The sequence below is a fragment of the Hippoglossus stenolepis genome, chromosome 7, assembly GCF_022539355.2.
Source record: "Hippoglossus stenolepis isolate QCI-W04-F060 chromosome 7, HSTE1.2, whole genome shotgun sequence".
Lineage (NCBI taxonomy): Eukaryota > Metazoa > Chordata > Actinopteri > Pleuronectiformes > Pleuronectidae > Hippoglossus > Hippoglossus stenolepis.
In genome coordinates, this window is record NC_061489.1 from 23,037,820 (window position 1) to 23,109,908 (window position 72,089).

Genomic DNA, 72,089 nt, shown 5'->3' on the forward strand with positions numbered 1-72,089 from the left:
TGTGCAAACATTAAACTCTCTGCTTCTCTCAGGTACAGTGCACTACTTTGCTTGTGGTTTCTCAGATTGGTAAAAAAAACTGTTGTGTGTGCTGCACGCTCACGTATTGGATTCATGGCAGGATGTTAAATGCATGGTGCGTTATAGAGTTTGGGTTAAATCTAAACTGCTTTCATCTCCGTGTGGTAACGTGGAGTGGTTACACGCTGGACGTAATGAGGAGACGAAGACTGAAAATGGGAGACATCTGTCAAACGATTCAACCGACAGCGTCTTTAACGCTGAGCTCTCCTCCACCGGGCCGCTTTACGCAAACGATTTCCTGACCCATGATTAATACTATACGCTGAAGTCGAGAAGCGAGCATTCCCAGCAAAGGCAGCCGCTTCCTCGAAAACCGCAACTGCAGCTCCCCTATAATTATCAAAACATAACATGCACCCGTAAATTTGGCCTTTCCGTCCATGTACGGGGAACCAATTAGGGAATGCTGGAGTTGTCATCTGGTCGGGGCTGCCATATTTTCCCCCTGTCAGTCAGCGCTCTGAGACCCATGCAGGCCGGTTATGAACGACCTCAAGTTGCAATCGATTCCCAGGCTGCACGTCGCAATTTATAGTCAGTTGTCAGTTACAGCAAATGGATGGTTGCAAATGTGGAGACGCTGCAAAGGCTGTAGTGAATCTTTCCAAATCCCCCTTTTGTAGGTATGACAATAATATGAATTGATGGAAAATAGAACAGGACTGTAACGCTTAGTTTTTAGTTTAATCGTGTTTACTTTTTTTCTTTATTCCAGCAACCACATGTAAATCTACTCAATACAGATTTTTATATCCACACAAAATTGCACATATCAGTCTCCTAAATATGCCAGATTTTTCCATCATGATTTATGAATTATTCTCAGTAAAATCTGTGGAAGGAAAGAAATAAACAGTCCGGATCCATGGGGAAATATTAGACTTTCTTTCCATGTCCAATCCTTCCATAAAGATTCGTGGAAATCTGTTCAACAGTAGTTTTTTTGCGTAATCCTGCGGACAAACAAATGAACGGGGATGAGAACATACACGTTCTTGGTGGAGGAAATTAGTTCTTGCTTTAGGTGTAAAGGAAAGAATCAAAAAGAAGAGGTTCTACTATATTCCTTTATTACCACAGGCTCAGCGAACAGTGCGCTTGCAGCAAGGTGTGACCCGTGCTTTTACTGGCGGCTTCCTTACCACAGAGAAATACATTCAACAACACAGAGATGTCACAATATCCCCAGATTGTTGGGTAAGTCTGAATCAAAAGTTTTTCTTTGAAGGAGAGTTGAAATCTTATATTTGTGAATACTGCACTTGCAACACAGCAGGGATGTGGAAATGACAAGAGGGAAGTGAAACCTTGAGACGACGGCTGTTGTAACCACTGGCTGAAGTGCAGGAGGTCGAGATTTGAGAGAGAGCCGGAGGGTTATTTAAGGTCCTGGGAGACGGAAACAAGATTCTGCAAGATAAGCAGAAATAAATCAAGGGGCCAAACCTTTATGCCATCCTACAACCTTTTGTAATTTCTCTCTCAGAAACTTAAAGGTGGACAAAGCATCTCCACAAATGGAATCAAAGTCATGATGATACGAGCCCTCAACTAATCGCTAGTCACAGCTGTCAATCATGACGTTTCAACCCACTTTTATAGCATCAAATAACAAATTAAAACTCAATTTCACTGGAAAGATTATTACTGATGTCAATATAATGAGAGAAACCATCTTTTAGGAAAACAAATATTTGACTTGTACTTTGACTTTTTAGTTTGGTCCATGTCCCATCTACTAACATGGAGTAAGTGGGTTTATTGATATTGTTGTCAGCCACCAGGGGGCAGGCAAGATGTTATGGCCTCACTTCTGTGTAGCTGTCATGTTGTTTGTCTTTACAAACAGTCTGTGGTCAGAAATCACTGAAGACTCTTCAGACAGAATAATCTGATTTAAGTCTTGCAGACGATCACTAATATTTAATGTGGGATTTAAAACAGTAAAGTCAACATTTTTGGGAAATACACGTATTTATTTTCTTGACAAGATGAATGATGAGATCAATACTACTCCCACGTGCACACACAATGAGTATATTACAGCCAGCACGTTTCAACTTGTTATTCTGGTATGAAATTACTAACTAAAACCGCGTATAAAGTCTTTGCACAACAGTTGCACAACCGTATGTTTTGTCCCAAACCATCAACTTTAAAAATAAATACAACCTCACGTTGCATCAGTCACAACAAGTCAACAAGTCCTGTTTTCGGAACAGGTTCGATTTGCTGCATTTTTAGCATCTGTCAGTCTCATTCAACAGAGTTGTTTGAGCACTAAGAGCCACTTGCAAACCTCCTCATCGAAAATAGAAAGTAAATGTAAAGTAGGATTGGATGGGACCAATATTTTCTTTTTAAAGAACTACCGGAAAAAAATGATATCTTAGAAAAAAAACGTTTTTAACGTGTACTTTGACTTTTTAGTTTGGTTCATGTCCAATCTACTAACATGGATGAGGCAGGGTTATACTGCTGCTTTTGGCTTCACTTCTGGGATCCTATCATGTCGTCCATAATTATTAATAACCTATGTTTGATTCACACGTGGTATTTTTGTTTCAGAGCTCAGTTCAATGCAACCATTTGAAAATACAACAGCAATAGTTTGATGCTGTTTGACATCATCTTCTCTTTTGTTTACTGTTCATTACACCCGATGCTGCGCCTCCTGTTAGAAATGGAAGAATTTATGATATTTTATGAAAATGACTAATGCACTACTGCACAGTTACACAGTTTGGACAAAAAAGAAAAATTCCCTTTCATGAAACAAATAAATATCGAATACAAACAAAAGCAGATTTGTATTTTGCTAAGATGGGTTGTTTTTAAAACAGTCAAAAGTCAACATTTTTGGGAAATACACATATTTATTTTCTTGACAAGATGAATGAGGAGATCAATACTACTCCCACGTGCACACACAACGAGTATATTACAGCCAGCAGCCTGTCAGCTCAGCATAAAAAATGAAGAGAGGTGGAAAGTGCTTGATTAGCTTTGTCAGAAAATAGCTAAATCTGCCAATACCATATATGCAGACGTCTATTATATGTCCACGGACAGAAAGAAGAGACGTCAGGGACAAATCTTTTCATACGTGTGATGCACTGCACTGAGTGACTCCTTCATCGTTGTGTGAAAGGAGGTGTGGGATGTTTCATCATCTTCAGCTTTTCAGAAATGCAGCGTTAAGGTCACAGCAGCATTTTATTAGAGGTTAGTCCAGTGGCTTCGTGAAAAGAGTCTTTGTGGGAGGAGATGTTGGGACTGAGAGCTCCGTGCCTGTTATGAAGATGATTCATCTGTGGAGGAGGGAGATAGAGACACTGTCACTGTGGCTCCGGCTTTGGTTCGGGGAAGTTTCAACCTCCAATGGACTCAAAAGATGTCAGCCAGTGATCACTCTCTCTCTCTCTTGTCTCCCCACTCACCTCTCTCCCCCATTTCTCTCCTCTCACCCCAACAGGTCAACTTCAGATGACCGGCCACACTGGGTCTGGTTCCTCTAGAGGACCTTTTCAACTTCTCTATCATCCAACGCTTGTTAATCGTAGGAACTGTTTGGTTTCTCTATAGTTCTCGACTCTAAATGAAGATGGACGACATGACTGCTCAACGAAAGTGAAGCCAAAGCATCTTGATTGCCTCCTGATGTCTGGCTGCATCATGGGTCATAAACTCCTCCATGTTAGCAGATGGGACATGGACCAAACAAAAAAGTTCACGTCAAAAAATGATTCTTTGAAGATTTTTCAAACACTTATTTGATATCATAAACATGGGGTGATACGTCATGATTAATAGCGGTACCTTAGTACTGGGGCTTTTTAAGGGAATGGCAGATGACACTCTGATCAGTTTATTGCACATTACTCTCAAAACACATCCAGGATTCATGAAGACACACACGTTTGAATCATTAGCCTGGTGCAGCAACTTTCTTTTCACCGTTAAACAGAATTTGCAGGATTCAAAGTAGATTTTAACACGTCCCAATGGCTTCATACATTTCAGGCCGTGCCACAGTCTGACGTATCTGCTTCTATACTGTTTATGTTTGCATGTTTAAGAGTAAGTTTGGTTTTAATTACTTATTTGATGCAACAAAAATGGAGTGAAACATTGAAACTGCGCCTCCATCCTCTGATCACTGTCGTCCATATCCGGAATATATTGACTTCTTGTCTGGATACTGGGAGGAAGTGGAAACGCGTCGTCCATCCCTAGTTTTGACCTCACAGTGTATGTACGTTGAGATTCGGTGCAATAAAATAAAATCATTCTGTGCTCTTCATTACCTTTGACGTCTGTGGTGTTAGGTAACTGTTCTACCATGTGTAATGTGCATAGTTAATATTTCCTGCCCTTTGTGGAGTTCCTGCCCTTCTCTTTGTCTGCAGCCCACAGTGGCTGTTACCACTCATGCTAATTACCCTGTTAGACTTTTATTTTTTCGTGAGTACGTCATAAGGAGCTTATTATTTTTTAAAAAGTGCTGGTTAAGAGTTTGTTTTTCTCCTCAGACAAAATGAATTAAAACTCAGTCTCAGTGGGTTTAAGTAGAGACATTTAAATTGCGCTATGATGCTGCGGTCTAACCTGACTGAGGCGGCTTTGGTTTCACGGCGACGGAGGCAACGAGCGGCCGAGGGTCATGCGGGCGAAGGGTTGAGGCGTCAAGTGCCGGATTGCAGTCGGTCACATCCTCATTGCGCACTCTTGTGTACGCGGACACGCTGAGAGGAAGGCCCCACTGCCCATGCTGCGTCACATCTTGTGCCAGTGCATTGAGGTTTCCTCTGCAAAGTTACCCCGCGCCCACTAAGGAAGGCCGTCTGTTTATTATAGAAACCACACTGGGAGCCGGTGTGTTTATACAGTAGCATCTGGCGTCACCGCAGATGGCTGCCAGGCCGCACATTAGATCAGAATAATTGGCCAGGACAGCAGCGTGAGATGGACAAATGAAAACCTCCTCCTGGGTGACCTGATGGCTGAGGGGGGGGCGGGAGAATGAACAACACTGCTCATTGTCTGATAAGGAGCACGTGGAATTAAAAAAGAAATAGATAAGGCTTTAGGGAGAAGTGCTCACTATTTGGGTTTTAAGATAAAGCTCGTTGTATTAGGATAAAAAAGGTGTGGAAGGGAACATTTTAGTCACTCATACAAAATCCTGAGTACACAGCTACACCCCCCTGTGACAAGTGTGCTTTCTCCCCGTCTCCCTGCATTATACAATTGGTGATTATGGATTAGATTATGTAGATACTCTTTTTGGAGTTGTGTGTTGTATAAGGATGTGTTAACAGTTTATTTTGTCATGTTTGTGATGTTGCTCTGTTTGGTTGTTTGGGGACAGATCAGCATCTCGCTGAGAAAGGAGGAGCTGGGCAGACTGAAGGTGACGGAGAACGGGTGAAGTTCGCTGCGTTGGATTACATTAAGTCAACCGATTGCATTTATCTGCTGTATTTGTGCAGATGGGTTGAATTGTGAGGTCCAGCAGTCACCCAGAGTCCAAACCCAGTCTTGTCTTGAGTGTGGTTTCCGTCTTTCTGTTTAGCTCACCTTACACTTACCAGCGCAGGTGGTAGGTTCCAGGTGAGGCTATAAAGCAAAATGCCAGTCAGTAGTGAAGCGGGGGGGGGGGAATTGGCTGCAGATTTTTCTAGTTTTGTGCTCGTTGTCTTTCTCTAGTATGATTTAGTTTGGCTGTATTTCCCAGGCATCTTTTTGTCTTTCTGTTCATGGACCTTTTTTTTAATAAAATGCACATTTTTTCTTCAGTATTGTTTGTTTCGAGACATAACCATAAACCACATAACCATGACATAATTTGGAGCCAGATTCCATCACGGTATTAAGGTCATGATGATACACTCAACCAATTGTAAGTCAGTTTCATGACGTTTCAACCTGTTATTCTGGTATGAAATTACTAACTAAAACTGCATATAAAGCCTTTGCACAACGGTTGCACAACCATATGTTTTGTCCCAAACCATCAACTTTAAAAATAAATACGACCTCACCTTGTGTCAGTCACAACAAGTCAACAAGTCCTGTTTTCGGAACAGGTTCGATTTGCTGCATTTTTAGCAACTGTCAACTTCATTCAACAGAGTTGTTTGAGCACTAAGAGCCACTTGCAAACCGAATCATCAAAAATAGCAAGTAAATGTAAAGTAGGATTGGTTGGGACCAATATTTTCTTTTTAAAGAACTACCGGAAAAAAAACAATATCTTAGAAAAATGTTTTTAACGTGTACTTTGACTTTTTTGTTTGGTTCATGTCCAATCTACTAACATGGATGAGGCAGGGTTAATGATTTATACGGCTGCTTTTGGCTTCACTTCTGGGATCCTATGTCGTCCATAATTATGAATAACCTATGTTTGTTACACACGTTTGTTGAGAGCTCAGTTCAATGCAACCATTTGAAAACACAATAGCAATAGTTTGATGCTGTTTGACATCATCTTCTCTTTTGTTTACTGTTCATTACACCCGATGCTGCGCCTCCTGGTAGAAATGGAAGAATTTATTTTTGTTGTTCAGTACAATGAAATACACAAACAGTTGTTGCAAAAGAGATAAATAACTTTGGTGTACAGAAAAATGAAAACATATCCATGACACAATGTAAAATGACTAATGATGAAAATGACTAATAACTACTGCACAGTGACACAGTTTGGACAAAAAAGAAAAATTCCCTTTTCATGAAACAAATAAATATCGAATACAAACAAAAGCAGATTTGTAGTTTGCTAAGATGGATTGAGTGAAGAGCCGTTATGAGCTGGTTCTGCTTGTGCAACTTTTACCTTCTCCTTGAGAATCTTTGGTAGAAAAAGGCACAAAAGTACAGAAAAGAAAAAGCAAATATTTACATGTGATATAGTCTCATTGAGGAGGCTGCGGCTGCAGATTTAACCTTCGGCGAAACACAAGAAAAACTGCTCGTGAAGAAGCACCTTCCTTTGCCTGGGTGGTAATAATAGAGAAGCCGAGGGAGTCAGGCAGCCGGAGCCGGCTCACTTATACAAATAAAAAAGTACTTGAACAAAGAAAGCTCCCATTTTCCATGACACTATCAGCCCACGCAGGCTGAACTTTAAAAGAGACCTCGAGAAGAAGAGGCAAAAAAAAATGCCTCAATGCTCTTATCTCAGAGGAGCTGAGGAAAATAGTCTTCAGGGCACATAGGTAATAGTCCAGATCTGCTCCAGTGAATTTTAGTCTCTCTATTGGTATTCCACAGCAGTCGAATCGATTCAGAAGTTTTATTAGATTCCAGTTTGTTCTGCTCCATCCAATTAGCCAAAGGACAATAGGATAAAGGGAAAATCTTTTTTGAGCTCCCCGGCGGAAGTGGATGAGGCACAGAGCGTCGCGACAGTGGCAGAGGTTCATTTTTTAAACGTGCTGTGTGATTCCAGTGGCGGCTATTACACGTGTGTGAGGTCAGTCCCAGTCATCGTTACACACACAGGCGCACTCCTCGTGGTGCTCCAAGGGCACATCAGTCATGGTCTTCTGCATGCCTCGGCCTCCGCTCCGGTGTTTCAGCAGCAGGACCTGCCAGAAAACAAGGATGAGTGAATCAGTAGCTGGACGTCGACGTAAAGCAGGTTCAGCAACATGTGTCACCACGTGCTGTTGTGTTTTTTCCATGTTTCAAGACTGGAATGAAAAAGTCTAACATTGTAAAATCCTTTTTACGTTTTAATACCATTGACGTTTTAATACCAGTGACTCAGTTATTAGTCCCATCAGATGTTGAGATTTCTCGCTTTTAAACCTCACATTTCAAACCAGACTGGTCACTAGCGTTACAATCTGGCATCTGAAGCTAAGTGTGTTCTCCTAAATTGTCAAGAAATACAATTACTACATTAGTTTGCAGTGTAGTGTCGGGTTTGCTTTTGGACTGAGAGACTTTCTGCTACAGTGAAAAGTTAGAGAGTATCCGTCTGTTGGAAGTGGTACAGTTGGAAATATTGGTTAAAGGGAAGGAAACTGCACAGAATCAAATGGAAAATACGACTACAGCAAATAACACTTTTCTTAACAGCTTTTGCATTATCTCTAAACTACCCAGTGATTTTTGTTCCTCTATGCTTCATAAGATATGTAATCAAACACCATTATATATATATAAGTGTATCATTTAATCGCTTTAAGTTATTTTGTTGATATCTTTGGTGTTTTACCTCGTGGTATTTCTTCGTGACTCTGGTGGGGACACACTGACAGTCGTAGCAGCGGTGAGAGCAGCAGGCGCAGTTTCCACCACAGCGCTTCACCAGGAGGCAGCTGGGCCAGAAAATGGCATCTGTCCTCTTCAGCTCCTCACGCAAGGATACAGAGAAGTTGCGCGGCGTGCAGCTGTACAGTCGCACTTCCTCTCGCAACAGATTGAGATCAGCCCCTCCTCAAAGACACAGAGGAGACGCGGTCAAAATCACTTCATCACCAAAGAAACACACACTCTGTCATATTAGATAAATGTACCTAACTACACCTCCATACTAAAAGTGCCCTACCTCTGGCTTTCTTATTATGAACGAAGGATTTCCCGAGCACGTGCCACGAGGGTTTGTACAACTCTTCCATATCCAGCTGCCATCGCTCTGGCTCCAGGTATTTCATGACCTCCTCCATGGTGCCCAGCCCGGCCACAGCCTCGGACAGATCCTCGATGCCCTGCAGGGACGGAGCGGGAACTGCAGGGACCTCAGGACCTGATGCACTCTGCGGGAAACGGACGATGAAGAGGGACGGAACAGAAAAGTCATTTATTAAAAAATTAAATATTGAGTTACAACAAAAAACATGTATTAGATGCATGATTGAATGGGACATTTCAAAATTAGGAAATTACATGGTCGTGTTTTCTTCTACCTCAAATGGAGGGATCTGAAACACTGAAGCTCTTTTCAGGATCCGTGGCTGCACTACCTGTGTCTAACTTACTGTTAATACTAAAACCGGAAAATTACTCGGATGGAACGACTTTGTCAACAGTGACAAGATGTGTTTAATGTCTCCGGTGTGAAAGGAAAAAAACTGTAAAGAAGGAAAGTTTGACTGCAGTTTATGTCACGATAAAAAAACAAGGTTTAAATTGGGTTCAGGCTCATTTAATGCTACAGTGGTTTGGATGTGAGCTGAGTTAAACAGAAACCATGACGGCCCATGCAGGCCAACTGGGACCCAATTTAAACTCTACGTGTTAGACCTGGTAATGTGTGACTGGAGCTCCTGAAGATCCCAGACAGACTGGTGTTTTTTCCCCAAATCATTCCCACAGTATTCAGTGGGTGGCATAAACACTTGGCCACTTGATTCTGAGAGCTGAAGAAGAAGAAGCATACACTCTTAATAAAATATTAACTTTTACTTAACTACAGCAGCCACACATGGTGATTAATTATGGCTTTTTCTTTTATCTTTATCTTCTGAACATGAAATCCGCAAGTACTGCTTTCAAATTGAGGGACCACGCTCTTGAAGGGAGGATACAACAAATAAAGGGGTTATTGAGCCAAACTGCCCTTAGAATAATCTCGTGGCGCCCCAATAATTATCAAGAATGTTTGATATTTCTTGTCTGATTCTGATTCTGCCACTTTAACCTGCAACTATCAGTCAGTTGCAAACTTCTTGCAGGAGATCGCACCCAGTCACCAAAGTTACACGTAGAGCAAGAACAGACGTTCAGGGTGAGCAGTGGGAAGGAAAGCTGCACCATTCTCCTTATTCAAAGTCAGTGCACCGTCAATCTCATTTTGAAGCTGCTATTTTAAAATAAAAAAGTTGCATAATGATGCTTTAAATGTCACAGCTCAGTTTCTGACTACGTGAACTGGCTCCATGCACTGAAGTCGAGAGGACGGGTGAATTAATATATTTCTTTAACTTGTCAAACGTGATCACGTCTACGTCGGCTCCTCTCCCGTCTTTGCATAACAGCATTTGTCCCCCTAGCTACAGGCAGCAGTGTTATTTGTCTCCGAATTTCCAAAGCCTCCAGGCTGCAGCGTTTCAGTCACAAAGAAGATTGATACCTCAGGTGTTGGTCTTCCCACAAGAGAAGAGGCTAATCTGTTAAACCTTTCAGTCCTGCGACGCTGCGTTTGTACAACATGTCAGCTCGCCGGTCTGTCTAATCTCTCGTGACTGACAGGTAGAAGGCCGCATTGTGACACTTACAAAAAAAAAAAAATGCAGCTTGTGGAACATTTAAAACGTCGGCTGCTGGGAGCTGAGCCTTGAAGGAGTTGTTGGGGAGGCAGAGATATTTTTTAAAAGAAAAACAAAACGATTCCAAGAAACTGTGTCTTCCCTTCGATGACTTATAGGAGAGAATTCAAAAGGAATCCAGTGAGGACTGGGGGGTTAGAGGAGGAAAAGTTTTCCTTTCAGCAGATGCCATGGCACTGACATAGCAAGGATTGGTGGTAAGATCCTTCTTGAATAGTTTTTACCAAATGCTAAAAATAGTAGCGTTCATAGCACTTTTAAAACCACTTGGGCAAAACATCACCATTAAGACTTTATTTCAAAGTATATTTTTTGTTTTTACAAGAATACAGATTTCAAAACATATGAGATTGACATATAGACACCGCTAAGGCTCTTTTCTGTTGCCTTTATGTGTAAAAAAATTGATATTTCTGTTTCAATAGACATAACTTTCACTACCAACACAATTTGATGCGTCCTTTAATGGTTGTTAAGCAATATATCAGCTAGAGAGCATCGCAGAGTTGAGAGTTTCTAAGAACATGTGATAATGTACCTTTACAAAAGAATTTGTCCCTGTGCTCAGGAGAAGTAACTCTCCTCATAACGCACCGCCCTTGTTTAAATTTCTTCCTCGCATCCTATGGTTGTCTTGTTTGAAATACTAGCAACAGTGCCCCCTATGATTTCTGGTGGAACTGCTTGGTTATGCCTCTTTTGTCCATATCCATAAGCTTTCACAATGATCGTAGATTAGAGAATACCATTTATAGTTACATTTTCACATTGAATAATAAGTATAACACAGGAGACACCCCCAAGATTTACCAACAGCATGAATCCATGTAAAACACTCGAAATGAGCTGCCAGTGGTTTTAACATGGCAACACCACAGGCTGCAGAAATACAGCTGATGCACAGCTGTGTTCACGCCACAGATTTGACTCCTGTCTAATGAGGCTGCCTTCATAACCACTGAGCACTTCTTTGGTTTATTTGGCACCGACTGAGATAAACAGCCACAAATGTCAAAGAAATATTTCATCGAGAAAGGGCCGGTCATAAAGCAGCCGAGAGGAACACGTGAGAGTGGAGTGAAAAGTCCTCTTTCTCCGAGCAGGAGCAATTAACAGCTTGTGAATGTTGACGGCGCCGCACACCCCCAATTAGCAGCGAACTGCTCGCTCGGCCCCAGATGGGGAAGCCGAGCAATCCTTCAGAGACGCATCAAGATGGTGTGAATGAAGCTGTAAGCAGAATGTGAGAGCTCCTGTTTAAGGAATCCAGGAAGTGAGTTCTGTAACGGACCACCAACTTTAACTGGCATGACTTTAGAGCTGTGTGTGAAGATCGACACATAAAGATTTAATGACATTGTCAAGGAACACAACGAGGGAGGCTTCACAGTGGCTTTCAGGCCGAGCTCAGCAAAGCTCCACGAGTGATTTATTGTAAAGATGATGATAGATTGATGATCCTGGAATTTTCAATAGTGAGCATTGTAAAGCTGTTTCTAATCACTATAACTAACGCTCAAGAGGCCAATCAAAGTGTCAACGCAAAAATGTCTAGTTTCAGACTGAACGACTGAGTTTTCTTTTTCTCAGCTGACATTGCTTAAATATCAAATGCACTTGTGCCCATCTCAGTGCCAGTGGGTGTGTTGGTCTTAAAGCGAAAATGTGGTCACATTGCAAGTGCATTACTATCGGGAGGCAGTGGAAAGTGATTTCTCTTTAAACCTGGTCTAAAGTCACTGATGCATTTCACTGTTATTTTAATAGTGCATTATCACAATAGTAACACAATGCACAATAAGCAAGTTACAAACACACGATGCTCATGCACCAAGTGAAAGCTTTCTTTCACCTTATAGCAATCCGCTTAGGTGAAACAGCAGTGGGCTTTTAAAGGGAATGGGAGATGGCACTCTGATTTTTTATTGCATAAATCACACCTATGTTTAAGTATGAGCCTGGAACCAGTTTGAGCCATGCACCCGATGCACAAAACTTTTTCAAACTATAAAATGAACAGAAGTTGATTTGGATACAACCCTAACACATTTGCACGATGCACTTTTGCCCACGTCCTCAGATTGTTAAAATAGTTCGGTCTTAGTCAGAACATTTCAGGAATGTAGAGACGGAAAGGTTTGAAAGACAGAGTGGAACCACTCCCAAGGAAAGGATTGGAATAAACTCAAAAGCTAATGCTGATTAGACACAGCATAAAATGTACAGATTACAGATTTACCTTTGCCCACTGAGCCCCCGGGTCAGTCCGGGTCTGGGCGTCTTACAGTATAAAAACAAAGGCTCAATAGCATAAGCAAAGCTGCTTATTTTCTTTAACTCAAAAGCTCAGTTTATGGATTTCACAGGGGAAAGAATGTCCCGAATCCTGAATGTCTCCTTCAAGCAACTGTGTGGTGGCGGTGTTGCAAGGACTGAGGTCGACACTGCCACATTAAATTGGCCTTTTTGTATGTAAGAGGTCTAAGAACTACCTAAATATCCCATCTGCTAACATGGAGGAGGCAGGGTTTATGGATTATAGTCATGTAACACCTGGGTTAAAATGTGTTTTGAAAGACCACTTGCTCTTGAAACTTCCTTTTTCCTTCACGACCCGAGACGGAGTCAACGTGTCACGTACCACTTATCACCGCCGACCCCTCCGAGCCCCCTGTCCCCCCCCGAGAAATAACCTTGTTCCCGAGCTGTGATTACCTCATTTCCAACTCTCTTTGTTCTCATAAAGCGCAACCGCATGATCTTATTTCTGCTCCCTAAAATGACAGGTTCAGCTAACTATGTTGAGATGACAATTCGGAAATAGCATCTTGGGAGAGCTCTGGAAAACAATATCTTCTCTTTCGCATGAAGCTGCAAACCGCTTCCTTGCACGAGAAAGCTCTGAGTAAGCAGCGAGGTCTGTTGTGCGTGAAAAAAGTATTTTTTTCTCTCACTATACGCCACACGCTGCAATTGAGGTTGGTATAATAACAGCCCTCGGTTTCATCATGCCAGCAGTGAAACTCCTGCATTGCATTGCCGGTCATTAACGTTTGCTTTAGCTAGAATTTGCAGAATCTGCCCTATATCTCTGTAGAGTTCAGCTGTGTGCTGTTATTCAGGGAAACGCAACAGAAGTTATTTACATCCTGAGAGTGTAAAACTCTCTTCAGTCCATTAAAACAAACAGAGGCGATGGAGTGATCATGGTGGCGAGCGGTGCAGTTTAATTCTGGACCTCACAGAGACAATGATGTATGTCTTGTTTGCTCCTTTAACCACCAACGCCCGCCACTCAACACCCCTCACGCTCCGCTCAACAGACTCCTTCTCTTCTATGTTTTAACAACCTCTTTGCCTCGGCCCTTTTTGCTTTCCCCTGAAGTCTCTTCCTGTGAATTACAGAGCGGGTCTTATTTTTTTCCCCCCTCTTCCATCGCATGGAAGTGGTGGGGAGGAATTATTGCTTGTTTAAATATAAACTAAAGTGCTGGCCCCTGCTTGGCACGGGGTTCAGTAGCTGCTGGTTGACCACAGAGGAAACAGAGTGCTGCTGTTCCAGCCTGCTCCTCCTCTGTCAGAGGAAGGTTCAAAGGGAACGTGCAGAGGCCAAAGCTTCCTCTCCCCCCCCCCTCCTCATGGTTTCCGCACCTTCTAGAGTGGGAATATGAACTCGCTCCATCAAACTGTTACAGGTCGACATTAGAACACCAGAGAAAATGTACTTTCACATCTGGTGTAAACTGATCAATTCGATTTTTTAAATATTTTTATGAAATGTTTCTGTTCTGGTATCCTACCTTTCCTGAGATAGGATAACAGCCTCATCACAATGCATTTTAGATGATCTGCATTTTATACCAGTTCATTTTAACGTACAACTTCTTTGGCCACTAGGGGTCTCTCAATCACAACAATGACAACAGACCTAGTTTGATAACGTGTCCTCACAACTCGGAGCAACGAAGCCACAAAGCAGTTAGACGACAAATGACGTCACCCCTTTCAAAATGAACGAGTAGCATTTCCGTTGAAGCTTCCAAAGCGTACATGTGAGTCATAATTCAGCTGTATGCACGCTGCTATTTACAGTAACTCCACATGAATTCACTCCATCACAGTGGGAGTACATGTACATGGTTGAACTTTCACCATTGAGACACATTTATTTTGTGAAATTCATCTTTTCGATTTTCGACCTGGCGTGTTTTTCATCATGCTCAGTGAAGCCTGTGTGAGGTAGCACTGCTATCAACAATTTGCGGGGGTGAAGAAATACTTCACTAATGATGAATAAAAGAAGAGAAAAAGCTTCAGAACAGAAGCAGAGAGAAATGAAAACGTTGCAGGGAGAAGACAAATCACTACCCGTGACCTCAGTTGCCTAGTTGTGCTTGTCAGATTTCACAGTGCTGCGGGCCATTAGGGATTAATGAGGAGTAGAGCTGTTTACTTAAAGCAAGTGAACAGAACTAAAACATGGCAGGTTAAAACATGGCAGTTGTCTCTTCAGTTTATCTCTGGGCTTTTGTCAGTGAGGGGAGAAAAAGGACAAAGGGATTCTGTGAGAGTGTGTGTGGTCTGAAGACAGAAAGAATGTGATGGAGTGGGAGGAAGACACAGGCACAAGAAGACTTTAGTCTCAGATATTTGTCGTTGTTGTAGAAACCTATGACAGAAGCAGTGGCTGCTCTGAAAGGTAATAATCACACTGTTCTCTTAAATTCAATGTGCTGAGCTGAAGCCAATGAACTCATCGATGCGTTTGCCTTGGTCTGAGAAGCAATTGACCAATCATCCTGCGACAGAGTTATCTTACAGAAGATTGGCAACAAAAAAACTAGCATGGATATGATCGACTGTGATGCACAAGATACCATAAGGAGGAAGTTCAATGAACTCTAATGCACTTAATAGTAGACTTAGTCCAAAAGGCTGTTGTTGTGAAAGGCAAATTACGTCAATCGGACAGATCCGTCCTTCGTGACTGGCTGGTTAGGGCAGAGTCAAATAAAACACTGCCTTCATCCCAACAAGAGGACATGTGATGTGAGAAGAAGCAGAATCTCAATCTGAGTCAAACTATCGTCCAACTAAAATCAGGTAAAAATAAGTATAGAGGCACTTTATCAATTCATGTGTGAATGTGAGTCGTTGTGTCAAGAGAACAAAACGCTCCATAAATCCGTTCCATCCAATCTGAAACACTGGCAAGAGCTTCTTGTAGTTTTTGTACGTAACTTCCAAAAAGCTCTAATAAAGTTTCTTACTACTGTAGTTTGATTCCATTGATATCGAACCCCTGTCCGTGATCCCACTTGTGACACAAACCTTGTGACTTGGGTCATGTTCTCTTCAATGAAAGCCAGTGATGTACTGAATGGGTTTTGGCTGATGCTCTACACACACTCTTTAAGTTTTATTGGGTAAATATCTGCCAAAAGTGTAAAAGACGAACGGAAACCAAAAAGAAAACTAGTGATTATATTCTCTATTACAGGGAAAAGGGAGAAATAACAGGAAACGGCCGAGAGAAAGACGGGTTATGTTATGTTATGTTGTCTGGTATAAATTTCAACAGAAAGGATAAAGTAAAGTATCAGGGGTATCTTTGTCGGGGGGTACTGTAAAAACACATAAAGAAAGGTATTACCTTTTGGCAAAAGGAATGAAACAGATGAACAGCAGCCCGACAGCAAAAGCACTTTTATCTCTTAATTCCTACTTTCATTTCAGGGGGCATGAGTGAATCCCCCTCGGGGTCAGAGAACCTCTTTGTGAACGTGAAACTACTTATTTTCTTCCATTTCGGTATCAAGGAACATCACCAGTGACACCGGTGACACCGAGACACCTCGTCTGTCACAATTATCTGACTGGATCTGCAGATGCAGCACGGGTTCAGAGGGTATATGGCTTTATATAGAGCGGTAATGGAGAGCATAACAGTTATTTTAGAGTAGAGACCATACTAGTCCCAGGAAATGTGAAAATTACAGAGTTTGAAACCATACACACACAAGCTGTAATCTGAAACTCAAAGAGGCAGCATGTAAGCAAATGTATTTTTGATATGTCTGTTTGGATTAACCCAGGGTCCTTTATAGAAAATCCCTTTTTTACTTCTTGAAGGAAAACCCAGGTATTGCTTAGTTAGGTTTCCCCTTTATTGTGGCGACTGGGAACATGTAATCTTACTCAGCACATTGCAGAGATAATGGTGATTTTGATGTCCCAGCTTCTGTATATGTTCATAACCAAAATAAATGGCAGTGCATGTGCCAGATGTTCCAAAGTGCTTAAACATAATTTCTCCCCAACGATGCTCAGAACCTCGGGAACACTAAGGCAGAAACGGATCGTTGCAAATTAAGAAACCGTGTTATGCAACAAGCAAATTATTCTAATTGTGCTTGCGTGGGGAGGCATCACTTACTCCCATGTGAACTCCCCGAGGTTCGAGACAGAAGCAGAGAAATTTAATGCTACGACTACTCTCGGTGCACATTTTTTCAATTCCTGACCGTTGATAATGTGCTTACCACAGGCTGGAGGGAGAAGCGAATGCAGAATCCCGGCTCAGAGGGAAAGTACTCGTCAGAGATGAAGCGAATCCTGACCTGGCTGCCCTTGGATGTCTGACTGGCTGGTACTGACTGTGACCCGCACCAATGACCCAGGATGGTCTTCTCAGTCAGATCCTCGATCTCCACAAAGTCGTACCTGGCAGGGTTACACAAAGAAAAAAGTGCGGGAGGAGATTAGTTTAGGTTTCTAAAGCTGTTTTCAGACATGACGGAATAGCTTTTCACTTATGAAGAACACAGCAGGAGATTGACCGGGTCAGATGCGTTCACAACAACAGCAAATCGCCTCAATATTCACACAAAGGGCGGCGCCTGGTTAGGAGATGCAGGAGGTAGAACATGACGAATACATTCCAGTGCAGAAGTCATGTGTTTTTGTTTACAGCACAAGAAACCATGTTACCACCAGGCATCGGCCCCTATCGCCAAAATCTCTTGAATCTCATTGTTCCATGTTGACATCTTTGTTTGCGTCTTCTACGTGTATGGCACCTCTTTTTCATCCTGAGGTATGATCCTCGCTGTGAATTGTCCAGACATTTTCCTCCAGTATTCTCACGTGTGTTGACCCGAACATTCTCTGGATATTTTACAGGGGGCTGGCAACAAGTTGCTCCGGAAAACATCAGGAAAACATCGAAAGCTCAGTGTGCGGTGTCTGAAAGCAGCTCATGACATCACTCGTTACTGGGCCCTGGGTCCGAGACTGTTAATTATCATGAAATTATCCTTATTCAAGTAATCCAGCTTCCAACTATGACACACTGTGTTTGCACTTTCACTCGCCTGCCAGTTGCTGTTTTAATTACGTATTTGCTTGTCAAGTCTGTCAGCACCTTTAATGTTTGCCATGGCGCTGTCTCCTCAGCTATTGATGGTGATACTGTAAATACAAATAACGCTGCCCAGGGAAATAAAGGGGTTTGCCCTCATTAAAGAAGAAGAAAAATGTCTCTGCGATGACAGATGTGTCTGTTATTTACAGGCTGAATTAGACGAGGACAAATCTCAGGTTGGTTGGCGGTGCAGCAGACGCAGCTGTTCTCACTGTTTGGTGGTTAATGTTCGCTGATGCAGCCTTCTGACAGGCCTGTTACACAGACACTACGTGGTGTCATTGAAATATGGTCTCAATTAAATCAACATTCCGCTTTTCTATTCTGCTGTGTGTTGACTGTGGGAAAACTCTGTGTCTCTTTTCTTGGACCCCAAAACAAATTGTTTGAAACACTCATTTTGCAAATGATCAAATTTGCATGAACGTTGTTGTGTGCTCGACAGCGTTTGAGGCTTGGATATCGATGGGAATGAAAAACGGGAAAAAGAAAAATGGACTGCAAACAGCTTTGCTTTCATTTCTTGACTCGATCATATTGAATGTTCAGAATTGCATCTCCACTCACTGTCAACAACCACAGAAATGATCCATGTAATTGAACTGCAACACACTTTAAATTGTACATAATTTTTTTCTGACAAACAAACAACAATTGCGGAAAGTTGCAGAAGCTGTTGGCAGCTGAAAGCCGCACATTGAATCTGAAGAAATCCAATTTTTTCAAACTAGGATGACACTCAGTGGAGCACTTATCTCCGCCAAGGCCCAACAGTCTGCTTAAATTCAATCAAGCTTCAGAATCCAAATTGCAGACACAAACATGCCTGATTCTTTTAATCAAGATCCACGAATTATTCTCTGAGAAATCAGTGAAAATGTCAAAAAATCTCACAAAGTTAAATAAAGAAGAAAGTCATGCTTACAAACAAACCAAAAAACAAACGGACAGGGGTGAAAACATCACCTCCTTGGTAATAACATTTGGTTCTGGGATTTTTGGGGAGTTTTCGGTTATTCATCCCGAAAATTATCATGATGCATGTTTATTCTGTGTTGACGCATTTTAAATACATGTCTAACATCTTTCCAAGACATTTCTCTTAGGATGTTCTTTCACACATCTGAGTAGACATAGGTTATGTCAAATTATCTCAAGGGACATGAGGGTCCCTGCTATATTTCTATCTTGTATGGGGTCCCTGGCTGAGAAAAAACGAGACACTCAATTCAAGGCCATGAATTTCACCCGACAAAATGGTGACATTTTATTTGATAACAATAGAAACAAAGGCACCATTTTGCTTGTTGTGTGGATCAAAACTTCACGAACCTATATTTACTATACATGACAGTCTCTCTCTCTCTCCACCGGCCACCCTGCCAACCCATAATACCAGCAAACATTATGAGGTGCAGAAGCACATGGCCGCGCTCCAGAACCTTTGGAGTGCCAAGGCTAACATTGACCAACCTCAGCACTTAAGACACGCAGTTCAGGAGTTCAGCCTTTATTATTTATACCTGTGTCTGTGTGTGTGTGTGTGTGTGTGTGTGTGGCTGCGCTGCGTTCAATACAGCCTTGTTTCACTGACTCTTCACAGTCTGGGATTAATCACTTTGCCATTTGCGTCAACAGGCACGCTAACCTCTCATTCAGTGCTGCCAATTCGGATATTTGGATTTCAAGGACATTGTTTACATTTTGCACAGGCTTGACAGATTCAGTTCAAGCTGGTTTCAATAAAACAACATGGGGGGACATGAGCAAGACTAAAAATGGATTTTCTCTGATGTTAAATAAACTGAAGGGGAGGGGCACGGGGGTCCATAGATTTACCGACGCCGCTGCCTTTTTGATTTGGAAGGTTACACAGGAAGTTTGTAATCTGCACAAACAAACTTATTGGGGAAAGTAAGACTCAAACTGTTCCTTTTGCAAAACCCTGTATTCACAGTCGAACTGAAGAAATGTCATGACGAGTGAAACATTCATTTATATGAAACCCAAACTACACTTGGCATGAAATGTTTTTTGGAAAAGGATAAAATATCCGTTTAGCTTCCTTCTGCTCTTTGGATGGGGGTCAGTGCAGAGAGAAACTTTCCTCTGTGAGACGGCTCCAGAGCTTTGACAGATGGCTCATCAATAATGCACGGCACCCTGATCATTACACGTCGCCATGTGTTCAGAATCACCGTGTCGAACAGCGGTTTCTCTGATTTACAAATGCATTGACATACATACCAAACTGTAGGAACAGACAGAACGAACACGATCACACCGACAAAGGAATCTTATATATTGGCGCTACCAGAAAGAATCCTCTTCCTGCACGATGCAAGGAATCTGTGTTTTAATATTCACAAAGCCTTCTCCTGCATACTTTTCTCCTTGTACATTATTAATAGATGCAATATCTACCGTGGAGATGATGCAGATTAGCAGCACAAACACAGTTTTTTTTTTGTCCTCTCCTTTCAGACAGACAGCAGAAATGCCTTTTCTGAGAACAGCCCTATCTGGGAGCCGAGCCGTCAAGCACGACTCTGCTGCCATGCCAACAGCAGCAAGACCAATCCCTCTCCAATATGCCTCTCCGCCAGTGGATTTGGTAAGAATGCTTTTCATCGTGCCACAGACAAACAGAATAAAAGATGAGCATCTCAACTACACAGCCTCCCTCTCATCTTTGCAAAGACTCCTTCGCTCCAGGCTCACTACCGGAGCCGAAACACTTCTAAGCGCTGTTGTTGTGCTTTATCATCAGCCATTGCTGTGAATCACCGGACAGCAGATTACAGCCTTGTTTATTTGCATCACATTGTGCTTTGAAACAAGGTTACAGGAGCCTTTCAATAGCACTGTGTTTGAATTGCCTTTTGGTGTAACCCCACTGGAATGAAAGAAATTCTGTGATTAAACTTTTAAACAGACATAAAATATGGAGGGGATTTGCAGACGAGGCCAAAGGCTTATGCACAAGAGCGTGTGTGTGTATGTGGGACATGCAGGGAGAAGTGGAAGACAACTGGGTAAACTTGTGAACGTGTGTCTGTTTCTGCTTGTGACTGCATGCTGCACTCATTTGTCTGCTGGCCCTGCCAAGAGTTTGGATCTTGAGATCTGATCAAAAACCGACTGGGCCTCTGTGGGGGGTGGCGAACAGAATGAAATATGCGGGAGTCGGGGCGGCAGACACACGGCGATGACTTGCATGACCCTGGAAAAGGATGTTGTAATTGTCTCTCGCTCTTCTCCCCCCCGAGGACGCCGACTAGTGCAGTCTTGTGAAGGCAGGACGGCACAAAAGTTGTCAATCTGCACCCTGCCCCACGGTGGAACTTTCCCTCACAGGGTTTTTGACAGCGAGTGCATTCGTCAACAGGAACCCGGCCCACCTCAGAGGTGTGCTCGAGGGCTCGAATTACCTGCACTCCTGATCCTCAGTTTTACTGACAAAAACCAACGCAGACATGATATGGAAAGTATAATGTGGAACAGAGGCATGAATCTCTGATGGCAGCACATTACAGCACTTTAGCCGACGGAATCATCAATCTCTGACAGAGCAGAATCAGAGTCAGGATCTCTAACAGTTCACTGATCAGGGTAATTAAATGCACAAGAGCTGACGCTGGAACAGAGGATTACTGATTCATGGCCACATATTCCTCCAATTCTCCACGCACGGTTAACTTCTCAAAAGATACATGCAGTGCTAGTACGTCCATCATCCCAAGCAGCCCTGTAGAGAACTGCTGCTGTTATTCACCTCTCCATCCATTAGGGGGCTCTCCAGGAATGACTTTTGAGGTCACCCTCCCCCCAGAGCTCCTCCACCTTCCCCTGGTCGGGCTCCTCTCCATGCTTTAACCAGTCAGTTGTGATATACTGACAGCAGAGCACTGAGCATAATGCACAGAGCGTAGATCGATTGTCGGGGGCTCGGAATTCCCTTTTAAATTGAACGGAAGCAGAGGCAAACCCAGACAGTAATTGAAAGTGAGCCCCTCAGTAAAGAAGAAGATGAATGCATATGTGTGTGCATGTGTGTGTTTGTGTGTATGTGCTGTCAGTCAGGGGGTGACCCACATCTTTTCGAATAATCACGTGTGCAGCTCAAAATATTGACTACATCAAGTAAAAGATGTCGGTCTCGACTATGTCATCATGGTGTCCTGGGTGAAACAAATCACTCTGCTGCTGGGTTCTCAATATTCACGAGCTGCCACGACAGACCAAAGGCAATTTCACAAATGGCCACACTCTGACTCTAAATCTTTAAAGATGGGCCACAACGCAGACAGGACACGACTTTACCTCTGACAGACATGTATCCAACATGCCACCTGGGGAAGGCCACATCTGATTGAGAGCTCAACTAGCAAACAGAGGAAACTACTTCTAACTGCTGGAGGACGTTATCATTCATTGAGTATTATGGCCACTTACAAGGGCCATAAGTCAGAGATTTCCAGAATAAGATCTTAGTATTTCGAGAGTAAAGGGGTAATATTATGAGAATAAAGATGTAATATTATGAGAATAAAATCATAATACTACAGGAATAAAGTCATAATATTATTTTTTTTTAGGTACATGTCATTTTACTGGGGGAATATCAGAAGACGATCCTGTCGCCTGCATCTAAATGAATTTTGAGTTATACTTAGTTATACTTTAGTATAGGATTCAGAATTAACGAAATACATAATCGTTTGACACATCAGCACCATATTCTCATTAACATCAAGAATTTGAAAAAACTGCAACATATTGTGTCTATTCCTACGAAAGAACCGCAGGTATTCGGAGGAAGTTTCTTCTTGAAATCATAGATTTCTTCTTAAATATAGTAAAAAACTACTCTTATCATCTTTCAAAATGAAATGTGTAAAGCTTTGGAGCGTGTTAACCCTTCAGCCCAGATGACATTGATCTAGAAAACCAGCAAACTTAGAAGACTAGGACATTTGACTAAATAATGTGATTATATGATAATAGTTCATAATATTTCCTCTGTTGAATGCCATGGTGCCAATCAAAAAACAATCTACAGCCATAAGTCAGTATGTTTGGGTTTTCTGTCCACATTGACAGGTGATACGATTCAGGAACCTTGTCCCCGACTACTTTACACTATTGAGATACTATTGTCAAGGTAGAATCTGTGTTTGTTCTTACTTGCAGATGCCGTCTTCTGGGTCCTCCAGACCAAACCTCTCATCAAAGTTGAGCTGGATCCTCATGTTGCTGGGTGCCACTAGTCTCCAGGTCAATGCAGTATTCCTGGGATACCTATGTGGGAAGTCTGGGCTCTGGACCATTCCCTCTCCAGACACTGTTATGATCTTCTCCTGATGGGAATCTTGCACTCCTAAAAAACAGAGACCAACGACAGCACATCAAGCAAGGGACTGAAATCATTTGGTCATTGGGTTTGCACAGGAGTTATCAATAAGCACTTCTTAATCTGTTGATTAGGCACAACCTGCTCTGCAAAGATCTCAAAGTGAAAGTTTCAACATCTTGTTTTTTCCATGTCAACTGACTGCATGATAACTGCTTGGATGACATGCTATGAGTCGTTGGCCCAATGGTTCGCCATGAAAGGAAACCTGGATCTGAGGCTGACTCACACTCAGGGCTTTGCTTTGAATAATAAACACAAGAGGCTGAAAGGCAGAAAGTGTGTAGAGGCAGGACTGAAGTGTCCTTTCAAAGAAGGGTGGACAGGACCAGTCTTGCACCAGTGAGGTCGAGCTCAGCAGTGGGAATGCCCAGACAAAAGCTGACAGATTTGACGGCATGGGAAATATGAACATAAAAAGTTGTAATCCTGTGTTGTTGTTATCATGAAGTCATGAGTCTAAAACTTCCAGCTCAAAGGTAACATAGCCTGATGGGTTTCACCAGGCTCCTCTCATAATGCCATTAGTGCCCACTGGGACCAGTGACTGCAGGGTGTTAATCACAGTGATGAAGCTTGTCAGTCAGTCCCTCAGGGCTCCATCAGGCCCTGTCACCTTCAGGAGACAAATTGCCCGGCTGCTTCCACCTGAGGCTCGTCGCAATGACAACACCCTGAAGATCTTCTGACCGTTTTCAACACAAAGACAGCTGGGACAGACGTTTCCTGATTAATCGATTCAATCTGTAGATGACGACAGAAGGACTGTTGTCATAACTTTGCTCGGTGGGACGCTAGTTATTCACATTCACAAATATCCATAGAATCCATGGAAATGCAGTACAGAGGCCAAAGGTTCCATAATCTGCACTTGCACTCGTCAACACTCTCATCGAATTTGTTTTGGCATGAGAGCAATTGGCAGAACAACAATATGCTAATATCAATGCTGCCTCAATACATTGTTATTAGTATCAACATGCTGTGTTGAAGTCTCTTTCTCAAAGATTACACAGAAAATGTATTCCGTCCTCCGTCTGCCCTCGATTTGTTTGAGCTGTATTTATTTTCGCACTGATGATCATTCAGCATACACAAACCAATGCAATATGTCTAGCCGTCAGTGGAACCAGCAGCGGGGGTTTAATATGCTCAGGAGAGGGAGTGTGCTGCTTGCAAGTTTGTTACAGCATTAGACGGATGAGTAACCGTTTCCTCTGTGCAACTTCCATCAACAAATTTGTATTTGAGACACATTTTGAGCTTGATTACTCTTTATTTTGCCATAAATGTGATTAGGGGGATAATTCGTGCCCAGTGGTGTGATTCACTCTGAGGTTATTTGTTTGCAATAGAAACAAAAACACAGGCAGGTTAAGTTTGTTCCTATGTTCTCACCCTGTGTAAAGTCAAATAACGGTTCCATGAGAGCTGCTCTGATTTTCTCAGGACGGTTCCCAAGGACAACAAATCTGTCGAGAGCCGGTCACTGAAAACGAGTGAGACAACTTCAGCTGGGTCTGTTTTTCACTGACAGTCAAACGCTAAAGAATCAACAGTTCTGCACTCTGTAGCTCACACTTGTCACATTACAACTATCAGCGTATAGTCTACGATCATAACATTAATAAATCAACTCAGTAATTCTTCATAACATATTATTATTTGTTGTTTTAAGACATTACGGCTAAAACGTCAGTGTCAGGCAGATTTGATCAGCTGGCTAATCCGCTAGCTAGCCTATTTACACGATTACGCAAAAACTACCAAACCGACTTCCACGAAATTTGATTGTGTGGTAGAGTATGACCCAGTGAAGATCAATTTAAATTTTGGAGAAGATCCAGATTAACAGATGGGTGTAGGATTGATTTTTTTCACATGTTTTTGTCTCAAGAAACTCGTAAACTTGTCCAATCTGAAAGTAATGCACATATTTTTCAAATGTTCCCATTTACTTTTCTAACGCAGTAATAATTCAATAACATGTAGCAATACTTTCCCAAAGATTGACAAAACATCATTGGATTTTCTTGTCGTTAACAGGAACTCACTGTCTCGTCACTGATTCAATAAATAAACAACGCTTTTGTGGAAATGTAACTTGATTTCATTTGGACGTTGTGTCCTGGCATCCTGTCTGACGCTGTCTGTCAACACAGCGAGCAGATAATACATCACTGACACCTTATGAAAGGAGACAAAAAAAGGTAGCAGATTCACTTTGATGTTTTCATTTTGGGTTTGGTGGCGAGCCAGGTGGGAACAGACTGAATGACAGTGTGCCAGATGCATAGCAAAACAACGCCCAGGCATGACTTCTCAATGAACAGGCTCTTTCATAACTGGGTGAAGAGTTTGACCCAGAGTACAAACTGTCAAACCAAGTAAAAGCCACTTTCTCCTGGCAAATCATCGCTTTTGGAATATATGCGGTTCTTTTGGACAGCAAATAGACATTGGACTTAAAAAAAACTAACTTTAAGCAATAATTTCTGGTCTGGGACAACAACTTTCTCAGGGGGGTTTACAACAACATCATACTATTCAAATAAATCAAGTGAAATGATATAATCCTTGAGTCAATATTTCTTTAAGGTGATTGTACAAAATATGGCAGATTTCTCTGTTGGTTGTTGCTGCAAGTGGCTGCAACACACTGGCTTTGATTGACTGTCTTTATATCCATCTGCTGGCTCAGGAGGAAACAAGCCGATAGCTTTCATGCTATTAAAGCTCGGCCCTCCATCACAGTGACATGTTTTTAATTACAACCCCATTAGTGTGGACTCTGGCATGCAGGCTAATAAAGTACATATTCTATAATGTGAAGGGAAAAAAATTTGTGATCCTCCAATATATGACTCAATATGTTTTGTATCGCATGTGTGATGCACATGGCATCAATAGATGTGGCATATATTTGCACGATTGTGATTAAATGTCTGCTTTTTAGTGCACTTGGGAAAATCTGTTCGATATTGACTGAAATGCCTTTTTATTACGACTGTAATTAAGTGGAGGATGTGAATATAAAGTCTGTGCTTGATTTTGCAGATAAAGGGAGAAAAAGAAGTTCTACATTAAACCATTAGTTCCTGATGAAAAGGCCGTCCAGAGATATGCACGGATGAAAGCATGTTCACTCCAAAAAAAGTCTGCAAATATCCAGCTAAATCCGCACTCACTTAACACAAGTAACTTCAGTAGGTGGGGGGGGGGACAATGTGTTTGCATTCCTCTTTTGTTCAGGTCTCGGAGCATGAAGCTCAGGACCGAGCGGTCCAAGGGATTCTGCACTGGGATCTTTTGTTCGCTTGCATCAAAGCAGAAACTCCTGAAGAGCGAGCTCCTTCAGAGTTCATCAGCTGAAAACCAATATTAGATTAAAGCGGCATTCACAAGGTCGTATAAACAACAACGCTCCTTTATAGTCCCGAAGCTTTTCCATATCATTTTTCAATAAACAACGCCGTCTTTTCATGCTTCTCTCTCAGTTGGACCTTCCCCGTTCACACCCTCGCCCTCGGATTTACCCTCCATCTGCGATACTGTAAAAATGCACCGACACGCCGCCGGCCGCGCAGGATTCTGGGTGTAACGTTGACTCGGGAATTACCTCACTCTCGGGGTTAACCAGTGTCATCTAACGATCAGAGACGCGGTCCCCCAGAGTGAATTACCTCAAACATGACTTTTCCTTGACCTACTTTTTTTTCGTCCGTGAGGAAAGTGGAGCCGACTATTAAGGGAGGAAGTGACTCTGAATAAATAGGAGCCTATACAGTGCAGCCATTGTGCTTTGTTCACACATTAGTTGGTGGAACCATTCATGCTGTTAAACATTAACCTTTCCCCTGCCAGAGCAAGACTGGAGCAAGCATGTAGGGAACTATAGACATGTGCACATTGTTATGTTAATGTACATAAGCACTGAGAGCCTATATTAATACTACTGCTACTGATGGTCATACGAATTATAACAGTAATAAAGGAGTAATATAAATATCCACATACATAGAACACTGCGCAGCGATGACACAATAGAGCGTAACACCTACTTTTAGAACGGCTCTGGTTCCGGCATCTACCTCAGATGGTTACAATATTATGGCTGATATCTAAAATCTCTTTTCGTGGGAATGGGATTTTTACTTCAAAGACTTTGTATTTGGTTTCCATTCATTGTGGACAAGCTAAACAAAACCTAAATCTTAAACCATGACCTCAGACGTTAGGTTTTGCCTCATCAGGACTGGGCTTTGGTCCCCATGAGGTCTACTTGTCCTTACAAGGTCAGTGTTTATGCTGGGAAAGGTCCTTAAGAGGTAAAAGGAGTGCACACACACACACACACACACACTGGCAGACTTTGCATTAATAAATATCAGATGCCTTCAAGGGAGGATTAACTAATGAGACCTGCCCACGTTGTCCAGACAGCTGCAAGTTTCTCATATAAAAGCTACGGGAGGAATGAGAACTATTCACTCTGGCTTCTGTTAAACTCACCAAATTCATCTTTCCTCACATGATATCATTACAGTAACTCACCACATGTGTGTCGGCTTTGGAGTTTATCTGGTGGTCACACTGAAGGATATAGGAGACACAACGTTCTGACTTTCTTCTGGCGAACGAGGTACAGTCGGGGGGCCGCAGCACTTACATCCCCAAAGAATTGGTTCGGACTCAAACTTAAAACAAAAGGAAATATATTAATTCCCACTGGAAATCAAACTGGTGAGGATTACACTGCCACATGGTTGTGGTTGCTCCGCTCGTTGGCCCCGATGATTATTTTCACACATGACGTTGCTGTAGATCGGCGCTGGGACTTCCCCCGTGTTCTCCCAGCAGCCTCACGCATCACGGATAACCGCTCACGACAGCTATTTCCTGTCCGATAATCGACAGCCGGGTCACTTTGACACTTAATCCAAATTGTTTTTAATTTCAGCGCTGTTACCCGCTGATCAAAACGAATGCGAACCCCTCCCCCCCGAGCTACAGAGCCGGAGCAGCTTTGTCCAGGTGATGAAACTGTACCTAACAAAGGACTCCCTTTTTTTTCAGGGCATGACTTTCAGGTTGGATGCAATCACTCCCACATCTGTTGCTTATTAAAGACAGTGCAGCAGTTACTACAGGTGCAGTAAATTCCCAACCCTGCTTAGGATATTTATTGCTTTTGGGTTTACAGTCGGTCAGGCCGAGAGAGGGCTGAAACACGCCATGGGAATCTTTCATACCATTAAAAAAAATAATTTGGCTGCGTGGGACCCTTCTGCAGCCATTTAATCTGCCAGGCATATGCTCCTGTATGTAGGACTGAAGCAGAACAGGCTTGACACCCAGATTCCCACGAGGGGCGGCTGAAGAAAGGTACGACAGATAGCGGGATTTGATTATAGACTGTATATAACTCACCCGATTACACATGTCTTATGAACTGAATGACTGGTGCATGTATGTTGAGGTACATGAATTATATGAACACAGATTTACATATCCATCTCTGCTCCATGTTAACTCCCTGGAAGGGAACAGGTATTTACTGTGATCCAACAGGAGCTGCCTTCACTTATATCTTTTCATAAGCATATGAAATACACTGTGTGATATTAATATTAACTGTTATTTTCTTTCCCCATGTCCACTGGTTTGTTTATTGGTTGGTTTGTCAGCAGAATTATGCAGAAACCACATGGATTTTGCATAATGACATTGATCCGGAGAAAGGTGCGAATCCAGCAATATTTTTAATCACTTTCTTTTACCATAGATTTTAGCTGATTTAAATGTAGTTTCATAAGGGCACTGTCAGGCCTCAGCAGAGTTAAGATCTCTAACTGAGACCTCGTCTAGTTGAAGATTATTTAAAATCCAGTAGCGTTGACTGACACCCTGAGCAAGGCTGCAAAGCATTTCCTTATCTCCCCGCTCGACCGTGCCAGAGAGTAGACTCCCTCTCTCTCATGGCAGAAATGTCCCTGATAATATTGATCAATCAACAGCTGTCAATACTGTGTGACCTGCTGAAGAGCCCTTTAGCAAAACAACAGAGCTCTACCTCGATCACTCATGGTGAAGTGCAATGGACACCCCCCCACTGCACAAATACAATAAATGATGATGTAAAATGAAAACATTTTCATTGGCCATTTTGGAAAAGGGTTCTTTCGTCAGTACATCTGTTTTTAAATCATATTCTGTATTTTATATCATATCCACTATGGTAACAGAGCAACAGAAACGCAGCTAGAGATGCAGTTGGGCTCCAACCCTCTCTGTCGTCTCCCCGATGCCCTTTACAAGCCTTTCACACTTAACAGGTGGACTATTATGACCAGAGAAAGCATTTTTAAGTGCAAAGGTCAGAGGTCATGAGAAACGTAATCAGTCCGTCGGTGTCGTAACATAATAACGTGATGGTTTATGGATCCCTGCAATGAAATGCTCAATTTCACACTGCTGCACCTACAGGGGGGGCCAGAGCAGGCGGTGACCCATGAGCACGAGGGGGGGGTGCGGGGTGAGAACGACCCGATCAGGAACCCTTAAGCAGGGCAGGTCATTTTTCCGAGAGGGCTGCTGCAGCCAGGGGTCGCCTGACTGAAGGGTGCAGTGTCTCTCTCTCCTCCCTCTCCTCCCTCTCGCTCTCCATGAGGTCAACCTGGCCAAGTAGGACGGAGCGACATCTGTTGACACCTGCTGCAGAGGCAAAACATCTGCAGATCATATCAGATGGCCAAACCTGATACTGCCAGTGTGTGTGTGTGTGTGTGTGTATGTACAGCTTTCCCACAGAAGGTTTATATTGACCATATGCTTATAAATGCCTGAAACAGAATGAGGAATTATAGACAGGGATCTCAAACTTACGTGTTTTATAGTATTAAAACAACTGCAGGAACATTTTGGTGGATGTCCATCTGCACGTGTTATTAACAATAATTCATTAAGGTATTATTAAGTATATTTGTTCTCCAGATTATTACACCAACTGTTAGAACGTGTTATAAACAGGTAATAGCAGAATTTAGTTTTTATCTTTCTGCACTAAGAAGCTCTTAAACATTCAGAAGACTAGATGTTTAAAATCCAGGCCAAAGTCAATGTACACTCATCTTCAAAATATTGTATTTATATGTGTAATATCATGGTGCTGTATTTCAAAGACCAAATATAATGAGGGTTTTTTTGAAGCCACAGCGACAGGTTGTTGATGGTAGTAAATGTAAATTCATGTGCCAGCACCTGTGAGTTTGTGTGAAATGCAGACGCACACAAAAGCTAAACAGAAGTCTTTCAACCCCTCAGGCTCTGGCCCCGTCCAGAGTGAAACCCGTCACCACACAACAGCCTCTCCTCAGGTTACGGCGCTTCCCCGCCCCTCAGTGATTTCTTGGAGCCTCTAATTAGTGCCCACACTTGTGTTTGGCATCCAGAGGAAGGAAGATTGAGTGTCAGTCTTTTCACTACAGCCGTCCATTTGAGTTGACCCTCTGGAATTCTGTGTCTGAGCCCCTAAGCCCGGATTTAGACATGATATCAGCCCCAGAATCAGTCATAAAGTGAAATATAAACCCCTCCCATCTCTGTTTTCTCATTTATGAAATAAACCGCACCAACAGATACAAGCAAATGAAATGTAAGTCTCCCTCATTATGTCTTAAAATTACTACAGATTTGAACATGAAGGTCTCTCTTTGCCAAAGCCCGACACATGCTACATACACTCAAGAGACATCAGTCCCCTAAATATGTCAGATCCATGAATTATTCCGTGGGAAAACTCTGAAAATGTCATGGATCCTCCTCTTTGTCTGGATCCACCCCAAAATGTAAAGGGAACTTTCTTGGCTCATGTCCCGTCCTTGCAACTTGTTTCGTAGGAATACGTACAGTAGTTTTGGGGATACTCCTGCTGAAAAACAAACTAACAAACCAAGAGACGGGGGGGGGACCTCCTCGGTACAGGTAATAAATGCCCCGTTTGATACCCGATATCGCCTCCTTTTCAAGGCAAAACATCCAGAAGCATTGACACTGATTCGTTGGGAATAAAACCAGCGAAACAGCCTAAATTGACAAATTACTTCTGGGACAGCAATAAACAAGAAGAGTACTTGGCAAAATCGAAGAACTAGAGCAGTTGCCAGGGCCTTCATTATGCTCAAATATAGCGCAGTATAATGAGCGTAAGGCCAGTCGACAAGTTGCAACTGTGTACAGGGCTGTAAGTCTCCCGCTGTCGCTCTCACCAAATTACAATCTAGCCCTGTTGCCTTATGTAATGCATGGTGCCCCAAATCAACCTCAATTTCCTCGTGCGCTGTCAAACTCAAAATCAGTATAGAGAGTTAATTTTTGTTAAGTGGACAGAATGATTTAGTTCGGCAGAAAAAGGAAAGTAAGAAGCTTGTGAGATGTTTCTCACAAACATTGGGCAACGGGGACTAACCGCCCCTTCTGGCTGGAAACCAGGCGTTGACAGACGAACCACGTCTTATTTAAACTTCTTTCCACAGCTGTGGATGGCAGCTCCGGGCTGCTTTGTAGTCACATCTGTGAGCTGGACAGCTGGATGTTTGGAGAAAATTACAGTTTGATCTGTGGGGAGCCGCAGATTGGAAGACAGCTTTGCCGTACCAGATCCAGACACTGCGATTAGGACTGATCAGAGATCCAGGTTTTGCAATAAATGTCGCTGAGAGGATTGATGGCTGATCACAACCCAGTTTGTACTTCCCCTGGCTCCAAGACAGAAACACTCAAATCTGCAATGAACAGCTTGGAAGAGGTCAATAATGCTTCCAACTAATGATTTCTAAATTGATCTGGGACTCCACATATCTGCGCTGGGATCTCAGTAAAGCTTAGGTTGCATCTTGGACAACGGCCAGATTCAGACACTGAGCGAGTTTGTCTTCACACATCTTCCTCCCCTTGTCCAATTACTTGAGTCTTATCTTGAATCATGAAAATCCAAGTAAGACAGACCTCCCGGTGCTTTTAAACACTCAGAGCAACGCAGCCAAGAAGCAACGTCCGTCTTAACACGACAGCCTTCTGAGGTTTGGTGAAACTGAATGATTCATGCAAAGTTAACCAAATTTAAATGTGGCATTTTAAGACTAAATTGATCAGTTTCTTTAAGCATGTTGTCCTGGATCTTTAATCACTTCCAAACCACTGAGCCTGTGTAAACTTTTGTCTCAGCTGTCTTGAGAAGTGGAGCTGCTGTGCAGAACTCAGGGTAATGAAAGTGTGTTCCTTTCAACCTCTATTTACCAAGGGAGCGTTTTTTGTCGAGCACAACTGCTCTTTTCCTGTTACATCCTACACTTACACAGACAGGCCTGTTACTGCCGACTACAGCCTTGGTCTCTTGCATTCGGTCAGAAGCACTGTGACTGCAGTTGTTTGCAGAGATGCGAGCAGTGTGTGTCTAATCCACTGTCCTGAAACTCTCACATGATTCAACCGGACGCCCTCACTGGTCAAAAGCTTGTTTACCCAATAATTCAGCAACCAACAGCCACACATCCAGTCCACTGCTTCCTACCATCAGTGCCAAAGTCGAACGCATGTCCTCCAAACCCCAGGGAACAATATCTGTGCATGCATCCCCACATCGCAACTTGCCAAAGGGCTGCCTTCGCTAAACCAAGCAAGTTTGTACCTGGATCTTTGGAGTTGACATGAGTAGCAATTTGAGGATTAGAACATGGGAAAATTGATGTTTCTGAGGGGAAACATCTGCAGGCCAGGGCAGTGACTTAGTGTCTGCAGGTTAATTCCTCTAAGAGGGGAATACAATAATTGTATAATTGCAATGTTGCACACAGAGAAACTCTGTATGGATTCATTCATCCGGCGGTTTCCGAAGGATTTGTATTTCAATCATTGTGGCAGCACTGTTTGAAGAAATACAAAGGGCTGCAGTGTACGCGGCCTTGGAAAGCCAAATTGCAAAAAGCAAAACTCTGAAACTCGAAATGTTTTTGATGAACAGCCTCATCCCTCTGCCTCTCACTGGTCTTAGCGTTATCGAATGTGAACGGCATGAGGTTATTAAAGTGCTGTCGGCATCGGAACTGTTTTCAAATCCGCAATTTCTGGTGTTGATGGATGTTTCCCCCCCAAAAACAACAGACCAATCAGTTCGAGAAACCAATCAGAGCTCATCTTCCTACGTAGTTTGCCCGCTTCAGTCAGTGAAGAGACATCCACAGACAACACAACCATGTTAGGATCATAACAGCTGTTTGAGTTATTGTACATTCACGTGCAGACTTTATTTTACTAACGTGAAAAACTATTTATGGGAACTTTTACTAACAGCTTGTGGACTTAGGTTTGATTTGTCACCTCCTCGTGATTAATCAGTGTGATTATGATTAACCTGCATCCATAAAGTCAGAGGAACATAATTTAATCAGTTGCTCTGCAAATGCAATCGCAGCCTATCAAATCATTAATTACTTATTGCCCAGTTTGAGCTTGGTGTCTGTTTATCGAAGGGTTACAACCAATAGTCCGAATCAGACCTTTAATCAACTCTGCATCAGCCCAGATGCACATTTCATCACCTCGGAGGATTTCTGTGACGTCAGCGCATCTCATTTTCATCTGCTTGTTTGGGAGCTATTTTTTTTTTAGAAATGACAAATAAATGGAGGAGCCCGGCACTTAGCAGCCAGTTTGCCTTTTTAATTGACGACACGGGTCATTAAGCCGCTGACTGTCCTCCGTTTGACAAACAGGCCTCCGCAGAACTCCTCTCTGACTGCTCGTAAATAGGCCTCTCGATCATCTGAGTCCATTTGCCTCTAAATATAACCCCACTGTTTAATGCGGTCTTTATCACGGAGACATAAACAAGAGATGGAAGCACACAGCCAGTCACTAAAAGCCTTATTTTACCCGTGGAAACAATAGATGTTCGTGAAGCTGCAGTTAAGGAACAATAGCTGTGTAATCACATGCTAAGATAAATGGTTACAAAACAGATGCCTTTTGCCACTGCTAGAGGAAAGGAGGATATGTACATCTTGGGTAAAAAGGCTTGTTACTAAATCTTCATAATTCAGTTCCCGAAAACAGGCAATCACGAGCTGCGGCTTAAACAGCAACCTGCAATTACCACGGACGCAGGGAAATGCAGAGTTGGTTCACGTATGTTTTACTGATTAGCCGATTGTTGGCTGAACTATCAGGAAAGAGTTGCTCTATGTTAGACCTTCAAGAAAAACTGTTTATTTAAAAATAATCTAAACTAATATAGTAATGAATGTGTCCTGACTGATGCTCAAATCAATATTTTGATTTAAACAACATTTATAGAACATGCGTGGCCCCGATAGACAGAGTCAGTTTGGCCTTGATGAGTATTTAGCCACTTAAAAGCCATATATTTCCACCGTGGAAGATAAAGAAGGGAAGAGCTCCAGGGAGAAAGAATAAAAACTTAATTAGATAAGTGGCTAGACTTTATTTATTGTTACGATGTTACAATTAAAATGTTGCTGGATGTATAAATAAGCAAGTTTGCCATAAATTACATAAACTCATACATAAACATGTTGTGTTGGCTATTTGCACTGCCCCCAGGTGGCATATATATGACTTTATTATATTATTATTATTATCATATGAATGAATGCACTTTGTGTTGTCAATGCATGACGCAATGAAGCATGAGTTTTTGTGAACCCTGCGAGGACAGGACCTCTGCAGCAGAGCGCGCTGCATGCAGTCACCGGGGCAAAGCCAACATTGGCTCTTAATGGCCAGTAAATATGTGAACTGTGCACAGACTGTTAAACCACAACGTCTTGTTTATGTTTACACACGAGACGGGAAAATACACAAAACAGGATGTGTGAGTGTGGCGGCTCTGGGGTTGTTGAAGAACTGTGATGTTTGAGTTTATTCCTCTTTTTTTTGTTGTTGTTGTGCAAAATAATAAATATAGCAGAAGTGTAAACTTGTGGCGGAAGTTATAGTTGAAAAGTAATTTGCTCAGTAAACAGTAAAGTAACTGGGGAAATTAGCGGGAAAGTAATTACACGCCTTATAATTGTGTTTTTGTTTTGGCCCCATTGCATTTTCATCAGATTGATCAGTGAGACAATCCATGGTATGATTCTCAGTACTTTTGTGACCCGATGAGAACTCAGTCTGTTGGTTTTGCTTGTCTTCACCTCTTCACCTGTTATTTTAGTCACATCTGTGAATGGAGGTTTGGTGAGGTCATAGTTTCCTTCTCTTTAAACTCACACCCCCGCTAACAAACGACCGTATTTGGACATAAATGAGGACAATCTCCTTTTTTAATTCTAAATTATATTCCTGTATGTTCGTGGTCTTTGACGCATCATCATTTGTTTGATTCTTTTCACTATCAATCATTTTTCCATGCACGCTAGTGCACGCATCTATATTTTGAATGACCGTGTTTTAATAATTATGTTATTGTGAATTCAAGTGGAAGAAAGAGCTCATTATTATAATTTAAATGCTGATTTCCTCAACTGGCTCGCTTTAAAATGTATTGGAATTTAAAAAACATGACAAACATCTACTGAACTCTTCAGATTTCACTGCTCGTGTTTGTGTCTGTGGAGAAAACATGCTCTGCAGTAGCAGATTGCTGAATTATCCCTGTTCAACATGATGGAAACATGGTGGTGAGAAATGTTTCACGTGTGCAGCGAGCATGCAAAGACGTCAACGCTCTGCCCGCGAGAATCCATCAGCACCAGCATCCGGACGCTGCGAACCACGCCAAAGACGAGCCAACTCACCGACCCACTTTAAATCTCAGCTCAGACCTGTCAACAGGTGTGAAGGGAAACAAAGTGTTGAACAAACTTGCCCGTCGTGGAGAGCAAATGAAAGATGGATTCTGACAAACGTTGCGCACGAAAAGATCCGCCTTGTCGATGGCGTCTCATTAGCTGGCGCGGTTCCGGGCCATTTCAGCGCCGTTGTGTGTAAAAGCTCTAATTAGAGGCTGCTGAACAGATGTAAGATGTGGAGGAGAGAGGAGGAGGAGGAGGACGAAGAAGACGAACACCTCAACTGGTTAGTAACCTGTCATACTCTTCTCTTTCACTGCATTACTCATTCACAAGGTGTCCTTCAAGCTGTTACCACACAACCTTCCCTGAGAAGAAGAAAGGGGAGTTTAAAAAAAAAAAAGGCGATGTATGAATAGTGACGGTAAAACATTTAACATTCTGATCAGTTCATTCCACGCAGCGTAGAGGGCACCTCTAAGAAGAAAAACACTCATATTCCTCCTGATTATCTATTTAATGTGATCTATTGTTGCAGGAGATTGCAAGTTTAATTAAATATAAAAGTGCAACACTTTAAATGTGGCCAAAACAAATAAAACAAATTGCCAGTCTTCTATTATCTAATGCTGCCTCAACTTCCTGCTGCTGGTCCACAAGTCCATGGCTCAGTTTCATCTGCACAGAGACAACCTCTTTTTATCTGAAACATTTTTTGGATTGCTGGTCTGGACTTTTATTTCAGGCGTCTTTCACACCTGTTATTTTAGTTTGGACTAAAGTGAAACGTTCAAACGTCCCGGAGCAAAGGAAGAAGGGGTGTGAGAAGAGGTGTGAAATGGTTCTGCCTTCTCATTAAACTCTTTGTGGCTCATTGTGTTCATGGACTTTGACCTCGTTGTTTTCCTTGCGTTTGGTGGTTGGATTTATAATTTGTGCACTTTGAGTTCATTATTTCCTGTTTTATTGTGGCTCTCTCTTACTTTACTTCCTGTCTCGGTCTGGTTGAATTCCCTGCTCCGCCTTCATTCGCTTCAGTCTTGTTAACTTTGTGTATTCAGTCTCCGTGTTTCTTTGTTAACGGGCCACGTTGTCTCATCACTTTCTCTGTTTACGTTCCAGCATTTTCTTCACGACCATTCTGGGATTTAGACATTTGGTTTCTCTCAAATTAGTGTCACCAACAACACTAAACAGACCTTTCTTACAGTGGCCACCTGTCAACCGCAGGTCTGACTAATAACACCGCCTTCAGCCGTGCCAACTCCGACGCCCTTGTGTTGTGCATTACGGCCCATTGGCGCAGCTTCTTGGCACCACCTCGCTGGAGAAGAGCCACGGTGAAAGTTATTTCTTACACCTGTGCTCTTCCTGCTGCGACAAGTCAAAGTGTCTTGAGTAAGAAATCATCGGGATAAAACCCGTCAGGATTAAAACTCTCAGTTTAAGATGGGAACATTTATTAATTAATAATAATTATTATTATTATTACATTTATTTGTATTCCAAAAAAAACGAACAAACAGTACTTTACAGTATACCCAATACTTCCTTTGAGATTACTACATACTATCCTTGGCGTCCACAGTGCTTTGGCACGGCCTCGGATGAAACAATCAACCAGTTGGAAGAGATCACATTACTTCCACTCTTAAGCCTGTTTGACATCTTTTGATTACACCATCGTGTCCGTGTGTTTGATTCCAGATCCTCTCCAGACCTGCCTGTGTTTTCAGCACTTGACTGAATTTGTCACATGTGGTTTCGCCTCAACTGGTTCTCAACCATCTGGGCATTTAGCACTTTCCTGTCCACACCTTGCACCAAATGCCCAAAACCGCAACCGCAATCACATTCCCCTTTAAATCATCAAGTGATACATGAATACGCATAATTAGCACGTGCAGAAAAAAGACAGCTACTCGTGGTACACACTTGACGGTGGTGCTAAGTGGACATCTCTGGAATTACGGGAAGGGTCATTGTGTTTCAGCTCGGGGCTGTTGAATGAATAAAGTGCACTTTTCCAGTAAGTCCGTCGCTGTTGCCAAGTTACGTCTCACATCGTGCAGGACAAGGACGGCTCGTCACCCTGTTGCAGGGGTTGCAGTTTGCACATTGTGTCATGTTCATCACATCAGTTTCCATAGTGAACAACAGTGGATGGACGAGGCCACGCCAAGTGTCAGGATATTATGTGCACCGCAACTAATTAAAAAAGAATAATTGAACGGGGCTTGACGTATGTCCTCCGTTACCCTCGTATCAGCTGTCATTTCCTAAGTGAGTGTTACAGCAAAGTAAAATTCCAGATCAGCGAAAGTACGACGCTGAGAGACCGGGTCCGAACCCGGAGCTCCGAGACAAAACATTTTCCAGCACGGCAGAACAATCCTGTATCACCAAGGGTAATTTCACTCTTATTTCATTAAATGGAGATTGATGTACATTGTGTTCAGCGTGCACACCCCTACACACAAACACACACACACAGTTGGTGAAACCATTCCAGTCACTCATAAGACCGAATAGCTAATGTGCATTTTCATTCCATTTGGGCCGTAGAAATGGATACCCTCCCTGTGGGGATCCAATAGTGCGCATGCCGTCGCAGAGCGTACCCAGTCTGCGCCGAAAAACTATTTGTGCTTTGGGAAAAGCCATACATTCTCAAAATAGTATGTGATTGGGTTACCGTCTCTGTATGCCACTGGCATGGCGTCGTATATCACATCTCGCCATGTGTTAGGTGACATAATCCAGCCAGCATGGGACGGCGCTGCACAGATGATTACTGCGGCAGGTGTGTTTTTTTTATCCCCCACCCACCCACACACCCACCCCCCTAAATGCATTAGGGCCGGGATATTTCACATCTCCCTTTAATGGCTCCTGGTTCTCACTCTCCGACTCGTCGATGGCACATAAAGAAGCCACAGCGGTAGTTTGATTTCCAGGGGCGTGCCTGGCTTATGGGTTAGTATTTTAGGTAATGGGAGCTGGAAGTAAGAAACATTCCTTCGTATAAACTTTGTCGGGTCGGATATTTGAGTGATGCCGCACCTTTGTGACGCGCCGCACGGCCACATCAGCCATACGGGGAGAATAAAAGGCAATTTTATTAATATGTCCATCAGTTCAGCTCGGTGTGAATGAGCTCTACTGAGGAAAGCCAGTCAGACACACGTCCCAGTGGCATCTCGGATATGAAGCACATGAGGTGACCCTGCATAAAATGTATAAAAGAGTAACACTGTGAAGTGTGAACACTGAAATCAACTATTACAAAGCTGCTGAGGAAGATTTTAAACCCATAGTTTAACATTTAGTGGATAAATCAAGACTTTATTGGTGGAAAATGGAAAGTTGAGATTAACTGAAGAGTTCATTTTATTTAGAAACGTTCAATTTAATCTACAGCAAAATGTATTATGTTTCCTATAATCTTATTATAGGTTTAAAGTTTCAATAACGTATGAAGTCCAAAACAATGTTGGTCCTAATATTTGACAGAATTAGCAGTGACTACGTTTACCACCGCCAAGGACATTATGTTTTCATTAGCATTAATTTGTTAGTTGGCAGGATTACGCAAAGACTATTGAACCGATTTCCATTATACTCTGTGCAGGATTTTTGCGGAGCAGGACCCAAGGAACAACTTATTAAATTTAGGAGTGGATCACTATAAACTATTATTTTTTAGTTTCTTCTTCTGGGACAGGATGTTGGCCTTGGCCTGAGGAATGTGCCCCTAGTTTCAATTATGATTTTTACATGTTTGTAATGATGTCAGTTGGTAACAGTTGTATGTCGATCCTGTAAAATCTCCAATAGGACGTTATTATGTGATTTTACTGTCAAAATAAAAGTATGATCTCATTGGGGTTAAGGATATAAAGAAAAAGGTGTTTATTCCAAATATTGGCTTCATCTGGTTTACATTGGAATATTGGTGTAGACGTATAGTGAGAAATAACATTAATAACAATTTTAATAACATTTCCCCTGACAAAGATTTCATCATCTATACAAACTTGTACTGAAATCTGCCTGATAAAAAAACCCAGTAACACACAGCTCAGTAACAGCAGAGAAAACAAGAAGTGGACAATTGTGTCATTTCTTGTTTAACCTTATTATCTGGGTTTAAATAAGCCTCTTCAAACAGCAATAAATCTTCCCTATACATTCTAGACTATCAGCAAACACGTCACAATAATATTTAGCAGTCACTAAAAAGCTGTAACTATACAAACATCATTTTATTCTCCCGTCGACAGCTGGAACTGTCATTTCTGTGTAGAGGGTTTCAATGTGTTTTCTAAAGTGTACGTTCACGCATCAGCGACTCCCTTTGCGTCTTCGTAGAATTAGCATATTTAACAACGCTGCTTGATAACCATGAAATGTCTCTGCTGTGGCTGGTGAATCCAGGAGCTGGGTTCCACACATGAGGAATCCTTCATATCATAATGAAGAGGAAGCGAAACCGTTTCAGTTGGTTTCTGCGACAGCGTTGTGGCCCCGAAGCAGCGCAGCTACATTTATCTGCAGTGTTTCTGTGGAAATCTCCAGGATGTGGGAGAGTCACGATTGCAACAATTTACAAAAAGAATCAACCGGTCCCTGTGAATTCTGCAGTGACCTTGTCCGTTAATCACAAGTTCTCCAGAAATCTGTTTCACCAACAGCAGCCATTCATGTGTACATCACTTCCTTGTTTGTGGTTGTGGATGTGTGGCATGAATGTTTGTGTATTTTTATTTATTTAAAATGGACAAGTACACATTAATTAACATGCATACTTAAATCCAATATGTAAATGTGCCAGATTTTGACATTCAGGCTAGTTTTCATCTGCAGCCCCCAGACAAATAACATATATAAAAACACAGAACAGACACCTACGATAATATATTAAGAAATCAATGACAGCACATGGATGTCACAAAAGAACAAGTGATTAAAGGTAGTGTTGGTGCGTTGTTTCTGAAACACTCATCATCGAGCAGGACCCGTCTTCACAAGCCGGAGAGACGTACACCTGCTGCAGCAGAGACGAAGCAAAAGTCAGAAAAGGAAGAAGGCCTCCAGCAGTTGTGCAGTGAATGCTGTTATGACAGATGGGAGGGGTATCGGTTGCATATTTTGTAGCCTGCTCTTTCTAGCTTTTCCAGGATTACCAACCCTAGATTTACTAAATCAATATAGAGATAAAAGTGCGCCAAGCAAAAGCACATAAATGATGAACAAAAACACACCATTGGTTAAACAAATCAAATTTAAAAACAACAAAATGTCTCATATTTATCGACAAACCGTGCATGAACATCCCCTGATATTCTGAACTTGGGCAAATGTTTGCAAAGACAACATGTAACGCAACACTAACATGCAAAGGAAAGGCGTTGATTGAGACACAGCAGCTTTTGCCAAAGTTTTTCAATCCACTTCCTGTTTTGTTTCTCACATGATCCTTGGTAACTTCTCCGTTATTTATTTTTTTTATTGGCAGAAGTGTCACCACGAAACTCTTATTCTATCATAAAAGCCACAGCTGTGGGATCCTTCAGCATTTGTTCTGGGTCAAGCTCGCTGTCACTCAACTGCGAGGTGATGCCCATGAAGGCCAGTGAATCGAGGAGTAAAGTCATTACAGGACACTTTGAAATACCTCTCTGATAGGAGGTGATGACATCTGCCAAGCTATGCAGACATGCCCTCCAGAGACGGGAACCAAGGTCAACTCATCTCGCTGCCAAGATTCTCCATCCAACTGGGATTCCAGCAGCCGTAAGACGTCCAACACTCACAGGACAACTGAGGTCTGTGTAAAAACAGTGCCACCCTGGCAGCGGTTCAAAACCTCGCGGCCTCGACTTGAGCCAAATGTTTTATCAATGGGAGCCTCTGCTGCTTGAGAGGGAATCGGCTTTGCAACAACAAGAATGGTGATCATCGCTGCCAGCGTTTACAGGAGATCAAACAAACTTTCAGAGCTCTTCTCTTTTCATGCAATCCCACTATGTCGCTCAGGAGAAGACGCTGCCTGCCTCGACTTGCTCAGATTTCAGTGCAAAATTCACGGAAATTACCACAGTGTTGCTCAAATTCTGATGAGCCCCTTGTAATGCAAACCATGCAAATGTGGTATGTCAGGCAGGATGTGCTTTTTAGGAACGTGTTAGAATGACTCTAGTTTAACTTTGCATGGAGATTGGCTTGTGTTCTACGTTTTGATAAAGTTCCATGACCCCTTACATCCTTCAGAGCTGCAGAAAAACAAACTTAAGACAACTTCCTTTTAAACCCACAGCGTCAATATGTCAGTGTGAGCATTAAAACAGTGGGTCGGGTCAAACCAAAAAAAAATCAGCCAGGTAAAAAACAAAGGGGGGTGAGGAAGCAACGCCGCCCCGGTGAATGACAGGTATTTGCTCTAACAAGTAATCTTGACTTAAGGCAGATATGCTCCACCCTTCATGTTTAGACTGGACCAGGCAGACTCTCTCTCTCCTCCGCCTGCCAGAATAAATGTTAGCATTGGAGCCTTGTTTAGAAGTCTAAATTTAAAAAACTGTGCATTTTTCTGCACTCGACTCACTATTGCCGCCTTTTTTTTATTGCTTTGTTTTTTGTTTCATTCAGGCTGTTTCTTGTGGCGCTGCGTTGCTGCGAGCCAGCTGGTCACACTGCAGCCAATTGAGTCATTGTGCAGAGGCAGCTGATAATATTCACCAAGTTCTTCCGCTAAGGAAACTAAATTGCTTTTCGATTTGAGTAATTTCATTCCGTAGATAAGGGAGAGAAAACATGACAGAAATGTTATCTGTATTTATTTTGCTCGCGAGGCAACACGCTGACAAAATGCGAACTTTGGAAATGATAGTGTCAAGCCGATGGTGCAGCCCGCCGACGACCCTTTTATCTGCAAACTGTTGATATCACTGAAAGTGTGCAGGGCAGCAACGAGACCACTACAGATGCTGAGCTGATAAGAAGCTGAAAGAGGGAACGCTGCCACATCAAAGATATAATTTAAATGTGTTATTTGTCCAGCAGTGTTTGCCGAGCATGAATGTGTTTCCTCACCAACACCCTGGTTTCTATTCACACAGAGTCAGACACACCTGGGAGCTGCGAGTGCACCCGCTGAACTCCTGATTCTGGCCACTCAGAAGCTCAGGGATTAAATATCTTGCTTCAGGCGCTTCCTTCACCTTTCCAAGAGAAAATCAGATTTTATGGATTCTTTTCAACCTATAAAACTTTTAACTTCTCAGTTTCTTTGTAGGTTCACTTTCTACTTCGATATGAAATGATCATTGTTACAACATCCACCATGTGGTCAGATCTGTGCCCAGGCAAATATTAACAGATGTCTTCAATCTGCACAACTCGTTTTGGAGTTGTCTGCGGTGCTCGTTTATTAAAGCTGTTGACAAAATGCACTTTACTTCACTTTACTACTTACCCACAGACGGTCTATAAAAATGGACGACCAGAGAGTGAAGCCAAATGCTGAAGTGCATGAATCCTGTATTCTCTTGAGTGACCAGCAGAGGCTAAAAGAAGTCAGTTTCTATCGAAGTCTTAAAGAAAAGGAGCCCAGTTCTCAACTTGATTTACAACTTTGCTTCAGGAGATTAATGTCTCGATCGCTAGTTCTAAGTCTTCATCAATTGTAAATGATGGTCCCATTTAGAGTCAATTAGATAATAAAGCACATTATATGTTAGTGCATGGAGACTCTATTATTAACAGCTTGTGCCGTCCAGTGGCTGCTCCTCCAAATATGGTTACTTCTGGTTTCCAAAAATCCAAGATGGTGTTGCTCCCGTGACTCTAAATAAATATGTTTGCTAACATGTTCACATTATAAGGTAATAATGTGTTTTTAACAGATTGTTTTTATTGCCCCCAAGTGGTCAAACAAATCAATTGTTGCAGGTTTAATGCATCGTGCTCCTCAGGATCAGCAGCTCCTCTAACGTTGATTCAGACAGACTGGCTCAGTAGAGACCATTTCTTCTTCTTCTTCAGCAAAGCTTGAGCCTGTGACCCAGATCCCTTGAAAAGTCACTTGGCCGCTTGAGGCGGTGGAGGGAGACGCGGCTCTCGCTGCCCGAAATGACAAACAGCAGGCAGGCGGTGGCATGCTCTGCTTGCCAAATACAGCACTCCATGTTCAAATAGTGCTGACAGGGAAAACATAGACACTGTTATCCCGGGTCCTCCACTCTGGAGTGAGAAACTCCTCCTGCCAGGGCACATAGACCTGCCTGTATTCACCGGTCCAGGGGTCGGAGCCTACGGCTGCTATCGTGGAAAAAATCACTTAACTGCAGATTTAGGGATTTTTTTCCTCGTACATATACTGAATGTTTACATGGGAACCCGATGTGTTTTGTGACTTTCAAGATGGACGAAGCCATAAATGCGGTTTTAAAATCCATGGTTCACATTATGAAGTGCATTGACTTCATTGAGAAAATAAGAAATCATCTTGGCCTTATCCTGACAAACCTCCTTTTTACAAATGTGGTTTTCATCTGACAACAGTGATATACTCGGTGTAATTGTTGCCCTCGCTGCTTCCTGCTGAGCTCATTCAACATTCCAGCCATATATTCCCTTTGATGGTTTTAATTCAGCCGAGCATGCCGGCTGCTCTTGCACTGCCCACTACAATGATTAAATGCATAGTGCTGCATTCATTCATACGAGCATATCGATCAAAGTACAGCTTCTTCTAAGTGGAAACGAGCTTTCCCAGGGTCTCAGGAAACATCTGACCTGTATTAAACAAAGGATGGTGATTCCAGCTAGTTGCGTTTCATCGGTTTAAGACCCATATCGCAGTTTCAAATTAAAACACAGAGCTGACCACTATGGAAACCTCTTAAAATAGCATAGTGGAAACTTTAATGCCAGCTGGCAACACTTGTAAATGCCAGTAGAAATGGATTGAACCTATATGAACCACTATATTTGTTCAAGTCAGGCAGAGAAAAAGAAAAAAGAAGATTTTTGAGGCATCTAATATATTATTTAACATGTTGCTTCATCTTGAATGTAAGACCATTTCTTTTTGAAATGCTTTAGAGCTAAAAGTGTCCAACTTGTGACGTCGGAGGAGACTGAATTCACATTTAAAAGTTTTAGACTTTCCCCAGTACAGAAACAACGGTGTCTCCTGTCTGATTTAATAATACAGGATAATATTATGGCTGTAAGGATTTTTCAGTTTAGTATGAAAGATGGTTCTGAATACCACATTACCCATGAGCTTCGCCATTGATGCCTGAATGGTTTTTCTTTCCGCAGCTATTTATTTGTTGTTTGTCAGCTGGATTAATCAAAAACTACCAAACAGTTTATTACGAAGCAGAAAAAGAACAAAATCAATTTTGTTTTGGATTCGTCAAAGGGGCAAAAGGAATTTCCACCAATTTTATTTTACTTTCTTAAACATTGCAAGATTTTTTTTTTACAATTTCATCAATTTCCCAGGGAGCAAGTCCAGGATCTTGATGAAAAAAATCTGGTGGATTTTGTTGACTGTTTGAAAAATTTCATGCAGCTTGATTTAATTCAAGGGGACTTGGCAGATTTCTGCACTTTACTGAGTTCCATCCTATTTAGTGAATGTGTGAAAGTGAATTACAAATTCATTTGAACTGGTAGATGCATTATAATTTTTGAGAGTTTTGGTTCATTTCGACCCTTTTACTTTTATATATAAAGGTGGGAATCCATTTTCTTCAACGATCAAACAGAAAAGCTTGTGTGAGCCGTAGAAATGCTTCAACTATGCGTCAGCAAACTTTGTCTCAGTAAAAACTACTTTTACTTGCGGTTCCTTGATTGACCAAAATAACTCCTCAGATCTCTGAATGTGCCATTCACAGATGTTCCCAGTTGCCTATGAATGAATGAATGAATGAATGAATGAATGGGCGAGGAACACGTCACATTCCACCTGAAACAGTCACAAATCCTAACAAGGCCACCCAGTCTCCTTCCTGTTTTTAAATGCCCTCTCTAAACTACTTATTTGTCTGCATCATAATCTAATGAATGCACAATGCAACTCTGTACCTTCAACCCTCTGTGTACGTATCTCTGTATGCATGCGTGGAAACCTGCACATGTTCCCCTTCGGGCCCGTGACCCCTGTAACCCCAGTTCTCCGACTAATCTTGTAATCTCTAGCGGAACAGCCGTCTCTGTGATCATTGGCAGGTCTGGCACGGTGCATACCTTCCTCCAGTGGCGCTCAGAGGAGGATATGTGGGAATATCTGCAGGTAATCCACATATCTGCAGCCGGATTTTTCTAATAAGACCCGGGCCCGGGCTCATGGGTGGGCCAGGACAGGGTGAGAACGTGGTCCTCGATGGGAAAGCAAAGGCAGACCACTTAAACTCAGAGGAGTGATATGAATGAGGTGTCTCCTGAAGAGATGACCTGCGTGATTAGGGAGCCTGTGATGCATCGTCAGCGGGATGCACCGTCGGTGCGATAAAACCGGCGGCGCTGCCAGCAAATTACGGCCTAATGGAAAGAGGCACTGTAAATATTACAGCATGAACGAAAAGGCCTCCTCACTGTAATGAAACAAGATTATTTGAGGCAGGTCGCCTCAGAGACGAGGCAGCGGAGGGAGATGCAGTGTGATGTGTCCGAGTCTACTTGTTCCGACAAGACACCGATGTGAATGGAACTTTCTCTGAAGAGGCACAAACTATAAATCCTGTTGTATAAACATTTCTACACTACTTCACTCTTCCAAATATTTGAGGTAGAAATATAATCCTGCCTGGATTATTTTATTATTTCTGTATGTATTTGTTCCATTCCAGGATGTATAGGCTAAACAAGGTCTGTAGTCTACATCCTGCACCACATGTTGTTAAGTTTACGCAATTAATCGTAAGGTTAGAGAGAGAGAATTGAGTTTCAATTCAGTATTTTAACTCAGACATAATCAAGAGCTTTGCGTTGCCCGAACAAAACAATAAGAAAACATCAGCTTCAGTTTCCAGGAGAAAACATTTCAAAAAGAATTATGTTTACAATGAAGTGTGTTGGCGCCAAATGTTTTATGGACACGTTGACTGTCTGGTGGCCTGATGTCTCTTGTAAAATATATTTGCCAATGAAAGCTGTTGTATATAAACAGAAGCTCTTTGGGCTTGAACCAAACTTACTGTATATAGAGGGCCAAGTCCCATCAGTCCACTTGCACTCAATCAAGCTGCAAAAAAGGTTCACACCCTCTTAGATATCAGTCCCCTGCATATGTCTGACCTTTTTCCTCTGGGAAAACTGGAAATGTTTAGAAAAGTCCCTCTTTAAATGTTAAAGAGAGTCATAAAGACTTCCTGGATCTGTACCAAAATTAAACGGGGTTGCTTCTTGGCCCAAGTTCCATCATTCCACCAAGTTTCCACCAACAAACAAACAAACCAACCAACCAACAAACAGGGGTAGAGCCTCCTCTAAGGGTTCTCTGGAATGTAATACAACGCCAAGGCCCAACACGTCCCTTAAATTCATGAAATGCTCCTTTGGAAATATGTGATAATGTCACATAACCACCCTGTCTCACAATGTTAAAGATAATCATTAATAATTCCTGGATATGCCCCATTTTTCCAGATCCACACCAAAAATGGATGGATTCTTTTTTAACCATCCTTCTACCAAGTTTCATGAAAATCTGTTCAGTGGTGTTTGCAATCACCTGCTAACGAGCAAACAAAGAAGTGATCGGGGGTGACAACATAACCTCCCTGGTGAAGTTGAAAGGAGAACTTGAAGACGTAACCAGACGTTGCGGTGGAAGCCGTGATGGATGGCTACATGCATTTTCCTTCAACCCTGTTTAAAAAATCCTGAAACTGTACAAAGCATTCCACTGGTGCAACTGCAGATGTCATTTTCAGCAATGGTCTTTCTTAATAACCATGAAACCTTATAGCCATGTGGCGAACACATGAAAACAACATGTGCAATACATGTTATTGTAACCAAATCTTCAGTGGCGGAGGAAGGAAATGTTCTCATTATGTATGACCACCGCACACAACATTTACATTTCAGGGTTCATGCCCATTGTGTTAGCTTTGTGGAGACTTTCTGAGACGAAGTCATTGACTGTGACGGATATCTACTCCGCAACACTGGGAGACACGGCCCCCTCTGGTATCTCATGGAGTCATCAGCAGACTAACTTTAATACCACCGGAGACTGTAACTCTCCAGGCAACTACCACTAAATATGCCAGACGGGTCCGGCTCGCTCCCGGCCCTCAGATCGATATCAAATTGTCTCGGGGAGCATCGGCCAACAAGAGCGCCAGAACGGTGAGCACTCAGACGCTCCAGTCAAAGGTCACAGACGGCCTGGCCAGCTTCGCCCTGGGCCAACGTGTGGCCGCCGTTTTAAAGAGCTCTTTGACAGTTTAACGTCCCTCCTCGCACACTTCCCTTCCCACACCATTCATTCCCTGCACTCTCTCCTCCCCGTTGTTTTCCTTTCTCAGCCGTCCTGATTAAACTCGGGAGATCCCGGCGGGAGGCTCGGATTTCCCCGGCCCTGACTGTAACTGTAGTGAAGTCAGCGCTGCATGTCCTCACACAAGGCCAGTCCAGCCCAGCGGCTGCACAGGGCTGAGTAATGAATGAGGGTTTGACCGGTGCAACATCTGCAGGGTAGACGGGCCTGTTTGCTACTTTGAACCGTTCCCTGTGAGGTCCTGTTTTCTCTTTGTGCTGTTCCTGTAAATCTCCACCAATGTGTCAGCTCAAACATGCAAAACGCTGCTTTACATTGTTTTTCTTTTACTGCACACTTGGCTGAAGCCGGGGCCCTGAATATGCATGTGAAGACTCAAAACCTCACATTTTACTGCTGTTGCATTTTTAAGCCCATGTGCACAGGATTGGTCAAATGCCAAATAAGGATGGACTCATTTTGTCAAGAGTACATCTCGGATCAATATGTCGTGACTTGGTGCTTTTGTAACAAGCTTAATTTGAAGATTATAACGTGTCCAAGAAAGTTGTGTGTGGGTGAAAGCAAAGAATCAATGCAGGAGCAGGATGAGAGAAAATAAACTGTACATAAATCAGTGCAAAAACAGAAAATGTGAAAGTTGGAATCATATCCTCCCACTCCTTCTGCAAACACACACACACACACACACACACACTTACAACCACAAAGAACTCGATTGCCAATAAGCCACGATGGCAAGAGATCCCCGGAGGGTCATTATTTACTCATCCAGCTCAAAGTAGAAAATAGATGGAGACAGATCAGCTTCAGCCCATAACCTGGACGTGTCATCAAACATTAACAGAACCGGGTTTGTGAATTTGATAGTGCAGCTCAGTGCAGTTCAGAGGGCAACAGAATGACATCGCCTGGAACGACTGCTGCATGAATGGAGCCCTTTTTTTTAATGATCACAGGGAAAAACCTCTCCCTGGGGGACCTGAAATTTCAGAGGGTTTTCCCCCTTAAACATACACGAGAACCCTTTAAAGGTAAAAAAGAAAAAAGGTAATTTTGCACTTCCTATCCGGGGATAGAATGAATGAAACGCTCATTCATTGCAGTTTAAACTCAAGCAAGATGTTTTCTCTTCCATAAAGAATGGATCCAAGCCAAGTGAAAACATTGTGATGAGTTTAACAAGTTCATGTTCAAACTTTGACTGGTGGAAGAAAAAAACCCAAACGCACTGAAAACTCACCGTTCTGCTCCTTTATGCTTGGAAGGTGAAACTTGGTGACATGAGTTGATTCAGCTTCCGAGCCATATTGTTGGAGAAGCGATGCAAGGAGGAAAAAGAATGGAAGGATCATTTGGATGAGTGGTGGCAGGCGATCGCAGGGCGCTGTAGACGGGATGGTTTGGCTCACCACACACATGCGTCGCTCACAGGACACCAGTGCTGCTTTGGACACATTTGGAGACGATAGAAGCAGAGTAGAATCCACATAATCTTAATCATCAGTCCCGGAGAGAGTGATTTCTTTCGGTTTTCACTCTTTAAATCAAGACTAATCCTCCTCCAAAGCTTCCAGAACCCCGACGCTGCTGCGCAAAGCAAGTGCGCACCTGTTGGTTTTTGGGCGAAAAGTTGGTACACTGAATTAGAGAAAGTTTTTTTTTTTAAGTGAAGATAATCCTGGAATTAGTTGTGTGCGCGTCCACACGCAGGCAGATCATCTGTGGTAGGAGATCGTTTGGAGACACACACGCATTTTGGCTGAAGCGTGCGTCCGCGGTGCGTACTCGCCTCCGTCTGGATAAATCCCCCGCAGATCTTTACGCATTACAGCAAAACCTCACACACACAGCAGACGCGGGGCGAGAGAGTCCAGCAACCTGATACCGTGTGTACCCAGAAACCATTCACACCAGCGAGACGAGTTCTGTTGTCTGGCGAGGGCTCCAAGTCATAACTCGGTGGAGACGACGGAGATGAAATATCGCTGCACGACACCGGGGTTGGGTTTTTTGGAGACTGACGGCACAACAGGTGCTGTGCATAAAGTAGAAGTTCACAGCCGAGGAAACTCCCCGGGATGTTAACTATTCCGCTGCTGCCTGGTCCAATGAGGCGGTTCACACACAGAGTCACCGAATCCCCACTTGTTGCAAACAGTTCTGCAGGAAAAGCGTCAGCAGCATCTTCAGAGAACAGAGAAGCAGCTCAGAGCAAATACTGAAGACAATGTGATTCCATGAAGTAACTTCACAGTAGAAAACAACATTTAACACTCAAACACCAGATTAGAAAACTAAGATCTATACAAATTCTAAACTTTGGTAACTTAGTACACAAAACTTTAAAACGTTAAATTATCAAATTTGTATTTAATTGTAATAAAAACAACAGGAAAAAAAATGCATCTTCTTCTATAGTTGCTGAATTTGTCACTTTTGAGAAATATTGAACTTTAAGAGTAAATATGAGAAGCAATTTCCCAATTTAAGAACCAATAAAGGATTATTGTATCATATCACATTGTATCACATATAGTATAATATATCATATTGTGTCACATATCGTATAATATATCATATCATATCATATATCGTATAATATATCATATCATATATATATATATCGCATTTTTTCATCCTCTATACATTTGCCTGCATAAAAACTACTTGAGTAAATTTGAATTAATATGATTTTTATATGATTTTGATGATTTATGGAAAGACAATTAATACGACAGAATTCTCTCTGTAACATACCGTCTTCTGACTCATTGTCTGTGCCAACAGTTTTGTGGCCCCTTGTGGTCCTCTCACTTTTTTTGCCCAGAGCATCATGGTTCATCAAATTCATACGTGGTTAAACAAAGGAATCCGCAGATTACATCCACATTGGGACCTTTATGATCCAAAAGGGAAGTTTCCATAAGCAAATATGTCTACGTAAGCTTGTTTTAGCCGCGGAGCGACTGTTTAGAGCCTTGATTCATTTCCCCAATAGAGAGATGAAAGATGAGTGTGTTCCCACACAAGACTCTTCTAACCGGCTGTTGTGCATTCTGCCCGAATGTTTCTGTGGACGGAAATGTTTAAGGGCTCCTCAATTTGTCATATCAAAGCAGAGACACCACTTGGAACAATACTCCCTCCTGTTCCCAATTTCCTTTCTCCCCGGCGCACGGTTGTACCTCATCAGCAGCGTTTCATGTGGTTCCTCCCATCCCTATTGTTGGCAAAGTGCACTGGTGTATCCCCCAGTCGAATGGTACGTCTGCAGCAGCACAGACACAACAATCAAAGGAGAGCCGGAGACATATTGAAACCATTGAGCCAGACACATGATGCAATGCTGCAGCAATTTACCCCCAGTCTCACATAGCTCAGAAACTACCACCTCAAAGAAAGTGCCGAGCAGACATCTCCCCAGCATCAAGGTATGAGGGGAGGCTTCTGTGGTTTTAATCAAAGTTAATGGCTGGGAAAAAGGAGGCATGGGGCACTGGTACAGTCATTTCATACGTGTGTTGCCCCCGTGGAGAGGGGCATATAGGGGTCTGCTTGTGCCTGCTGCAAGGGCCAAGGCCCTTTGTGTAAAGGAGAGTATCACATTCCAGCCCTGCAAGGGCCTGCAGCAGATGTCAGCACTTCACATTGTGGAATCCCTCTCCCTTTTGCACACACTCACACACACTCCTTTGGCCCTTGAGGTTTTGTCTGTAAAATCTGGGTATTTTGTCTCGTTGTCCACGTTTGATTGCCGCTTCCACGGTGGTCCTGCAAAACTTGGAGGCTTTGATACAAAGAAATATAATAAACAGAGGAAATTAGAAACAAGGCAGACCTTTTGGGTCACGGCTAACACACAGAGACATGCCAGCCAGGAGGACTCTGCGTCCGCACACTGGAGATGGAAATGTATACAATAGAGACTTCACAGTCGTTGGCTCACGGCAAAATCCCATTAGACGTGCTTGCCTTTTTGGGACAGATACTGTCAAACAAACAAATGCCGTCTCCCAAACACTCTGTATTACACAACGTGTTTCTCACAGCGTCTGCGGTTTTGTTCCAGGTGAAATGAAAAGAAACACCGGGGAGAGGACATGTTTGCTAAATCTAGATTGCACCTCATTATGGCACCTTGACGAAAAAGAAGGCCTGTGAGATGACTTCATTTATATGGTAAAACCTCCTGTACCAGCAGCAGCAGTAGTTTTCTGCTGTGTGGTCCTGTGGGGTTTTCTGTGGTTTCATTCCCGGTGGGAAAAGTGCCAACGAAGGAATTTAGAAAGAATTTACTGAAGTTTTCTCACAATCTATAAGAAACTGAAGTCCTTTATTTTCATACTTACACCTGATGAGCTCTTATCATTGTGTCTTTCAGAATGTGGACATTATATATCAATGATATTCTAATGTTATATGCTGGATGGGAAAGTTGAATTGCCCCTGGCTGCACTTGGCTTTGAAACCAGAGCCCCCTGGTGGTGCCCCTCAGGGCTACAGCCAGGTTGGTGCCCCCTGAACACTTGCTGGCATGTTTTGGTTCTTGCCTGAACTGGAGAGAAACCTATTTCATCATGTGATTCAAATAAAATCCAGAATAAAACATGAATACGTTGTCTCCTAATGGTTTCATCCATCCAACCATCTTCTAATGTGCGTATCGTGTTGAGAGTCACAGGGAGTCAGAGCGTTCATCTTCATGCATATTTGATTTCCACCTCTAATTCATCACCACAGCGCAGAGAGGTGTGCCATTGCTTTGATGTTGCCGTTCAGATTGTATGGCTACGATGCTGCTTCTCAGATTGAGCCGTGCACCAAAGAGGTTTACATTCATTAAATATCCTATAATAATAACTTGTTTATTAGATATGGAAAATGCTTTTTTCCCCTGATCTGTTGTGCTGAATTTAATTGTTCAATGTCTTCTCAGGAGACCTGTCACATTGCTCGACTGTTATAACACGAAGTAACACGAAGAACTATATGATATAATGTAATAAAAGACATCAACACCGCTATCAAGCGCCTCAAAAGTTTTCATTAAGGTGCGTCATGTCTTCTCTGCAGTGACAGACAAGTATCAGTTTATTCCTGCATTCAGTGTTTTATTTTCACTCAGGTTACTCAGTTGGAGCTTATTGTAATCAGTTTAATCAGGAACATTGCATCATATCTTCGTATATTTTCTATGAGAAAACACAATCAGTATCTACCGTTGTCAAATAGATCTAAATTGAGGACAAAGTACAATAAAGTACATCATAAAAAAGTACTTTTTCATCCTGAAAGTACATCCTGAAGGCTTCATTTCAAATCCACTGAGAAGGCAAAATTACAAATATTGTGTCAACTACGCTCAAATACATAAGGAACCACTCTGGTAATGTGCTGACGATGTGTAAAGTTCATGGAGGCCGAGTTAAAACGGTTAAAGGTTCCAGACTTAACACTGTTCCTGTGTTGTATTTGAAGCTTGAAGACAAATGTGATTTTAAGAACCAAAAACCATCTCATCATAGTTTTACTTCTCCTCTCTCGTGCTTTTCTCTGGAGCTCTAACACGAACGGGACATTTTGTTCCATCTCTGAGCCTCTCTCCTGATTGGCTGCCTGTTTTCTGAGTGACACACAGTCAGACTAATCTAATAGATGCACGTTTATCTGCAAATTACGTTTCACCCACTATACTTTCTTATTTTGCAATCCTTGGGAAGGTTAAAGATGTATCGGCTCTCTGACTTTTGACGATAGTTCGGCCTTTTAGACGTTTGTCTGTCTCGTATATCTTTCTTGGTTAGCGACGGGTGTTGTGTTGTTTGTAAAGTTGCAGTGTTTTACCTAAAAGATAAGCTGAATAATACTCATGTCCGAAAACCTTTATTCAGTTCATTAATCTGCAGCTTGTGTTTCACATCAGAACCTGAACTAAACTCGACTGAAATCTACTTTCCTGTTTCATCACAGCTTGATGCTCAGAAAATGAGACGGATCCCTGCTGCCGGAGGACGTCTGCACCGTGACGGCAAAAGCAATGAACCTGATTTGAACTCATTGTGTTGTCGAGATAAAATATTTACTGAGCAGAGAGAGAAAAGCTGATCTCCAGCGGGTTTTAAAGCTTCAGGAGTTCCTCTGATGAAAGCAAAACACTGTAGCTCTGCGACAAATTCCAGCAAAAACCCGCCATCCCGTTCAGGTGAAAACTGTCGGACATGTCGTTTTCTGCTCTTTGAGGATTTCCCTCCTCATGTCGGAATTGAGAGACGTCCAAAAAGTACCAGGAGGGAGGACCCCCGCTGCCGAACAGCTCCCTGGCTCGATGCCTCCGTCGTAATCCTGCTCATAGTGAACATCTGCTGACGGGAGAGACTCAGTTTCCATTATGACAATCTGCTTATTTAATGATCCAGAGGTCAAATCTACTCCACTGCCAAACTTCATCAGTACGGTATTGTACTGGAAGCTGCCGCCGCTCGGTGATGGATTGTATGACAGTGAACATCTGTGAACCTGCAACGTCTGTCCTCCGACCTACTGAATTTACAAAGCACGTGAAGTATGTGTTGGCGACAGATGATGTTTCAAGTATGTGCTACGTTGAAGCGCTTCATTTCTGCATTAATGTTAATTCTGGTTCATTCATGTTTAAAGGTTGGACATAGGAAGCACTATATAAAGTGGAGGGGGGGGGGGGGACCTCCATCAATAACTAAAGGGAGAACTCAGCAACTACAGGAGCATGTCGGTAATTGAACGTGTCACCGTTCTACTGTGCTGATGCAATCAGGACATTGATCCAGAAAATAAAGGACTTTTCCTCTCAATTCACTGGAGTTAATTATTTTACAACTGTTTGTTTGATTTCTTTCATTTGCACATTTTAAAGTAAGACGAAAGAGAAGGATCAAAGCAAAACGAAGACATGTTATAGATTCAAGATTCTTCTTTATTGTCAGCTTACAACAACACACATTTATGACACTCCTTGATATTTGCCTTACAAAGCGGCATCAGACGCATAAATTACAATTGTACATCCCAACTTTATTTTCTTTTTATTACCTCCAGGCAGGTTAAGTTTTGCTGTTCAGCAGAATTACAGATAAACTACTAATTTACTTGAAACTTGGTGGAAGTGTCGGACACGGGCCAAAAAAGAATCCATAACATTTTGGTGCCAATGTGGACAAAGAGGCTGATCCAGAAATTTCCAGGAACACTGCGAGATAGGATTTTTTTTCGTAGATTTACATCTTGATGTAAAAATCTGGCATATTTAGGGAACTGATGTCTAAGTGTGTTTGTAATTTGGTGCATCTTGGTTGAATTGCAGGGGATTGTTGGGTCTTGGTGGAGGTCTGGCTCATTCCAGTTTCTTTATTATTTCCATTCGTACTTTTTGTTTCTTTTATCGTGTATAACTTTTCTCTTTATCAAAATCACTTCAAATCCAGGATGAAATTGACTTTGCACATGCATAACTGAAAATGTATCACATATGCACATATTTTGCAAATCCTCCCTGTCTGTCCGCCCTTTGTTTCATCTCCATCTTTGGTGATTTACATGAATTCTGTCTGGCAGCTTCTCTTTGCTTCTCCCTCCTCCAAGTCGTTTATCTCGTCGCTGATCTGTAACTACGTCCACGAAGCTCAAACAACCAACCATCACTTGTGAATTAAAACGAAACACACACACACACACACACACACACGAGTCTGTCAGAAGCTTCATTTTCATTTGAATAAGAATACGAAAACGAGCGTAACTCTTCCTGGCTGCAGCAGTAGCAGAAATGTGCTTTGCATGCCAGGTATAATACCACAGCAGATTGGTTCAATCCAGCCTGACATATTTCTGGAATGGCACATAGTTGTCCATCGCACTTGGCTCGGAGCCAACCGGCGAACATTTCTCTAGACAACACAAAAGGATCCTTGTGCTCGACGGCCTCGCCTCCTGATTGTAACAGCAGAACCATGCCCTGTGACATAAATCATTAATCTCTATGCATGTGGTGCCGATTAATTTGTGTATGGAAATGGCATGCCATGTCAGTCAAAATTATACCACGGGGATCATTACGCCGAGGCCTCCCAAGTTGTTTGACATACAGTGATGAATGAGATATGGATCAAAATTGTGGAGAAAAAAAAGAAAATCAGCTCTCTCCTGCTTGTGCGATGGATTTTATTTTCACTGAAAGAAAGAAGAAGAAGAAAGAAATAACACCGGGCTTCCTGTTCATTTCTCCCGGCGTGTTTTCAACCAAACACAAAAAACGAATGAAAAATGACACAAACACTTCTGACATTTAAATTAAAAAGCTCTTTACGTAGGAAAGTTATGACCACAACCAAATCCAGGAGAATGATGTGGTTTGTAGAAGTGAATGAGAGAGGGAACATAAGAAATGTTAAAAGTCGTTTCTATCATCACCCACATAATTAAGTCTGTCAAGACTTTGGGAGAACTGTGGACTCAGAAGCTTTTAGGTATTTAATATAGAAACAATTCAGAGGGATGAATTGGTGTGAACAGGCTGGAAGACTGAGTCCAGGAGATTGTTCCAGGAAGCTGAGCCGATAAGGGCTCTGACATTTACCGTGTCCAGATCCAATCTTCAATCTTCAATTGATTCTTTTATTAAAAAAAAACCACACATAAGTAATATTAAAGTAGTAACGCTTAAATACAAACCTGCACCAACATCCCAGATACGACTGAATCGAAAACTGCAGAACCGATTGTCTTGAAGCTCTGTGGAAGGAGAGGACGTGGGAAAAGGAAGAACCCTGTAAAGTTTGGCCCGGATCCGGATCAGTGGACAGATCCAGGAATATGATTTATCACTTTCTTTAACATTGTAAGATGTTTTATTTACATTTTCCGTGATGTACATAAGAATACTTCATGGACCTTGATGAAAAAAGTGAGGCATGTTTAGAAAACTTACAGTTAGCGTATTCAACATCTATGAGGGGCCATTTAAGGGTTCAGTATCTTGCCCAAGGACACCTCGGCATGCAGATGGGGAAGACTGAGGATTGAACCACAAACTTGCTGGTTGGAGGACGAACACTCCACCCCCTCAACCACAGCCGCTCAACTAACATTTCTGACCTGCTTTTTCCTCATATCATCAATAGGTCACTTAGGTCGTATAGCATTTTTAAAATCTGGACAGAAATGGTGTATAAGCCGTTCTGTAAAACCTGTAAATCTAATAATATAAGTGCTACTGGAGTAGAGATTCCTGTCTCATAGAATGAGAAAAAAAGATATATCGAGAAAACGGCCTGTAAAGATGTGTATTGTTATTGAAATATACAAATGCAGATGGAAAAAGTGTGTTAAAATAAACACCTAAGTGTGTGATATAGATGTTTTCATTCCACTATCATCTGAAAGAAGACATGGTATCGAATGAAATGGCCCCAAAAGTGTCTCAAAATTGTCCTGTACATGAAAAAGCTATATGTTTCTACCTGTTGTGTTGTTTGTCGAGCTTTCAGCTTTACAGTTCTAGAGCAGAGGTGATATATACGGCCGAAAGCTGAGCAGCAGAAAGCCCGGCTCTGCACAGGAGAGAAAAGAGGATCGTCAATCATGTGCCGCAAGTAGTATCCAGGCAGCATAAAATAACTTTACACACTGCAAACTGAAAATCAATGATATGAACGTGTGTAAAGTTTTGATATTTGATGGATTTGTATGTTTGATCTTGTGCCAACACACACTGCTCCAAGTTGTTCATTCAGTGGCTCACATCTGTTCATCGAATGTAAACAAGAGGGTCAATATTAAATCTGATATCCTCCCAGAGGGAAGGATATTTAACACAGAGACTCAAAGCTACATCTCATCAGTTGTTGACCTTGGAAACAGCAGTGGAGACACTTCTGGAGCTTTTGATCAAATTACATTATCCTCATCCAGTTGTTAGTGTGGAAGTGCAGCTCTTCTGAATGTCCTTGTTTTCTAAACACAGCAGTAGGACAAAATTATCATTATATTTTATATCATTTACTATAGTCCAACCACACAAATGTATTTTATTTAACGTTTTTTATAACAATATTATGCTTGTGCATCAACTTATATACCATATCTTGTTCCAAAATGTGTATGTCTTAGTTAAGATTATTAATATAGCACATAAAAACAATGACAGATGACCAAAGTAATGTGCAATATAATAATAATATATAATACAATAAAATAAAACGCTACCATGTGGATAAAAAGTGTCTTCAGTCTATTCTTAATGATGTCTACAGCACTTCATTGTTAACTGTACACTGTTCCAAAGCTGTTACTCTTATTTTATTTCACATTTCTTGATGCAGTCTAATCAGCCTTTACAAAGCTATAGTCTACTTAGAACAAAACAGAGACATCAATGGCTGCTCTGAACATGTTGGGCCTTCTCCATCCATCATGTTTATCGTGGCCTCTACAGCCTCCACCGTCTTTCCGCTGTCGTTAAGTACATCACATAAATACTGAGGCGTTATGCTGCCGTCACATGAATGGAGTGGGGGGTGGGTGCGTTTCATTTATCCACCGCCGCGTCACGTGTGGAGCGTGCGGCTGTGGCTGCTGTAGGAGGCGGGAGGAGAAGAAGAAGAGGAGGAGGAGAGGAGGAGCAGGAGGCGGCTGTCCGTGGTGCTGATGGGAGGACTGATGCTCTCCGGCTCCTCAGCAGCCGCTACTGCGCATGTTGCATGACAGGTACACGCAAAAACGCCTCCATCTTGGGCATCCCGAGCCGAGGCGCAAAGGGCAGCAGCCATATATACACACACACACACACACACAAACACACACACACAGACACACACTGATGCACTAACAATAACAAGAGGAGGAAGAAGCAGCAGAAAAGGATAAAAAATTGGAAATTTGCCGAGATGTAACTTTTTTTATTTCTTTCTCATTGAACACATTGAGGGAAAGGAGCGCGGGTGAGGATGGAGAAGCGCGAGAGCGAGCGGTGCGCGCGGCTCTGTTAACCGCTGGATCCGCACAGGCGGCTCCGCTTTCCTGCAGGAACCGAACAGGTGACACGGTGGAAAGGTGAGTGGCACCGTTTGGCCCCGTCTGCCATCGACCACTTTCGCGTTATTTATGTTCTTTACGCGCGCTCCCTGCGAGGGGTGGGGGAGGGGTGAGGGAGGGGGGATGCACACTCGCGCCCATATGTATTGGCATCTTCCCCCCACCCAGGCTGTCATGGTGGTCGCTGTTTTTCCCGTGTTGTTCTCCCTCCTCTGCTGCTGCCGAGGGTCCGACTCTGCCACTTTCACTTTGCTCTTGTTCCGAGCAGCCACAGGTTGTGAGTGTGAGCTCCGGTGGTTCTGCAGAATAAAGGTGTGCGCGCGCGGGTTGTTTGGAAGCGAGAGGAAGCTCCGTGTGTTGATGAGCAGCGCGCAGGCCTGACCTCCTGTGTTATTGCATTGTAACGATGTCGTGATTTGCAATAAATCACGTTGACTCGAACTCAAATAAAACCATGAATGGTAAAGGTTATTTACATGACATGCAGAGCTTTGTTGTTTTAGTATCAACTACATTATAAGCTCTTATTTATCTCAATCAATTATTCAATCAGTTATTTTTTGACACAAATCACAATCTGCGTCAAATGGCTTAAATGTTCTGTAAATGTCTTCAGACCACTCAAAATGATTCAGTTTTTCCTATTCACACGCCTCAGGAGGTAGAGGCGGTCATCCACAAACCAAAAGGCCGGCGGTTCGATCCCCACACAGTATAAATGTGTGTGAATGGTGGGAACTGTTTGGTTTCTCCAAAAAATGTTGAGTTCTTGACCATCTATGTAAAGTGCCTTGAGATAATGTATATTATGATTTGGTGCTATGCAAATCAAATTGAATTGAATTAAATCAGAACTGTAAAGAGCTTTGGTCTTTAGAAACTACGAGCTGCACTTTCTCTATCACACATCACTTACACACTGTAAGCCATCAAGGGCAATTTGGGGTTCACTATCTTGCCCAGCGACACTTCAGTACGCAGACTGACTAAGTTCGAACCCCAAACCCCCAAATAATGATATGAAAATTGTCGATCGTTTTCAGGAATTATTTTATCCTGTTTATCGACCAGAATTTTAAAAAACAAGATTTCCAGCCGTGCAGTGAACTAACGTGGTCAGAGCAGAACTACTTCTTGACGTTGGACCCGAGGACCATAAAAGGCGTCTTGAGTCACCGTCAGCTGCTCGACTATAACGATGCCTCTGCAGTTTTAACTTTGCCAGCAGTAAAACAAAATGAGGACAATGTTCCTCCAGTGGTGACACACAGTTGACTCAGGCAGTTCCAAGGTCAATTTATGGACACGGTCTCAGCCGAGCAGGAATCGGTTTAGCACGGCCGGGCACAATGTCCTGGTTCTTTGTCCTTTATTTTAGATTTTGAGAAGGTGCGGACGAGTGTGAGCTTCAAAATAAGTGGTTCACATCAGGTCAGTTTTATTTCTACAGCACAAAATCAAGACAGAACTTCTCTCAGGGCACTTTTCTTTTAGACCTAACTCTTTTTAATGTTATTTAATCGATATCGACAGGCGACCTGTCCAGGGTGAAACCTGCCTCTTGCCTCACAGCAAAAAGGTTCTTGGTTCAAATCCCAATTCGTGTGAGGAGTTTAAATCTTCTCCTTGTGTCTGCGTGGCTTCTCCTGCCTCTTCCCACAGTCCAAAGACACGCAGGTTAATTGGAGACTCTGAACTGTCTGTAGGTGTGAATGTGAGTTGACGGTGGTTTGGTTCCAGGTGATCCCGTCTCTCATCCAATGTCACAGACACTATAAATAATAATAAACTTTATTTGTAAAGCACCTTTAATAGAAGAAATGCCACTTAAATTGCTGCAAATCTCAGGATTCAACATCAACAACAAATTATTATGCCTTAGTTTCTCTTGTTAAAAACGGAGGAGGTTTATCTCTACAGGTCTGCTGGGAAGATTCTCGATCATTCAAGTCCTGTATCTTCAGGAGTTGTACAAGTGTAAAAGGCAACTGGACATCTTAGATATTAAACCTCTCATCCAAGAGACTTCTGCAGTTCTCAAAGAAAAAAAAAATCAGACCTCAGAAGTGATCAGAATGTATAAATTTGAGGACACAATGTCACCCAGAGAAAGGACGGCATCTCAGGATAAATCTTGTTAAGTGATTAGTTTTGAGATTCAGACAAAAGGACAAAAGGTTTCTAAAAACAATTTAGAGTAAGAATTTGAGGGAATGTCCTTGTTTGGTTAATCTGATCACAGTCTCTAGACGTGTGGAACTGCACTGAGGCCTTGGGAATTAGTCTCATAATGTGCTGTGCGTCATATCGCATTAATATTTTAGTAAGTGTTTCCTAATAAGGCTAATTTCTTCAGTACAGCGTCATGCTTACTGTGGATCCTTCTTCTCCCTTCTATCAGGAGCACAGGGTCAGAGACAGGAGCTGTCTTATCGAGAACAGCCTGAGGGAAGATGGGACATTATAGGTCAGAGTCAGATAAGAAAGAACTGTGGTCAGACTTTCAGCGTCACCATCAGCTGTTGCACTCTGATGTGTGCGGGTCAGCGTGGCTCTACGTTGCCATACTTCCTCCTACTGAATGAAGGCGCCCAAACCAAACCGCCCATATTCGCTGGACTCTCCCAGAATCGATAAAGCGATGTTGACTCACTTCGGGCAAAGTGAGGCGTTTGCATGAAGACAAAAGGTGCTGAGCGGAGCGGTGGAGCCGATTTGTGCCGGAGAACATGATGATCAATGAGGAGGCGGGGAGCCGAGCAGACAGGGAGTTACTGGGTCAAGGCCACGAGGAGGAGAGGGAGAGGGAGAGAGAGAGAGAGTGTCCCTGTCTAGACAATAAACTGTTTCAGTTAATATACAGTTATGCCGGCAGGGCGGGGGGGGGGGCAGGAGGATGGAGGAGGGAGAGCCTCTTGGCTTCGCTGTTGGTCTCCGTGTACCTGTGCAATGAAAGGGACCGCTTTCCTAGATGGGGGGATAATTCACACAGGTACTACGGCTGCTCCATGATTAATTGCCCCCTATCAAGAAACGCTAAACTGCTCTGTTCACGAGTAATGGTGTGCATTTGGATAATGTACAGTTGTTTTACGGTTGTACCTGGCTTTGATGGCTTTGATTTGATCTCCTCCAACGCAATGCAAACACAGATGAATTCAAATAAAGTGAATCCACAGCTGCAGAAACAACAGTCAGTCGTCCCTTAGAGGTCACACTCCCCCGACCAGTCCTGAATGACCATCGTTATTCAGGTGCATTACTCCACTAAACTCGAACTTGCTCTGCTTGATTAAATCATGTCAGATTGATTAATTCACATTTCAGACATGTACTGTATGTGACATGCGTGCAGAGAAAATGGGAATGCATCATGTTAGGGAAGGGCCAAAGTCCCAGTGGTAGATGACATACCCCGAAGCTTCCTTCTCCCGCCCAGGGGTACATCATAAGCAGAAGCTGTCTGATGTCACATGTGGGAAGAACATGATGAAACAATTCACTTTGGGTTAAAGTCTGAGTAGTTTTAAATGCATTGGCTCCTCTTTGTTTGAACTGTTTGTTTGCTCCTCCGCAGGCTCAACTCACATCAGAATGGGCGTCGCGAGGCTCGTCGTCTTTCTCCTGGTGCTCTCGCTTTGTCTGGAGGGAGGTGATGCCAAAGAGAAAGGAACGAAGAAGGGGAAAAAGAAGGGGAAGCAGGTGTACTGTCCATCGTAAGTACTGTCGTTACCACCAACATGGGTTGGTATCCATATACCCAACACTGACTGGTTTGTAGAGGGGCGTGGGTCTGACGTCAGGGTGTCGTCAGTTCGGCGAGTAGTAGTCTTTATGTTTGAATTGAGGAAATTAATTAACCGCTTCATTACGTTAATTTCGTTGCCACTCTAATGTGGGTTTGTGTGTATGTGTGTGTTTCACAGGCTCCCGCTGCCATCTTTCCATCAAGTAAACCCAAGCTTGTGTGTCTGTTTTCCTTTATACTCTCCTGACGCAGGCATCAATCCAACAATCAGTACGTGATGAAGTGCGTCTGCGGCTACGCACATACTCATCTGCATGGGAGCGGCGTCACATACTGATCCTTACTTTGATTTCAGACGGCGGCAGAAAGATCCTCTGTGCTTGACCTTCAGAAACACTTGGGAAAACGTAGCATATTTGCACACAACTGCACAACTTAATGAATTCAAGAGCTACGATGTTGAAAAGAATCTTAAAAAAACAGCAATGTTACTGCCGTGCAACTGGGAAATGTCGTGACGCCACTCATGCCCAACATTGGTAACGGTACATGTCTCCTAACATGGTGAACACCAACATGTCCTGACTTGCCTTTCGGAGTGTGCATTGTCTCTATGCATTGCAGAGCTCCACCCTCTCCTTCCCCTAAACTCTAACAAATGTCTCGACTTTGAAACTTGTTTGATGTCGTCCCAGTATTGGCAAGTCTAAGCTGTGTGACATATTCCGTGTTTCGTGCTGCGGATGCCTTTGTGGATGAAGGAACCACTTGGTTCCAGTTTAGCTGTTGTGCTTGAGGTTGTCAAAAAGGTCTGTTAAGAGAGAGAGAGGGTGGAAAAAAAAAAAGGTTTAGCGGATGGGAATTATGTTTTTCACTTTGATCAGGGAACCGCAGAACATGCGCGCACTGTGCCGCATTCCTGTGGAGCACTTTAGCTCATCCTCAGTGCATGATAAGGTTTACATAATGATATATAAAGTGCTTTGAGGAGGGGAAATTCTTTGGCAGGAGAATTCATTGCCACCCACAAGGAGGCTTTCTGTTTCTCCTTTCTCTGCTGCCAGATCCTCTTCTCCTCTTTCCCCCGTCTCTCTCCATCCCTTTGTTTTTTTTCACCAGTCAACCCCAAAACACAAATGATGTTTGACTGAACGTGTTTGAAAAACAACACTTTACGTTACGGTGTTAATTTTCAGTAGACGGCTTGGTTTTAATTTTCAAAAGGGGAAATTTCACTTTGGTCTCAACAAAAAGTGGAAATATACTGTCATGTAAACTCTTCGCCACCCACATGGCAGATTAATTGATGCTGGCGGGGCGATGATATCCGGAGGTATTTAAAAATAGCAACAGTGTATGTTTCACTACCTTCATGCACAATGTGCACAAATACACTGAAAGGCTTTAAGAGCACCACTGTCTGTGTAGTAAAAGACACAAGAGATGACAAAACTTCTTGTTAACAACATAATTTGTCAAATAAATAAACAGACCAAGAATCATAATCAAACATCATCTCACATCATGTTGCAGCTTCTGCTTAAAAGGGCAAATCAGAAAAACAGATGAAGGCACAAGTGAGCTGGTGTTTGCAGGATTTTTAGTTTTATATTTGTAGTTAATATATGTTCTTAATGTTTGTCAATATTTTTTTTTTTATAATGAAAATTGGAATATCTCACATTTTTGTCATTCTGTCAAAATGATAAACTTTACAACAGAGGCTGCTGCACTACTTAGTGAGCTAGCAGGTGCCCTGCATACAGTGCCGCAGGTTCGATTCCTACCAGGCCCTTTAAGGCTAGGGGTTGCTCGTTCTCTCTTCCCATTTCTAAATTAATACTTTACAACAAAGAAATTCATAAACATTACATAAAAAAATCGCAATGTAAGGTTTAAGGGCGTCAAAAGTTGAATACGACATAGCAAACATTACCATCCACACAACTGCTGATCTTATTTCTGTGAGCATGTTAGCATATTAGCATGATAGCATTATGTCTTAGCTCAAAGCACCCTATGCCTACAGCCTTGTAGAAATGCTAGTATGATTCTATAGTTAGGGAAACTGATCTGGGGCCCCAAGCTGGGAAGGGGCCCCTCAGAATGACTAATTGCATTAGTTCACAGCAACAACAATTTTGTGAGAATCCCCTTTAAGATCATGAGACTGCAATGACACCATGGTTGGAAACCCCCTGAGGCCCCATGCCACTAACCTTCTGCCAAAAGCTTCATCATGTTAGAGGTTTGTTCCAAGAGTAAATTGAGGGGTTCGGTTTGGGTCAATGTTGGGCCCCATTTTTGCCTGGGGCCCCCCCAAGTCCTTTGAACAGCTCTGGAGTAAAGTTTTGTTAGAAATGTGAGGCTTGATGACTTTCTACTTCTGTGTATCCTCCTTTTATGCATCTGCAGTATTACGTGAAGTATAAAAAAATACAGCAGAATAAACAAATGAAAAAAATATTTATATGATCGTACTGGAAAGATGAAAAATGATTCCCCCGTCAACCTGTGGGATCAGGATCTGGAAACATCTGAAAATAGCACCACATCACATTTCTAAACACTCCTGCACTCTAACAATACCTGGGTGGTCCAGATCTTAAAAGCTAATTTAATCCCTAAACTGGTAGCGCTCTCAGGCTACAGTTTAATCAAGGAGTACACAGAGCAGCTCGCTGGTGTACTCTGTGAATCTGTGGCGTTCATCTGCCAGGAATTTGACCTGTTAATGTGATCGTGCCTACAGTTGCCTCTCCGTCTTTTTTTGTTTGCAGACAGCTGTCATCCGAGGATCTGGCCCGAGTCCCTGAGAACTCAACCAGTAACATCTTGAACAGGTTACTGATCACCTACGATCCCAGAATCAGGCCCAACTTCAAAGGCAAGTCTCTCCCCGTCTTCATCTATCTCTGTCGATTTTTTAATTTACGTTTTTGCCGAGCTGCCGTCACAGTAATTAAAGAAACCAGTACATCATGAACTCATTCCTCTGGATTTCCCCTCTGTATCCTGGGCTGGAACAAGTGTTTGCAAACTATAAATGGTGCTTTTGACATTCGTGAAGATGTATTTACTGCAAACACTTGTTTAAAATCTAGTACAGCACTATAGCAGTGAGGGAATATTATCCTGTGTTTGGTATTGATCTGTTAGTTAAGACTGACTGTATATAAAGATGGGAGATGTGGCAGCTCTCCAAAAGTGAAGCCAAAGCATCTCAATCGCCCCCTGGTGGTTGGCTCTAGTACAGGTCATAAATCCTGCCTCATCCATGTTAGGGGATCGGACATGGAACAAACTAAAAAGTCAAGTACACATCAAATAATGGTTTCTGTTATTTTTTGGTAGTAGGCATCACACTGGTGTTAATTTTGGTTTTAATTAATTATTTAAAGCTATTAAGATGGGGTAAAATGTCGTGATTGACAGCTGAGACTGACTTGTGATTGGTTGGTTGATTGGTGACTCCCTCCCCCATCGCTACTGTGCAGACTCCAAATGCACAAGATGGCGGCATTGATACCTGGACTACTTTGGCTTCATTTGTAGGTAGTGGGAGGCAGTGAAGACCATCTTTATAAACCAGTCTATTGTTTAGACAGTCACAGAAAACATCAGTTGGACATTTTTGACTTTTTCGGTGCAGGAAACAACTGTATTCTATCCACCAAACAAACAAATGCTTCAATTCTACAGTATGTTATTCTTCATTCTTTACTGTGCCAATCGTCCATCTTTACAGTTTTTACAGTGGGCTTTAAACATCGCACTAAAGGGTGAACGCCGGGCTGCAGTCTCTCAGTAAAAACAGCCATAAAAACAACTCGGTGACGGTTCTTCAGGTGGCTCCTCAGATAGTTTCCGTCCTCTGGCACTTGGCAGCGGGAGCCGTATCTGGGACTCGGTGTTTGATGTGTTGTGGGCAGAATTAGCTCCCTGCCCGACTGCCTGCGACGGGTCCAGCGGCCAAACATCTGCTCTTGATTTCAGGGTGGGCTGAGAGCTTCCCGTCCATTAACATCCATGTCATAATCTCCCAAATTACATCCTAAACTGTGTCTTGTGCATTACTTGGGCCGGGGCCTATAAAATGTGGAACCGCTTTTATGGACCATATAGAGACTTTCAAGAAGCATCACGAGGGTTTGCTGAACATCACTTAGTTTTCGCAGATGCTGTCACGTATCGGAGGTGAGAGCTTTACGGCATCTGCATATTATGTACATTAATTTAGCAAATTGCCTGATGGAGTTTAAACTCGTGAAACTCCTGAGCCTCCAGTAAACACCTCAAAGGAAAGAACATTATTCAAAGCAGCGCGAGCAGTCTGCATTCGTCAAGGATTTTATTAGTTTATGCAAAGGGCTGAGTGGAGAGGGATGCCACTATAAATGTTTACAGCGTTAGCTTAGAGGAGGAGTGCGATCCTCTTGGGAGGGCGTTTTTTATTACTTTGCCGTGTTGATAAAGTCTTTCACAAATCCTGATCGGTCACACAATCCTGTTCAATCAACAGGAACAATGTGTATTGATGTAAAAACAAAGAGGTGCATGGAAACACACTGACACTCACTTGTGAGCTATAAACATGCAGATGATGTGAATCACTCCTCTCACTCCTCTTCCATCCAGGGATCCCCGTGGAAGACAGAGTCAACATCTTCATCAACAGCTTCGGCTCCATCCAGGAGACGACCATGGTAAGAATCCACTTGTCCCACTTCCCTGACAGGATTGATGATCAATACTTCTGCCAATCAGAGGCAGCGGTTCGGAGCTGAAAACGGCTTCAGCCCACAAGTTTTAGGAGGAACACGTGAGCATGTTCTCTAGAAGGTATCGGGCCGTTTAGCAGTGAATTATTATGAGGACTGTGGGGTTTCACGCCTCATTTATCTGATGGCTTAATTGCTGATAGAGAAATGCAGTTGTAATGCTAATGAACAGAATGAACTCAAGGACTCGTGATCACTAATGAAACAAAAGAAGGAACATTTCTTAAGGTTTCATTTAAAAGCTGCTGGGAGGGGCCAATAAAAGCTCAATAGATAACTTATATTAAACCCAATCTTGAAGTCTTAATACATCTTTTATCTTCAATTACAGTGCAATGTTTTTACCTCCACCAGGGAAGTTATATCTTCACCCCTGTGTGTTTGTTTACTGCTTGGTTTGTGAATAAGCAAGATAAAAGTAAAACAACTGAACGGATTCGCTCGAACCTTGGTGGAAGGATGAGTCAGGAAAGAACCCATTTAATTAAATCGGTGTGAATCTGGATCAAGGAGCAGATCCAGGATTTTGTTTTTTACTTTCTTTAATACGGAGAGATTTTTCATCATCTTTGACATTTTCCCAGGGAACAATTCATGGATCTTGATTAAATCAGGCATATTGAGGGGACTGATATTCATGAGTGTGTGAGATTTGGTGCAGCTTTATTGGATTTGAGGAGACTATTAAAGGCCCTGCTGGAGGCATGCACCATTTTTGTAATTGTGCCTAGTTGTATGCTGTAATTTTAACATCAGAACACAATTAACAAATAATTCAATCAAGACATAGATATCAGTCCCTTAAATATGCCTGAATTTGTCATGCATAATTTTTGGGGGAAATCTTGCCACGTTAATGAAAGTGATGAGAGAATTCCTTGATCCACCCCAACTTGGATTCATGGAAATCCGTCCAGTAGTTTTTGTGTTATCTTGCTGACAAACACACCAGCCAACAAAGAAAAGGACAGAACCATAACCTCCTTGGCGGACGTAGGTACAAAATATAAAGACTGAAAAGAAAATCTAATACTAGCAGCAGAAATTCCACTTCTTTTACTTTGTGAAAGCATGAGGACGGTTTGGTCAGTTACTTTCCAGGCAGAGAGGACTGTCAGTTCTGAAAGGAACCAGACAATGTGCACGCTCTCCAAAACAGCACCAGACAAGAGCAGCGGGCCAACATGTGGCACACTTGGTTCTTACTTTCAAAAACCTGACATTTTTCAAGAGCAGGACGCCTCAGTCCTCACGGGGACAGAGAGGGGATTTATGAACTTTTTCCCTCAGTGTCCTGTTGCAGCAGGTCTGGACAGTGTCTCCGTCCAGACCAGTGATCAATCTCTGCTAATTTAATTTCATGAGGAGTGACACTCTGAGCGCAGCCCCAGCTCCCAGGCTGGATCCTGGAATCGGATCTGGGCTCAAATCTACTGTGGAAATATTTCTTTTGGCTGCAGATCAGAAAAGTGTGTTCACCCATAATATCTTCCAGTGGAGTTTCACTCTGGGACACGCAGAGAGCAGCACTGCAAAGAATGCAATGTACAGAGGTGTGTGAGGTGGATTGTGAGGAGATGTAAGGGAAGAAAAAGGAGTAAATCAAGGAGAACAAAGAGAAAGAAAGGAAGAAAATACAAGAGAAAGCAAAGGTAAAAAAGAAATGGTGACGTGAGAGACCATGAAAACAAAGAGAGGGAGGCAGGAAGAGAATGATGAGTATTAGGTCCACAGAATCTGAGATTTCTAGAATAAAGTCATAATATTACGAGATTAAAGTTGTGTCATTCAAGGGGAAAATCCGAAGATTAGTCTGCTGCCTGCGTTAAAATGGGGAATATGAGGCATCTTGTTAAGTTTTACTTTTGTTAAAAGTTTGACAAGTAACGATTTATAAAGATTTAACGACAAAGACACTGACTTGAAGGAAACTGCTTCTTTAGTGGAGGAGGAAATGTGACTCTTTCAATACGTGTAATTCAAAGAGTGTCATAGTTCAAGATTTTGGATCCAGAAGAAGTTAAACTCCGGCGAGTACAGGTTCTCCCTGCTGTTATTTCCTTATTTCCTAGAAAACTTTATTCTCATTAAATTACGACTTTTCTCTCATAATACGACATTTCTCTTTTTGTAATATTACTGCTTTTTTTTTCTTGTAATATCACAAGGGTCTTTTCAATTACGACTTTATTCTCGTAAAATTACGATTGTTTTCTTTCAATATTCCAACTTTCTATATGTAATATTATGGATTTCATTATTTTAAGATTACGAGTTTTCCACCTGGCTCTAATACGCTGTCATAGAAGAGAGAAGCTATAAAATAAGAGACAGGGATGAGAAATGTTGACAGAGCAGAAGAACGTTGGAGGAAGAAGAATCAGACATGAAACAAATAGTTGAAGGCTTAAAATATAAGGAAAACAGAGAAATGTCAAGAGAACAAGAGGCGAGAAGAATGAAGCCAGAAGGTGGAAAGAGATATAACATCAGGACAGAAGAAGTAAGAGCCAAGAGTGAGACGGAGACAGAGAGATGAGGAACTCCCAGATGGCAACTTCTCTTGTCCCCTCTTCCCCCCCGGGACGCCTGACAAAAGATAGGCAGAGAAGGAGAGTGACGAAGGTTTAGGAAGAAACAGAAGAGACAGCCGGTCACCTCCTCGCCTAATTCATCACTCTGTGGGGTCTCCGATCCCAGGGAACCTCTCTCATCATTTACACCTCCCTGGGCCAAACAGCACCACATGTCCTCTGTAGTTAACACATCTGCTTTCACTTTATGATCCGCCAGTAGACGACGACTAATCTGATACTGCAACATTGAATAAATTGTACTTGTGTAAGTTTGTGTGTGTGTGTTTCTTTCTTACTGCCGCTCAGTTTGAGTTTTCCTCGTTGACTACACAGCTTGTGTTAAATCTCTCTGGGATCGAACGCAGCACTGGCAGCTTGATGGCGAGCCAGAGGGAGGATGTATTTCCTTGTCTGGTTTCTCCGAAAGGCGAAGGTGTGGGAATTGGCTCGTGTCCCTGACAGACAGAGGCGAGCCAGCAGGAGCTGCTCGTGCTGTCGCTCGAGGGCCAGTTGGACGCTGAATTTAGGTTGTATAGAAAGAAGAGTAAGACATCAACAATTTGACCACTGCTCACACACAGACACACACAAAAAAAACTCTACTGGCAGTGAAATAAAATACATTTTATGTTACTGCTAAATTACTTGGACTAATGCAGCACCTGTTCTAAACCTGCCTGTTTGAAATGTGTTATCTGGCCGTTGGTAATTCTGTTTGCAGCTTTTTATTTGTGAAACTGCAAACGTGACCCGCGGCAAGAAAAGTACCGGCTGTAAGATTCGATCCACGAAACCCTGAAGCTGCACCTCCGCTGCGGCACAAGAAGCTGCTCACCTGTTTACTCAAAGTTCAGTAAATCTCGACTCCATGAGTGACCTTTAACGATTGCGACAACAACCATCCACCAGGGGGCGACCATGAGGATTTGGCTTCACCCACAGATTCCTGTGTTGATTTTTCTCAAACACGTCCACGGCAGAAGCAGCAAAGACGACGAACAAACAAATAACAGTTGGACTCATCAGTTCTATCAAGGCCCCAAAGGGATCCTGACGGTGCATCAGCAGTAAACTAAACTCAGCTGGAGACAATGGCCCCAATAAAGGTCACATTGGACACATTATCCACTTTTTAATACATCTGTGGTTTAGTGAGATGAATTTTGTCATTGGAGTTTAATATAAAAGACAAAAATAAGATGTTACATGTGTGTATTCCAGTCCCATTATTTCCATTGTGGTAATAATTGCATCTGTGTATATGTACTCTGTGGTAATGGTTAGTGACAGTGGTGGGAGGACGGGTGGTCCTAGCACACAGCTGTTGTGCATTTCTACCACCAGTGTCACAACTTTCAACAAAACACCATCAGCAA

General features: G+C 42.5%; 2 protein-coding genes across 5 annotated transcripts in view; one reads left to right on the forward strand and one right to left on the reverse strand.

Moving 5' to 3' along the window:
- Nucleotides 1–6,618: 6,618 nt before the first annotated feature.
- On the reverse strand, nucleotides 6,619–50,671 carry pdgfc (platelet derived growth factor c). 2 transcript variants are annotated; one of them, XM_035162383.2, is made up of 6 exons: nucleotides 49,782–50,671; nucleotides 22,978–23,170; nucleotides 16,910–17,090; nucleotides 8,648–8,855; nucleotides 8,315–8,532; nucleotides 6,619–7,679 (listed from the first exon to the last, which is right to left on the reverse strand). In XM_035162383.2, exons 1-6 carry the CDS (start codon nucleotides 49,957–49,959, stop codon nucleotides 7,566–7,568), a joined length of 1,092 nt encoding a protein of 363 aa, XP_035018274.1. In that variant the 5' UTR covers nucleotides 49,960–50,671; the 3' UTR covers nucleotides 6,619–7,565. The 2 variants fall into 2 exon arrangements, with proteins under 2 accessions (XP_035018274.1, XP_035018273.1); XM_035162382.2 differs by having other exon boundaries at nucleotides 8,315–8,535.
- Nucleotides 50,672–59,287: 8,616 nt separating this feature from the next.
- glrbb (glycine receptor, beta b) overlaps nucleotides 59,288–72,089 on the forward strand; it is a 27,860-nt gene continuing 15,058 nt past the window's right edge. For all 3 annotated transcript variants that reach the window (XM_035160595.2, XM_035160597.2, XM_035160596.2), the window contains exons 1-4: nucleotides 59,288–59,626; nucleotides 63,186–63,324; nucleotides 66,137–66,243; nucleotides 67,995–68,062. In XM_035160595.2, coding sequence (XP_035016486.1) covers nucleotides 63,203–63,324; nucleotides 66,137–66,243; nucleotides 67,995–68,062 — 297 coding nt within the window. In that variant the 5' untranslated portion in view covers nucleotides 59,288–59,626; nucleotides 63,186–63,202. The remainder of the gene's footprint in view (nucleotides 59,627–63,185; nucleotides 63,325–66,136; nucleotides 66,244–67,994; nucleotides 68,063–72,089) is intronic.

What these genes read in the sequence shown, in the direction of transcription:
- pdgfc (XM_035162382.2), bottom strand. Translation starts at nt 49,959, where the DNA reads ATGTGTGTGGTGAGCCAAACCATCCCGTCTACAGCGCCCTGCGATCGC. An exon ending in AAGCATAAAGGAGCAGAACG is followed by an intron (nt 23,171 to 49,781) that starts GTGAGTTTTCAG and finishes TCTGTTTTTTAG; the next exon opens with GAGTGCAAGATTCCCATCAG. An exon ending in TCACGAAGAAATACCACGAG is followed by an intron (nt 7,680 to 8,314) that starts GTAAAACACCAA and finishes GTTTTCTGGCAG; the next exon opens with GTCCTGCTGCTGAAACACCG.